The sequence below is a fragment of the Gobio gobio genome (genome assembly GCF_949357685.1).
Source record: "Gobio gobio genome assembly, chromosome: 22".
In the NCBI taxonomy this organism is placed as follows: Eukaryota; Metazoa; Chordata; class Actinopteri; order Cypriniformes; family Gobionidae; genus Gobio; species Gobio gobio.
The window spans coordinates 33,181,000-33,253,088 of record NC_137118.1 but is presented as its reverse complement, the minus strand read 5'-3'; positions in this window follow the sequence as shown (position 1 = coordinate 33,253,088).

The window sequence follows — 72,089 nt, the reverse complement described above, 5'->3', positions numbered from 1 at the left end:
GAGAGTTAGCTAAGATATTGGAATGTAAAGCGACACACTGCCAGAAAGCACGAGGATGTGCTACGCAAACATGGCAGTGCAGCAAAAGGTGAGCTATATATCATTCGATAATAAATTAATAGATAAATAGGTAAGGCACGGTAGGTCTGTCGTGTATACGGAGCCCTGCTCTTTTTACATGCAGACAAAAATATATCATGGTCATTGGCCACAAATTAATATTTTTTTCCCATGAATTAAGAATTTGTTTTCTCATTTCTAAATCGTAGCCACAAATTAAATTCGTTCCCACAACTTCTTAATTCGTTCTCCCTGGTTAAGTAAATCGTGGCCACGTTGAACTAATTCGTTCTCCAATGTTATTAAAACTATAGGGAACGGATTATTACAATATGGCCACAATCTAATTAAAATGAGGAAACAAATTATTAAAACATGCTGACGGGTGGTAATGAATTGTTAATTCGTTATGCAATCATGGAAAGCAATTATATATTTTTTTGCACTCTGCGCAAAAGTTCAGTTAAGTATTTTGGCCTAATAGTTAATTTTAAAACTTTGATCTAGGCCTATAGCCTGTATATTTTTATTTATATAATTAGGCGGCCCATTAATTCGTTTAATTTTACAGCATTTTTTTGTACAGTTGATATAAGCCAATAATTTAAATTTAAATTAATCCTGCGCGTTTCGCAAAAATCAGTTACAAGAATGTTGGCCTAATAGTTCATTTATTTCTAAAACGTTTGTGGATTTTGTATATTTTTGTTTTTATAGCCTACATTTTATTTATATTATTAGGCCCATTTATTCATTTAATTTTACAGCAGTTTGTGTGTACAATGGATGGATATAAGCCAATTTAAATTTTAATCTTGCGCGTTGCGCAGAAGTTCACTAATCAAAATTCTGGCCTAATAGTTAATTTACTTTTAAAACTTTTATGTATATTTTTGTTTATATCATTTTTATTTATATTATTAGGCCCATTTATTCGTTTAATTTTACAGGACGTTTTGTGACTAGCCTAATTTGTAATTTGAAATAAAACATTTCTATTTGAAAAATGTTGTGGTTGCTCAGTTCTTTAGGAGGTAAGGCTGTGGTAAGCTAAAAGTGATTTACATGTAGATTTTTTTCCTTTTTTGGGGCGATTTGAGTGGAGCGCGAAGCAAACTGCGTTGAGCGCTGAGCGATAATGAGCGGCCTGATGTAGCTTTGAGCGGGGGAGCGGAGGGGTGAACAGTTCCGTGAGCGATGAGCGGAGATTCTCACCGCTCCACTCCGCTCATATGCTCTGGTGTGCACCCTTGCCCGCGTTTCCTTATGGGTGGGGACACACCCATAACACATTCTTCCCCCCCAAGTGAGACTCCATTGCTGCAGGTCTCCAGTTCTGAGGAGCTGGAGAGTGTCAGCATGAGAGAGTTTGAGGATTCGCCACCTCAGTCTCGCGCATATGAGGAGCTGGTTGAGGTTGTGACCAGAGCAGTTGATAAATTACATATTGATTGGCCAGCAGATACACAAGATGTTCGTTCTAAAAGCAAACTAGACAAACGTTTTTTGCCATCGCAGTCACAACCTCAACGTCAGGGCTTGCCGTTTTTCCCTGATCTCCACACCGAGGTGGTTAGATCATGGGAGAAACCGGTCTCATATAGAGTGTATAGTCCACAAACATCACACTATTCCTCTATAATGAACTATAAAGAGCACGGTTATGGGGAGATGCCTAAAGTTGAAGACACACACCTTTCCCCTGATACAGCATCTTCCCTAAAAGCCCGACATTTCCCACTAAACCCAGTAAGAGTGACATCATCTTTAGTGGGAAAAGCATACTCAGCGGCTGGTCAGGCTGCAGCATGTTTACACACCATGTCAGTGCTGCAGGCATACCAGGCTGAGTTGCTAGGTGATATGAGGGCGGGGGGATTGGCCCAGAGGTAGTTTGCGAATTACGTCGGGCCGCAGACCTGTCTCTCAGGCTACTGAGAGGCATCTCTGGTTAAATTTAAGTAATATTAAGGAGAAGGATAAGAGTTTCCTTATGGATGCACCCCTGTCACCTACGGGCCTGTTCGGCGATGCCGTTATGTCAGTCGTCGATAGGCTCCAAGAGGCAGCTAAGCAAGCGGCTGCATTTCAAAAACTCCTCCCCCGACGCTCACATATCGCTGGGGCTGCTGAGCATAGGGAGCAGCCCCAAACATCTAAAGCCAGTTCATCACACCGTGCCACACAGAAACAGAGTGTGGCTTCTCGTGCTCCCCCTCAGAAAGATTGGGGATGCGGGAAGCACGTTCTGCCGCAGGCTTCAAGGGGTAAAGCGGATCTGAGGACCGTTATTATCTCCAAGAAGGCTGTGGGGAAGAGGTCCTGACGCCAGTGGTGTTAGACCAATGAGGGCAGTCCCCCAGGAAGTAGAGCAGTCAACACCTCATCATATGGTGCCCGTCTCCCTTCGTTGCCCTCAGGGGGCCGTTCTGCCAACCCTGCCACCTCTGGTGTGTATTTCAGGGTCCACCCGGAAACATAGTGGTCCTGGGATGCACGCCCCCTCTGAGGAGGGTCCTAGAGCAGTCCGTTCAGGTGTCCCCTGCCGGTTCGCCGTTACAGGGCACCGGACTGACAGCACAACAAAAACCAGAAGCCATTCTCTAGAGGATGGTACCACTAGTAGAATTTTTGGCAGCGTGGAAGCTACTGCTAAATGTTTCTCGTTGGGTCCTGCAGACCATAGAAAAAGGGTATCAGATACAGTTTGGGTCTCGCCCGCCCAGGTTTATGGGGGTCCTACCCACAGTGGTGGGCCCCGAGCAGGTTCTGGTAATGGAACAGGAAGTGAAAGCTCTGTTAGAGAAAGGGGCCATAGAATATGTACCTCCCTTAGACAGGGAAACCAGGTTCTACAGCCGGTATTTCATAGTTCCAAAGAAGGATGGGGGGTTGCGTCCCATTTTGGATCTTCGGGTTCTGAACATCACGGTCATGCAACTAAAGTTCAAAATGTTAACGTTGAGACAAATCGTGCCACAGATCAGGTCCGAGGACTGGTTTGTCACGATAGATCTCAAGGGCGCATACTTCCACATTTCCATCCTTCCATATCACAGGAAGTTCCTGAGGTTCGCTTTCGGGGGCAAAGCATATCAATATCGGGTTCTTCCATTCGGCCTAGCATTATCTCCTCACACTTTCACGAAATGCATTGATGTAGCTCTGGCGCCACTGCGCCTTCAGGGTATTCGCATTATGAACTACATCGACGATTGGTAGATTTTAGCTCAGTCGCATCAGCTGGTGGTTCGGCATCGAGATGTCGTTCTCGCCCACATGAAACAGTTGGGGTTACGGTTGAACGTCAAGAAGAGCGTGCTTTCTCCACTACAGAGGACCACTTTTTTAGGCGTGGTATGGGATTCTACGTCGATGCAGGCACGCCTGTCACCGGCACGCATAGAGTCCATCCTTTCAGCTGTGAAAAATATAAAGCTAGGCCAGTCACTCACTGTGAAACAGTTTCAGAGACTGTTGGGTCTCATGGCAGCAGCATCCAACGTGATACCTTTTGGGCTGCTGCACATGAGAGCAATGCAGTGGTGGCTCAGGACCAGGGGGTTTTCCCCGAGGGGCAACCCCTTTCGCATGATCAGGGTCACGCGGTGATGCCTATGTGCCCTGGTGATGTGGAAGAAACCTTGGTTCCTGTCCCAGGGTCCCGTGCTGGGGGCTTCTGGTCGTCGCAAAATGCTAACGACAGATGCTTCTCTCACGGGTTGGGGAGCGATCCTGGAGGGTTGCTCGACTCAGGGTCTGTGGGGGGACCACCATCTCTTATGGCATATCAATCGCCTGGAGATGTTGGCAGTTTTTCGGGCTCTGAAAAATTTCCTCACAGACCTCAGGGGCCATCTTGTGTTAGTCCGCACAGACAACACTTCGGTGGTCGCCTATATAAATCACCAGGGGGGTCTGCGCTCGCGTCTGCTTTACAAACTGCCGCACCAGATCCTCCTGTGGTCCCAGGGAAAGTTACTGTCGCTGAAGGCAGCTTATATCCAGGGGGACCAGAATATAGGAGCAGACATCCTGTCGAGACAGGGGCTGAGGCCCGGGGAATGGAGGCTCCACCTCGAGGTGGTGGAGCAGATATGGAGGGTTTTGGCCAGGCTCAGGTGGATCTGTTTGCTTCTCCAGAGACGTCTCACTGTCCACTCTGGTTCTCCCTCACGCATCCAGCTCCCCTGGGGCTGGATGCGTTGATATAGACGTGGCCGAGGCTGCGTCTGTATGCATTTCCCCCGATCGCTCTGCTCCCAGGAGTTTTGGAGATAGTTCGCAGGGACCAAGTTCGCCTTATTTTGATAGCCCCGCGGTGGCCGGGCCGAGTATGGTTTTCAGATCTAATATCTCTCCTTGACGGGCCTCCCCTGGACTTCTTCTGCTCTCCCGAACTAATAAGGATTTTTCAAACTCTGCTGCTCTGTGTTTCACGGAAACCTGGCTGAATGACGCAATACCGGACAGTGCGCTTCATCTGCCGGGTTATCAGCTGTTTAGAGCGGATTGCGACGCAGAATCAACGGGGAAATCGTGTGGCGGCGGGACGTGCTTTTACATCAACGAAAGGTGGTGTAGAGATGTAACAGTATTAACAAAAATGTGCTGTACTGATCTAGAAGTGCTTTTCATTAACTGCAAGCCGTTCTATTCGCCACAAGAGTTTTGCTCGTTCATTCTCGTAAGCATCTACATCCCACCACAAGCGCACATGAACCTGGTGTTACAGAAACTTGCCGATCAGATTACAGAAACCAAACAAAAGCACCTGGACTCTGTCTTAATCATTCTTGGAGATTTTAACAAAGCAAATCTCTCCAATGAACTGCCAAAATACAGAGAGAATGTTACATGTCCCACCAGAGAAAGTAATATACTGGACCATTGTTACACAGTAATAAGGAATGCATATCACTCTGTCCCATGGGCAGCTTTGGGGCTCTCTGATCACTGCCTGGTTCATCTCATACCAACCTACAGGCAAAAACTTAGATCTGCTAAACCTGTAGCAAAGCCTGTAAAGAGATGGACCACTGAAACAGAGCAGGCTTTACAAGTCTGTTTCGAATGGACTGATTGGAGTGTTTTTGAAGCTGCTGCCACCAACCTGGATGAGCTCACAGATACTGTAACTTCATATATCAGTTTCTGTGAAGATATGTTCATTCCTACCAGGACTCATCTAACTTACAACAATGACAAACCGTGGTTCACTGCAAAACTCAGACAGCTCCGTCAGGCCAAAAAAGATTCCTACAGGAATGGGGACAGAGTCCTGTATAAACAGGCCAAATACACACTAAAAAAGGAGATCAAATTGGCAAAGAGGAACTATTCCGAAATACTAAGGAACCAGTTCTATTCCAACGACTCCTCACCAACTACAAGTCACCATCCCCCAGCACTGTGGTGAATCAACAACTGGCAGACAAACTGAACGAGTTCTATTGCAGGTTTGAAAAAAACACCATTAACACCTCCAACAACCCCCCTCTCCCCCACTCCTCCACTTCAGATCAGTGAAGATGACGTGCGCCAGGTCTTCAGGAAGAATAAAAGGAAAAAAGCACCAGGCCCAGATGGTGTAACACCATCCTGTCTGAAAACCTGTGCTGATCAGCTGGCCCCCATCTTTTCACAGATCTTCAATAGATCTCTGGAGTTGTGCGAGGTTCCCTCCTGCTTCAAACACTCCACCATCATTCCCGTTCCAAAGAACTCCAAGACAACAGGACTTAATGACTACAGACCTGTGGCGCTAACGTCTGTCGTCATGAAGTCATTCGAAAAACTGGTTCTGGCTTATCTGAAGGACATCACCGGACCCTTACTGGACCCCCTGCAGTTTGCTTACAGAGCAAACAGGTCTGTGGATGATGCAGTAAACATGGGTTTGCACTTCATCCTGCAACATCTGGATAAACCAGGGACTTATGTAAGAATCCTGTTTGTGGACTTCAGCTCGGCTTTCAACACTATCATCCCAAACCTCCTCCTGCCCAAACTAACTCAGCTCTCTGTGCCCACCTCTGTCAGTGGATCGCCAGCTTCCTGACAGACCGGCAGCAGCTTGTGAGGCTGGGTAAATTCTCATCCAGCACCCGTACCATCAGCACTGGAGCTCCTCAAGGCTGTGTTCTCTCCCCACTGCTCCTCTCCTTCTACACCAACGACTACACCTCTAAAGACCCCTCTGTTAAGCTCCTGAAGTTTGCGGACGACACCACAGTCATCGGCCTCATCCGGGACGGAGACGAGTCTGCTTACAGACAGGAGGCTAAAGAGCTGGCTGTCTGGTGTAGTCATAAAAACTTGGAGCTTAACACGCTCAAAACAATGGAGATGATCGTGGACTTCAGGAGAAACCCCCCTGCTCTCCCCCCACTCACCATCATGGACAGCCCTGTAAAAACTGTGGAGTCATTCAGGTTCCTGGGCACCACTCTCAGGACCTGAAGTGGGACATTCACGTTCCCTCCATTGGGAAAAAAGCCCAACAGAGGTTGTACTTCCTCCGCCAACTGAGGAAGTTCAATCTGCCACAAGAACTGCTGAAACGGTTTTATTCTGCCATCATTGAATCCATCCTATGCACTTCAATTACCGTCTGGTACAGCTCAGCTACCAGATCTGACCTCAGGTGACTAGCCTCTAGCACTAGTGGCTAGTGCGGTCTGCTGAGCGAATCACTGGTACAACCCTCCCCACTCTCCAAGATCTGTACTTAACCAGAGTACGTAAAAGGGCTGGCAAAATCACTCTGGACCCCTCTCATCCAGCACACTCCCTCTTTGAACTGTTGCCATAAGGTCAACGCTACAGAGCCCTGAGTACCAGAACAACCAGGCACAGGAACAGTTTCTTCCCTCAGGCAATCCATCTCATGAACACTTCACAATAAACGAGAAACTCACACACGTTTACACACACACACACACACACACACACACACACACACACACACACACACACACACACACACACACACACACACACACACACATACACACACACACACACATACACATACACATACACACACACACACACACACACAAACACACACACACACACACACACACACACACACACACACACACATACACACACACACACACACAGAATTGTACAGTCCTTTTATTCACTTATTTTTAACACCCTTATTTACATTTCTAATTTAAACCTAAAATACGTGTACATAGTATGTTGCCTATATCATTTATTTTTAATTTGTATATTGTGTCTTTGCTATTTTGCAAATTGTCTGGATATTTGTATATTGTTATTTTTATTTTTTATTTTTATTATCTGTGTCTTGTCACTGCCATTCTGTGCACTGTGGAGCTTCTGTCACTACAACAAATTCCTAGTATGTGTAAACATACCTGGCAATAAAGCTCATTCTGATTCTGATTCTGATAATGTGATTTAATTAGGGCTGAGTATTTGACACATTTCACAATTTGATTTGATTTCAATTCATAAGGTTAATATTTACCAGAAATTGCAGCAAATATAGGGAAACTGCTTTTCTATCCTCCTCCTACCATTCGAACAGATTGACGGCGCGAGTTGGTGGGAGCTCCATTAACCACGTGACCGTGAGATCAAAGCGTGTTGCAAACTCTGTATTTCAACGGTTCTGGGAGCGCACAGCACAAAAAAATATAATTATAAAACAATATAACGTCATAAATACACTTTGTAGATGAGGTTAAACACTTACTTTGTGTTCTCTTGGTTAAAAGTAAACTCCATGTCTGCACTGCATGGCGAGTCATGTCCCCTCACTCCCCTGAGAGAAAAGTTCTACCAGAAAGACTCGGGAAGCCAGATGAGTACAATGAAGTAACACATTTATTAACAGACCAGCAAGTATTATATTTAGAGTTTCTTTGGCGTAGGCCCTGTCTGTAGCTCCCATCTCGAGGGTAATGGACTCTGCATTTACTGCCTGAAGATGAAGGCAGGGGCGCAGCCGACCCCCAAGAATTGGTGGAGGAAATTAGTTCCTCCAGGATGGGACCTACTCACCCCCAAAAATTGTGAAAGAATTGTATACTCGCCCGTCGTAAATGCTGCGATTCCTGAAACATTGAAAAGACAGATGTTATTTAGCCATAAATTGAGCATGATAAAATGAAACCGCGAAAGGAGGTTGATCGCCCACAGACTAGCCTTGAACGGCCGCAGATGGGCCTTGATCAGCCAGGTAGAGACAAGCTTTGAACGGCCACGGAGACAAGGCCTTGATCAGCACATAGACAAAAGCCTTGAACGGCCGCAGACGGGCCTTGATCAGCCAGGTAGAGACGAAAGCCTTGAACGGCCACGGAGACAGGGCCTTGAATGGCCGCATTGAAATGAAGGCCGTGTTAGGCCGCATGGAGACGAAGGCCACGTTAGGCCACCTGAAGACAAAGGCCACGTTAGGCCACCTGAAGACGAAGGCCATGTTAGGCCACCTGGAGACGAAGGCCACGTTAGGCCATTGACGAAGAATAAGAGCCACAGAGACTGACGAATGGGATGAGTAATAATCTGAGAACGTGACGCTGTGACACCACCACCAGTATTTGCATGAGGATTACTTAGAATATGGACATTGAACATGCAATAGATATGGATATTGACATAGGTGTTAAACCAATAAACAGAAGGAATTGTTATGCTACTGCAAAAGCCGCGTAGGCTGTATGGACTGCCACGTTGGCCATATATACACTGCCTCGATAGGCCATGGTACAGAGAGCTGCGTAGGCTGTATGAACTGCCATGTTAGGCTGTGTATACTGCCTCAATAGGCTGGGGTACGAAAAGCTGCGTAGGCTGTATGGACTGCCACGTTAGGCCGTATATACAGCCTCGATAGAAGAGGGTACAAGAAAAACGCGTCGACTGAGAATGATAAGCCAGTGTGCAGGGAAGGCCGCGATAGCCCATAGTGAGGAAAAGACAGCGTGGGTGCATGAGTTGGCCTCGATAGACCCCATGGAGAAGTGAGCCGTATAATCTATAAAATAATAGATGTAGGAACTGCCGCCACCATGACCAGAAGTTTGTGTAGATAGTATACTTACCACAAAGATTGAACCTGTTAGCCTGCACCCCCGCTTTTAAGAAATCCCAAGAATGGCATACTGGGACTAAAACATATACAGTTCTTTGAGCTAATTTAAACAAAGAAAGCTTCGGTGTGTCCACGTCCTGACGCAGGTTAACAGGTTATTAAGAGTTAAATGATAAACTGTAACTTACCTGATGCTTGTTAAGACACAGGTAATCTTAGTATTACCTGAAGGTTTGAGCATTCTATAAGATTAGAATGCTGACGACCATCTCACTGCGGGCTCACTGGGAGAGAGCTTGTCATTTGAGGGAATCAGTATGCATGTGCAGACTTTGTCAAACAGGCACGCTATATTTACTCCCCTGTATATTGTGTTAGTCTCGATAGACTGACAAATGTTGGTGTTTACAATGCGAGCGTAGCCAATCACAGACATGTCTTTCCTGTAGCTCAAACAGTAGAGCGTATCGCTAGCAACGCCAAGCCATGGGTTCGATTCCCAGGGAAAGCAAGATCTAAAAAAATACTAAATGTGTACCTTGAATACGATGCAAGTCACCCTGGACAAAAGCGTCTGCCAAATGCGTAAATGTAAATGTCTGTTGAGCGCTTGAATGCAATGACTAATTGGAGGAGTTAACATAACACAGAATATACACAATCAGGATTGAATGGTTCAGCGCTTGTTCACTGACTAATTCTGCCTTCTAGTGCTAGTGCATACGTTTGACCAATGAAGAGTAGAACATGCAATAGATTCATGATTTGGTGTAGTCAGATTGACCGAAACAGTTTCCACTAGTGTAGGAGTTTAGTTGAACTGAAGCATTTGACGGTTTCATGCGTTTATAAAGGGAGAGCACTCTGCTCACTTATTATATTCATAAAATATTTGAATAATTGTATTCCCGTGCTGCGATTTAGTTGCCCTACAGGATGCAATCTTTATGTAAAACGGGTCGGATTGAGTACGGAATTAAATTATTGCTGCTATCGAATATCCAGTCAAACCTTGTTTTGTATGCAAACCTTACTCGACATATGGTGCTTTGAGTACTAGCAAGATACACATTTGTTTTATTCATAATTGTAGCTATGGCGTCGTAGTACAGAAGGACCAAGTGAGACGTAACACTAAATTCAAAAGTTCCTAAAAATAGACAGAGGCATCCATATATAGCTGAATAAAAAACGAATAGAGTCAAATTAACTGGAGTAACGCGAAGACAAAAGCACACAATTACTATATATGACGTGTTTGTTTTTATTAACTAATTTATTAGTTTGAGCAAAATATGTACTCTGCTGGATGACAGGCCCAAAACACTTCTAAGCTTGAAACTATGTTGTGTCAGTTTCAATTGCATGTTGTATGTGACGAAATCACAGCGCTTGCAAGATGAATCTAGCACCATTGAATGAGAACGGATCAAAGCACTGATGTCGGTGCTGTACTTTAAAAACTATGCTGAGCAAATTAGCATAGTTAATTCAACTTTAGCGATCTGATAACACTGAACCTATTCACGATTTCAGCTTAACTTCTGTTAATCATGAAGCCCCGATTAACTGGGTGCATGTTGCTTTAAAACCCATGTTGGTTTCCTTACATTCATGGGGAGAATGATAGAGGCTATATGCTGTGCCATCTGTTCTGTTTCAGCTTTTCTAAACAAAATGTGATGTGATCTACGAAAACCCAACACATGGTGAAATTTTACCTTTTACAGCTTTTGATACCATATGAAAGCTGGGGCCAAGCCCTTTTCAAATATATTTTCATTTATTTCAAGGCTTGTCTGAAAAATTAGTTATGGTTATCTAAAGTCGGCTGATCGCTATGATTTTTAGGAACGGAATTTTGAGAAAAACAAGTTTAAATAACCGCCACCCCTTTTTTCACATAGACATGAAAATGCACTATCCAACTTTAAATGGCTGTAATTCAAACATGCTTTGGAATATAGACCTAAGGTTGGTCTTGCTTTAAAGAAGACACTTGGCGCAGATTATTGTAGATGTCAAATAAAATATTAAAGTAAAATTTTATGAAAGTTTATGAAAATGTAAAAATATATATTTTATAATAATATTTTATTATAATATGTATTTTACAAAAAAAAATTTGCTCTAAAACTACAATACAATCAAAGCCAGAAATATGAACAAGTTGTGTTCAAAGTTTTAGGTTGATATATCAAAAAAATAGCTTTCAGTAAGAGTTTGTTTGGGCGCAGTACCAAACTTTTCCTCTAGATGACATCCAAGCTCCATTACTAACCATATAAGGGCGCCTCCATTTCCATATGGTTTGAGTGATCTGAACCATATATTTCCATAATTTTGTATGGTAGACATCCTATTCGGAAGTAGTATAGGCAGTTTAGCAGTATTTGATTTGAATTAAACCTCTAATAAATATAAAAGAACATGTGCATTATAGATCACTGCTGCATCTCAAATGGCAAATCTATATATTTTTTCCCTTTATATTTAAAACATTTCCAGAACTTTTTATCTAAAAAAATTGACTGGATGTTATATTTTGAACTCTTGGCATGAAAACAAATTGGTTGTCTACAAATCTTTATTTTTTTTCCTTGTGTTTTTCGCTATTTCAAAATAAAGGTCTGAACTGTATATAAAAATATGAAAACTAGAATGTATCAGCTGCATCTCTACACAAGGGGACTAGCTAACGTTACTCTGAAGAGAACAGCAATTTAGTAAGTAGTGAAATATGTTTTCTATTGTTTATCATGGGCTGTCTCTGAACTTGTGATCACCTGTTGTATGTTTAGATCGCACAGTAGTGTACATTTTTAGAATTGAGAATGAGAAGGTGACGTAACGATGTTTACTCCACGTTGCATTTCGGGAAGGCGCCGCCATATTGGGAGGATATCTTGCGCTGCCCGCGCCACCCATTCGCTTTGCCCTGCCAGCCACAGCCCCTGACCCGAGGCCGGTGAGGTCTCCGGCCCCTGATCAACGTCTGTTGATGACTCTGTCTCCCGTCCCGCATCCGGTCATGCCTCTGGCTCCCGTCCTGATTCCTGTGAGGGTCCCAGTCAGCCATCCAGACCCGCCTGATCCACCCTGGCCCTCTGTCAGGACTCCTGAAAAGCTGGAGCCCGCCTGGTCCGTCCCTCCAGCACCGCCCTGGTCTCCAGCCAGGTCTCCTGACCCGCCAGAGCCCGCCTGGCTCGTCCGTCCGGCATCACCCTGGCCTTCAGCCAGGACTCCTGACCCGCCGGAACCTGCCTGGTCTGTCCCTCCGGTCCCGCCCTGGTCATTTGCTGGGCTTCCTGAATCGCTGGGGCCATCCTGGTGCATCCCTCCAGCTCCGCCCTGGACTTCTGCTGGGGTTCCAGGCCCACCTGAGCCTTCCTGGCTCAACCCTCCCGTCCCTCCTTGGTCCATGCTGGAGACTTTCTGGACTGTCCTGCTGGCTCTGACTTGGCTCCCCTCCCTCACTCCCCTCTTTGTCTCTGTGTTTTGATTTTCCTGTCTTGTGTTTCAGTCTGTGTATCTGTTTCTTGTTCCGTTCTTGTTTTGGTGTCCCTCGTTAGGGACGCCAGGTGGCCTCCCTAACGAGGGGGGGTAGTGATGGGGGGTAGTGTCAGGGTTCTGTCACTTCGGTCAGGTTTATTCATGGTTTTGTGACAGAGCCCTGACACTCCTGTATTGTTTGTCTTGTCTTGTGTGAGCGCGCAGCTCTGAGCATGCTCGAGCTGCATGCTCTTCTGTCCTTGTGTTTTGTGTGCGGGCGTTGTGTTCGGATCCCAGCACTTCGGTGTAGTTTGGGTTTCAGTTTTGTGTTGGGATTCGGACATTCATGCTACGCGTGTTTGTTTTGTCTCGAGCGCACAGAATGAGCATTCGCTCGTTCTCGTGCGCTCTGTCTTGTCATGTGAGCGTGTGCTCTTCTGTCTGTGTGTTGTGTTCTGTGTAGCACACGGTGTGCTTTCATGTTATGTTTTGTCTTATGTTGTGAGCATGTGGTTGGTGTTTTTCACTGGCTACGTGCTTTCATGTTGTCAAGTTGTGTGTGAACATGCAGCTGATGAGTTTTTATTAGCTGCATGTTCATGTCACGTTCATCTCCTTGTGTTTGCAGTCCAGTGCGGAATCGTCGTCTTATTTACCTCATGTTTCCCTGCTCCAGTCAAGTCAAGCTTAGCCAAGTAAAGTCAAGTCAAGTCTGTTTTTCCCCCTCGGGGTAGTTTTGTTTTGTCTTGTTTTATTTTGTTATTATCATTAAAAGCCCATTATCCTCTGCATCTTTTAGTCCTCGCTCCTTTCCCTTCATCAACCCTGACAGTTCTGACCTAGAGAGTGCAGTTGTCATGTATAGATATGAGTAGCTTCAGAGACCGTTTTTTTCAACAGCACAGTATCATTATTTCTGTCTTACTTTAATTCAAATTATTACAGAAGTACTGAGATAAAGGTTTACCAGATAGGCCTATAAACACTGTATAGTTACTATCAAAATAGAGTAACCTAAATCACCTTCTGTAAGAAACTGGACACTATATTGTATCAATTACATGGCTACACCAGTAGGTGGCGACAAGTGACTGTTAAAAATGTATTTGTCATTGAATCATTTATTCTAGAGATTCTTCAAAATCACTGATTCATCCAGTAATGAAACAAGTAAAGTCTTTATAAGTGAGTCATTGAATGTTTTTTTAAATAAAATAAAATGAATGAAACTAATTTAAATAGACTGCAGCAATACATTTTTTTGTAAGTAAAAAAATGTACCTCCAGTAAATTACGTTATTTTAAGTTGTCTGCTCAAACTCGTGACCTCTATTTTTAAACAAAATGTGATTGTCAATGTATAAGCGTGCAGCTTAAATTAAATGCATTAAGTGTTGTACAGTAAATGCAGACGAGACCTGTAACAGCAACAGACAAGAATAAGAAAAGTGTTTTTAATGAACTATTTAAAAAATAATTAAATAACCCTTCAAGGCTGTTAGGGCGTGACTTTTTGACTTATCCTACACTTTACTTCAGTACAATAGAGGTGCTGAAATTTGTTATGTCATTTTATAAAAAATTCCAAAAGGGTCATTTCGTGTCAGGTAAACCAGAGGTCCCCGGCTCCCCGGCTAAGATTTTTGATTTTGTAAATATTTTTTTCTGTAGAAAGTCAACCATAAATAGTGATGAAAGCCAAAATATTAAATGTCACAGATGTCACAGTGTCAAAATTACAATTTTCACTTGCAGGTTGATTTCAAAAGAAAAGTTAATTAAGAGAATCTAGAAGGATATTAAGATATCTTGAATACTCTTAGAATTACAACTATTAAAACTTTAGAAAAATAATATGGCACTCAGATAGGATTGTTATGCAATTATGTTGATAGAAAAAAAATAGATATATTTCTAGTTTTAACATTATTTATTCTTCAGATATTCCTCTTTTTAAAGAAAAAAGTATCAGCTGTATGAGTGTCCCAAATTTGTTTTTTTGACCACTGAAAATGTGTACAATTGACCAGTTTACTCATGGAGCCGCATTAGGATCTCCATATCTCTGGAACTGAACCTTCACCTTTAAAATGAAGATACCAAAAGAAAAGTTTGTAAAAAATCAGAATCTAAAAGGATATTAAAATATCTGTAATACTTCTTGAGTTACAGGCATTCAAACAAAAACACAAGAAGAGCTTTTTTCCCATTTTTAAACGGTCACCGTTGGCATATAATGAAACAAAGATTGATAAAGTCAACAGATTTTATTAATAGATCTACCAATCTCTGTGTAAAAATAAAATAATGTTGCCATCTTTTTAAAGTAATTTTTACCCTCCTGTAATTTGGCTCCAAATATTAACCCTCCTCTACAAAACAGTGATTACTCAGTCAATATACTGAGTGACATAGTGACATTTAATACTTTGGCTTTCATCACTATTCATGTTTGTCTTTCCTCAGAAAAAAAATATGAATAAAAATCACAAATTTGAGCGGGGAAAGTGTCAGAAATTTGGTTGATTTGACAAGGAATGACCCAAAAGCAAAATGTTAGAAGAACTATATTAGGGAGTGGAAATAGCAAATTATCTTCTTTAAAGTAAATTTTTCTGCACAACTATATAGTTACTATATAAATAATAATAAAGTATATAAATTATAATAAAGTGTTTAAAATAGTAGGCTACTTGTGTTTTATTAATTTAAAAAATATATATTTTCTTGTACGATGTCCAAGCATACCAAGTGTGCACCATAGATTACAGATGTGTCCCAAAGTGAAGGGTGCGCACTTCGAAGGCCAGGCCAGGCCACGCCTTCGAAATGCACGAAGGGCAAACCGAGGGACAGGGTTGCCAGGTCTGCACAACAAAACCCCTCCAATTGCTAAACAAAGTAGTGGAATCACAGCCAAAATGGGCAAAAATATGCCAAAACGCGGGGGGCGCCCGGTAGAAATATTGCTAAAGTAAAGACAACTTAAACGTGTGGACTATAGGCTACAAACAACCCAGCAACAGTAAATGACACCCAATTCCATACTTGGCAACACTGAACCGAGCGTTGTGAAAGCGGACGTTCGCGAGGACATTTTAAAAAGAGAAATGGAGCAGAAAAGTGTTTTATTTGAGTTTTTTGGATTTTGACATGCTTCAAAGCCTGCGACGATGGGAGACCGGACCATAAGCACGTACATCTGTAGCCTATGGTTAAATATTTAATCGTTAAGTTGCAACTATTGTTTATTTAAATGTAGGCTACTGTTACAATAAATATTTATATATTTACGTCCAAGTCTTTATTTAGTACTTATTTTTATTAAACTCACATCATCTCAAATGCATTGTAGCTACATGGCAGCCATCGACCGATTCAGCCCCGCAAACCTGCGGAGTCGGACAGTGGATATATGCACTCATCCCAGATGAAAATGATGTCCCGCTGGCACAGGCCTCACCAGGGTCTCAAGTGCATTATTCCCCATCCTGGTCCAGCTTCGCCAACGTCTCCCGTTCAGCTCAATTAAAGTGTAGAAAGGTTTTCTTCTGTTTAAGCTGTTAATTTAAATTTCTGTTGTTTCTGATGTTAAACTTAAGTTATATTGTAGGCCTACGAATAGTTGTAAAAAGTATTTCTTAATGTATAGACCATTTTATTTTCATTTACACATTTTAATTTACATGACAAGAAAATATATGTATGAAAATATGAATTTGTTTAATGTACAAATTATAACTTGCATTGCAAAAATAAACAATGTACAGAACAACCACTTCTCTTATTTAGCCCACACAATTCAAGTTAACGAAAATGAACAATAGACAGCAATAACTTTGTTTCATTTACAAATAACTTGCATTAAAAAAAAATAAAAAATAATAGGCTAATATAGAGAAATTGTTCTGTGCATCCCGGCCACGACTTTACATTCAGCCTTTGGAGGAGACTTTCGGTATAATGGACCGTCGTCAGTGAGCGACATTCATTCATTCATTCATTCATTCATTCATTCATTCATTCATTCATTCATTCATTCATATAAAATACTTTATTTTGCAGTACAGCTAGTAAAGTCAGCAGTTTTGGTTTATTTGCATTTTGACTTATAGTTTTGAGTGACAGATGTCGCATTTGATTTAGCCTATTTTTGTCTGTGACATTTTTTAGCAACGGTGTTGACAGTATGATAAGAAAAATAAATAAATGATTGCATGGCCAACATAGCCTATTACTTTTGTTATCCCCAGTCTCTCTCTTTCTGTAGGGGAAATTTAAAAGAGAGATCCTGGAAACTAAATGTAAATTTAGCTGGATCGGTTGGGTCAGGAATAAAATAATTTATTGCGGGTGAGCACGGAGTGAATTTTAAGCGCGAGCGGGAGGGTGCGGAATAGATCCTATAGCGGGAGCGGGACACTAAAACAGCCCCGTGCAGATCTAATTTGTATTTAAAGAAAAAAGAAAGAAAGAATGGGAGGGAAGAGAATGGACTGATTCCTCTTCTTGAGAGAATGGTTGAGAAATAAATAACATTTATGCAAGTTACAATTGGGAAATTAAAGTTTTGCCAGGTTTCTCAGGGCAGGGAACTGGGGACTGAGCGAATGCACTAAACGTTTTGTTTACAAGTTCAAGCGGTTGCACTGTTGCGTTCAATAGTATCCAGGCTAGACTTGCCGACCGCTACCGTCACTGGGAAATTTAATCCCGCGCCACAAGAAATCTGATTGAGTGCCGCGGGAATGCGGATCAGTCAAATCCTGTAGTCACCAGTGTGCTATGAATTCTGGGATAGGGTAGGCTGCGAAGTTGTGGGAAGGTTCCATTTGTTGTACCCTTCCTTTGCCTGAGAAACGGAGGGCGCATTTTGAAGGCGCTTTCGAATTGCGGCAGCCTTCGTAGCGCCGCTGTGACGCAATCGCACTTCAAATGCAGCCTTCAGAGGGGCAGCTTTCACATTGGGACACCCTTCGTAGTGCCGCTGTGACGCAATCGCACTTCAAATGCGGCCTTCAGAGGGTGCAGCCTTCACATTGGGACACCCTTCGTAGTGCCGCTATGACGCAATCGCACTTCAAATGCGGCCTTCGAAGTGCGCGCCCTTCACTTTGGGACACAGCTAAAGACTTCCGCGTGTCTCCTTTTGGAAAATGCCAGCAAATTAAGCTGTCTTTTCCTGCTAAAATGCTAAAAAGTCTTTTATTTTCAACTAGTGATGATGTGAGTAATAATACTTTTTTTTTTTTTTTTTTTTTTTTACTAATTTGGAAAACTGTGAGTCAATTAATTCATTTACATTAATTATTGTTTTTGGAACAGATAAGGGCCTAACAGACACATTAACTAATGCCAACCTGTGGTAGTTTTGTAATCGGACAAAAATCTTATGACAGTTTATTAGTATACAAAAAGTTTGTCTATTGTTGTTTTGACACAAAACAAAATAGTTACACTCTTGTCTACAAAACTGGATTTGTATATTTTTTCTCACTTAAGATATGCAAATGAAATAAATTATTTAGGCTACATAATTTTCCTGAAAAACCTGTTTTAATTTTGATAATCCATTGCATATTAAAATGGCATATTTTAACTGAAATGAAAATATACTATTAACGAAGTCCCAGTTTTGCCCCCCCCACTTTTCAGACCACAGTTGCACCCCTGCATATACATATTGCTATAAATCAATACATTATAAAAAAAACTAATGGTAAATGAGATAAAACACTTACTTTAGGTTTCCCTGTAAAAAAAAAGTTCCCTTTCAGTCGGTCACGTTCGACGTACGTCTCTTTTCAGAGACCGACCTACTTCGAGTAATTAAAAACGAGCCAATGAACATTGGCATGCGATCACGCATTCCACGCACCGCCCCGCGTCGCGGGTATAAATAAGGAAGTGGAAGTGCCGCATACCGCTTTCAACTTTGGAGCCAAGCATTCAGCATTTTCTGGTGTTCCTACGAAGAGTTTCTTATCAACGAGCGGAGAGATTCCTACCTGTTCCGGTTCCAGTGTCGGTGTGACGGTGCCTTGCAGCGGTGGTCGCGAGAGTCCGGAAGGAAACAAACAGCTGTTGTCACAGCTCGCTGGGCGTTTTCTCCTTGAGTGCTCACAGCGGGCTTGCATCTTTGAACCGCTGTGAGCCGCAGCCATTTCCCCTGTGTGCCTTGGCACTGTCGGAGCGTTTTTTTCTTCTTCTCTCACTAAAAGAGCAACACGATTTGACCCTGCGTCTTTTTCAAGATGTCATTCAAACCATGTGTTTCTGGATGCCGTCGGTTTCTGTCCCCAGTTGACGGACACGATCGCTGTCTCTCGTGTTTGGGCGTTCAGCACGCGGAGGCGGCTTTCGTGGATGAGTGATGTTCGCACTGCGCGAACATGACCATCGCAGTGCTACGGTCTAGGCTCCAATACCTCAAAAGGGGTGGAGTCCCATTGCGCATCCCCCGATCTAGTGGTCCTCCCGCTGCAAAGCAGAGGGCTGCTACTTTGGCTGATGCCTTTGGTGGAGATCTGAGGGTGACGGCCAGGGCACCCCCGCCGAGTCAACAGGCTCCTCGGGCCCCTCCCCCCTCCGCTGCGCCGGTGCAGTTCCCGGAAGATCGCGGTGGTCCTTCCCATGGGGGGCCACCCGTTGCTTTCGGGGCTCCTGCTGAGGACATGTTATCTATAGCTGCATCGGGGGACGAGCTAATGGACTCTGGAGATGAGGATTCGGCTGCGTTGCCCCCCTCGGGTGTGGCAGCGTTGCCCGAGTCTGATCCAGAGCTCACGGCTATGCTTTCCCGGGCCGCCGCTAGTGTCGGGCTCCAGTGGAACCCTCCACCGTGTCCCAAACCCTCGCGGCTGGACGGTTGGTATCTCGGGACGGACCGTTCTCAGCGCCCCGGCCCAGTACCTTTCTTTCTGGAAGTGCATCAGGAGCTCACGAAGTTGTGGACAGCGCCCTACAGCGCTCGCTCACGATCGACGGGCTCCTCCGTCCTCACTACCCTCGATGAAGGCGCGGCTAAGGGTTACGTGGCGGTCCCTCCAGTGGAACGGTCGGTTGCGATGCAACTGTGTCCTAAGACTGGTTCCGACTGGCGGGGCCATCCGCGTCTCCCCTCCCGGGCGTGTAGGTTCTTGTCTGGTCTAACGGGCAAGGCCTACACAGCCTGTGGAGAAGCCATGTATTCTCTGCATGCCATGGCGCTCCTGCAGGTCTACCAGGCCAAAGCGCTCAAGGAATTGCACGAGGGTAGTTCCGACCCAGGGGTTATGCAGGAACTGCGTACCGCAGCGGACCTTGCCCTCCGGGCGACGAAAGTTGCCGCACGCACCCTGGGTCGGGCGATGTCCACTCTGGTGGTCCAGGAACGCCACCTATGGCTGAACCTGGCGGATATGCGTGAGACCGACAAGGTGCGGTTCCTCAACGCCCCTGTCTGCCAGGCCGGCCTCTTCGGCGACGCCATCGAGAGCTTCGCCCAGCAGTTCTCGGTGGCACAGAAGCAGACGGAGGCCATCAAGAACATCCTGCCCCGGCGACCTGCTGCTGCCTCCACCCAGTCGCCGGCTGCACCTCCACCTGGGTGCCGGTCGTAAGGGTGCCGCCCAACCCGTGTCGGGGCCTGCTAAGTCGGCGGGCAAGCGCAAGGGCAAGCGGCCCTGACACGGGGAGCCCAGGGAGAAGAGGAGCTGCTCCAGGGGAGGAGGACCGGGGGGGGAATGTCCAGACTGGTACCCACATTCTCAATAAAAGAGCAGTTTCCTCCCTCCCTGAGCACCGAGAGGGACAGGTTGGCAGTGTGCGACGCCCCCGGGCCTTGCCACTCCTTTCCTTCCCTCTCACCCCTCGCCATGCAGGGGGCAGCAGAGTGGGCACCGAGGACGCCCCCGGGCCTTCTCACCCACTCTCTGCCCCACCTGGAGTATTCAGGCAACACTCCGGGCCGCCTCCCGAGTCGGGTCTGAATACTCCACCTCGCTGCCTCACCCCGGGTACGTCTGTGGTGCCGTTGGTCCCGCTAGTTCGGTCTCTGGGGGCCTGGCTAGGTCTCCCCAGGCCGTCTCGCTGGCTCATCTGTACCATCAGACTCGGCTATGTGATTCAATTCGCACGCCGGCCTCCCAAGTACAAGGGCATCCTCTTCACCTCCGTGCGGAGCAGCGATGCCCATGTCTTGCGGTCCGAGATCGATGTCCTGCTGGCGAAGGGCGCGGTCGAGCTGGTTCCTCCTGCCGATATGAGGTCGGGGTTCTACAGCCCCTACTTCATTGTACCCTAGAAAGGGGGTGGGTTAAGGCCAATCTTGGACCTGCGCATTCTGAATCGGGCCCTGCACAAGCTCCCGTTCAAAATGTTAACGCAGAAACGTATTTTCCAATGCATCCGTCCCCGAGATTGGTTCGCAGCTTCGACCTGAAGGACGCGTACTTTCATGTCTCTATCCTTCCTCGACACAGACCGTTCCTACGCTTTGCGTTCGAGGGGAAGGCATATCAGTACAAAGTCTTGACCTTCGGGCTGTCCCTGTCGCCTCGCGTCTTCACGAAGGTCGTCAAGGCCGCCATTGTTCCGCTCAGAGAACGCGGCGTTCGCTTACTCAACTATCTCGACGACTGGCTCATACTCGCCCAGTCTCGGGAGCAGTTGTGCGAACACAGGGACATGGTGCTCAGTCACCTCAGCCTGTTGGGACTTCGGGTCAACCGAGAGAAGAGCAAACTCTGCCCCGCACAGAGGACCTCTTATCTCGGTATGGAGCTGGATTCGGTCAGCCGGACAGCACGCCTCACTCCAGAGCGCGTCCGGTCAGTGTTGAACTGCTTGAATACGTTCAAAGGCAGGACAGCGGTCCCACTGAAATTATTTCAGAGGCTCCTGGGGCATATGGCATCTGCGGCCGCGGTAACGCCGCTCGGATTGCTTCATATGAAACCGCTTCAACGCTGGTTGCACGACCGAGTCCCGAGATGGGCGTGGCAGAGCGGTCAGTACCGGGTCTCAGTTACTCCTTACTGTCGCCAAACCTTCAGTCCGTGGTCAGACCCCTCGCTTATCCGGGCCGGAGTGTCCCTAGAACAGGTGTCGAGGCATGCTATGGTCTTCACGGATGCCTCATCCACGGGCTGGGGGGCCACGTACAACGGGCTCGCAGTTTCGGGTCTGTGGACGGGGTCCCAACTGCGTTGGCATATCAATTGCCTAGAGTTACTGGCGGTACGTCTTGCCCTGGCCCGGTTCAAGAAACCGCTTCGGGTCAAGCACGTACTGGTCCGTTCGGACAGCACTGCGGCTGTTGCGTACATCAATCGTCAGGGTGGTCTACGCTCCCGTTGCATGCTCCGGCTCACCCGCCATCTCCTCCTGTGGAGTCAGAAGTTTGTGAGGTCACTTCGTGCCATTCACATCCCAGGTGCGCTGAACCAGACAGCTGACGAGCTCTCTCGCCAGTCGACACCTCCGGGCGAATGGCGACTCCACCCCCAGAACGTCCAGCTGATATGGGACCACTTCGAAGATGCACAGGTAGACCTGTTCGCTTCTCCGGACTCGACCCATTGCCAGTGGTACTACTCCCTGACCGGAGGTACCTTAGGCATAGATGCACTGGCGCACAGCTGGCCCCGGGACCTACGCAAGTATGCGTTTCCCCCAGTGAGCCTTCTCACACAGACTCTGTGCAAGGTCAGGGAGGACGAGGAGCAGGTCTTGTTAGTTGCGCCCTACTGGTCCAACCAGACCTGGTTCCCAGAACTCACACTCCTCGCGACAGCCCCTCCCTGGGCGATCCCCCTGAGGAAGGACCTGCTTTCTCAGGGGCAGGGCACTCTATGGCACCCGCGTCCAGACCTCTGGAATCTCCATGTCTGGTCCCTGGACGGGATGCGGAGGTTCTAGGTGGCCTACCTCTACTCTCTGAAGTGGAACCTGTTCGTCGAGTGGTGCTCTTTCCGCTGGGAAGACCCCCGAAAGTGTTCGATTAACGTTGTGCTTTCCTTCCTGCAGGATGGGCTGGATCGAAGGCTGTCTCCCTCCACCCTCAAAGTATACGTCGCAGCAATAGCGGCGTATCACGATGCAGTAGACGGTAAATCCTTAGGTAAGCACGACTTAATCGTCAGGTTCCTCAGAGGTGCGAGGAGACTAAATCCTCCTCGTTCTACCTCGATACCCTCTTGGGACTTAGCCCTGGTGCTCAGAGCACTTCAGGGTCCCCCATTTGAACCTTTGCAGTCTGTTGAGCTAAAAATCCTGTCCATGAAGACAGTTCTCCTGATTGCATTGGCTTCAATCAAGAGGGTAGGGGACCTGCATGCACTCTCGGTCGACGAATCGTGCCTAGAATTCGGGCCGGCCAACTCTCACGTTGTCCTGAGACCCCGGCCTGCATACGTGCCCAAGGTTCCTACCTCTCCCTTTCGGGACCAGGTGGTGAACCTGCAAGCGCTGCCTTCGGAGGAGGCAGACCCAGCCCTAGCTTTGTTATGTCCCGTCCGCGCTCTTCGCGCTTACGTTGACCGGACTCAGAGCTTCAGATCCTCACAGCAGCTCTTCGTCTGTTACGGAGGCCAGCAGAAGGGAAAGGCTGTCTCCAAGCAGAGGTTGGCCCACTGGATAGTGGATGCCATTGTCTTGGCTTACCAGTCCCAAGACGTACCTTGCCCGTTCAGGCTGCGAGCACACTCAACAAGGAGTGTTACTTCTTCCTGGGCGTTGGCTCAAGGCACCTCGCTGACAGATATATGTAGAGCTGCGGGCTGGGCGACACCTAACACGTTCGCTAGATTTTATAGCCTCCGTGTAGAGCCGGTATCTTCCCACATTCTCGCCCCCAGTGGCCAGCAGCGCTAAGTGCCCGTTCTAGTGTCGGCTTGCATACGCCACTCCCGCCCTCTGGGCCGGATACGTGCGTCTATTCTGCTCCAGTCGTGTTCCCCGGAAATCGGCTAACCCTGTGAGTTCCTCAGTCACCCCTTTGGTGTCAGACGTGGCGGCCGTCTGATGCCAGGCCTGCACCCGTACGCTTGTGGAACGTGTGTGTAGGCTGGGTTCCATATGTTGCGGTCCCCTCACGGCTACCCCATATGTGTATTTTCCACGGTACCAGCTACCCTACCGGCTAGCCCCGTGTCTTTCCCTCGACAGAGCTTCCTCTGTCGTCAGCTGGGTGTGTTCTCCCCCCCCTGGAACCAGGTTGGGTCCACTCCGGAGACTGCCATTTGTTGCACTACCCTGTTAGGTTAGTCCTTATGTGTATTCCACCTCTCCTTCCATTGAAGGACGTGGCTCCGCAGTGTACCATCTCCCGAGACGGGCACGCTTTCCCAGCGTTATCCAATAGTCACACTGAGTGGGTCTTGCAGGAACAGCAGTGACTGTCCTTCCCTGCCCGGAGCCCTGACTCCCACTCTAACATAGGAGTGGTCCAGCGAGCTCAGGCAGGACGCTGGAAGGGCCAGCATCCTGGCATGTTGGTAGGGATCCCAATTCGTCGGTCAGTTCCGACGTACGTCGAACGTACATCCCGTCGCCAGGTGCTGTGCTTCAGCTAAAGGCCCGAGCCACTCGGCTCCTCAGTTGAAAACGGTATGCGGCACTTCCACTTCCTTATTTATACCCGCAACGCGGGGCGGTGCGTGGAATGCGTGATCGCATGCCAATGTTCATCGGCTCGTTTTTAATTACTCGAAGTAGGTCGGTCTCTGAAAACAGATCCCAATTCGTCGGTCAGTTCCGACGTACGTCTCCATTCCCTCCTTCAGGGAACGAGGGTTACATACGTAACCGAGACGTTATCTCGTCTGTTTCCCTCGTCTGCTCCGCACCGTCCACGAGTCAAAGAAAATATCTCTGAGGAAAGTTTGGGTGCGCACGGACACACACACATAACAGATACCATCCTAAAACAATATAATGTTATAAATTTCATACTGTTAATGAGATAAAACACTATCTCTGTGTTAACCCTACTCGTTTGCTCAGCATCGCGAGTGAAAGGAAATGGCATCTCACAGTCCTAGGGGCGCGCACGCGCACAGCACGTGCATTTCCTGGATGTACGTTGTAACACTCCCCTAAACAGCTTAGTGGAGTTTACACTATTAAATGGGACCACTCGTTCCTATTTGCTAAATCAAAACTATGGAGGAGTATAAAACACAAGACAAATCAGATTGTAAAGCCAAAATCACCAGTGTATTAACAAGACACAAATATACCCAAAATAACATTTACTCAATCGTGAATGTGTGTGTGTGTGTGTGTGTTTGTGTGAGCGAGGTGCATAAGTCTTTATGTCCAGCGTGTAACGTTACTATGTACAAAGTCAGATCCGTCTCACCGGCAACGTTGACAACTCCGGGAGCAGTATCTGTGTGTTGTCCAGCTGTTTAAAGTCCTCCGGAACGAGTAATCCACAGTCCAAGGAAACGGATATACTCCACAGAAGATCGGCAGTCAATGCTCAAAAAATCAGCCATCAAACAACTCAGGTAATCCGACACGATCGGGTCCGTAGTGAGAATGAATGAGCGCGCTCCCGATCGCCGGTTTGCCGGTACTATATATTTAAAACCCACACTCCCAGTTCCTGTTTGGGTGACGTGTCATCACGTGACACTCCGTCTCGCCCGGAACGCATCTCGCGAGACGGGAGATAAAGCTCAATAACACAGACAGGTTAGGAAGAAAATACAGAACACAGGAGATAGCATTTAAAACAAATGACCAACTAATCACTCTTATTAGTTGATCTAATATAAATATGCTTCCCCTTATGTGGCCACGCTACATAGATCCCCCCCCCCCAGCCATCGGCATCGGAGGAGATCGTCCGAACCAGCGTTTCAGGTTAACCACATTTACAATGTCTGTTTTAAGTGGGTCACCCCAACGAACTGTGTAATTTATTGGCCCCATTTTTTTTGTTATTTCAGCCGGTCCCTCCCACTTGGGCGCTAGCTTAGCAGAGAATTTATTAGAGGCAGAAGAGATAGGATGAGTTTTTATCCAGACTAGATCACCCGGCTGAAACTGCGCATCTTTCCGTCGGGAATTGTAATATCTAGCTTGTCTGGCTTGCTGCACACCCACTCTTTGCTTTACTTCCTCTGCAATGATGTTCTGTCGTTCCAGTAGATTATACGAGGATTGGTCTGGGGTGGGAGGTTTGAGGATTAACCTCTCCAGCGGTCCGAGAAGCTGCCTGCCCAGCATTAACTCTGCCGGTGTTCTACCGGTGGTTTCTTGGTGTGCAGTGTTAATGGCGAATCTTAACTCAGGTAACCACTGGTCCCAGGCTTGATGGTATTGTCCCACGTATGATGCAATCATTGTTTTTAATGTCCGGTTTACCCTTTCTGTCAGGTTTGTCTGAGGGTGATAGCTGGTGGTGAGTTTTTGGATACTTCCCCAGGTCTTGCATAACTCAGCCAGTATGTTGGAGGTAAATTGTGCTCCTCTGTCTGAGATCAAGTACTTGGGAACGCCCCAACGAGTAAAAACTTCTTCCCTTAGAATTTTGACAATCTTTTGTGTCTTACTATCCCTAAGGGGGAACATCTCTACCCATTTAGTGTAGTAATCCACTACCACTAAGAGGTAAGTGTTTTGCTTCTTGCTGAGGGGAAAGGGTCCCATTAAATCCATACCCAGTGTATGACCTGGTTCTGTCACTTGAGTATGCTGTAGAAAACCGCTGGGTTTGGTGTTGTCATGTTTATATTTTTGACAGATATCGCAACCCTTGACGTACTGCCAGACGTCTTTGCGGACCGTAGGCCACCAAGCCACCTCCAAGAGCCTCAGCAAAGTTTTTAGTCGACCCAGATGTCCTCCTAGTGGGTTGTCATGAAAGTAATGTAAAAAGCCAGACATTAATGCCTGCGGAACAACCAATTGGAATTTGTCTCCGTTGTTTTTTACAGGTACCCGTCGATACAACACCCCCTGTTGGACCTCGAAGGTAATCTTTTGGTCTTGTACCTTCCTGACATTGGTGTCTGACTTCAGGAGAGCCAAAGTGCTGTCAGTACTTTGTGCTAACGAAATTTCCGCTAGTGTGTGAGGTATGTCTGATGAACACCCAGTCGTTGTTATGATGGTCATACAGTGCGCATCTTCCCTCTCCTCAGCTTCACCGACTCTGGACAAGGCATCGGGCCCCAGGTTGAGACATCCCTTCCTATGATGTACTTGGAAATTGAACTGCTGCAACCTTAGAGTCCATCGGGTCAGTCGAGAGGAGGTCTTGGGGCTATTGAAGGCCCATGTTAATGCAGCATGATCGCTGTAAATGTCAAACTGACTCCCTTCAAGGTAATGCCTCCATTTTTCCACTGCCCAAACCACGGCCAGACACTCTTTTTCAGAGGTGGAGTAATTTAGTTCTGCTCCTCGTAATGTCCTAGAAGCATAAGCTATCACTCTTTCCCCTTCAGGTGTTTGCTGGGTGATAATGGCTCCTAGACCTACATCACTGGCGTCCGTATGCACCTGGAAAGATTGGTTAAGGTCTGGCTGCATCAATACCGGTGGGTCTTGTAGCACTTGTTTGATGGTATCCATGCTGGCTTGACACTCAGAAGTCCAGTCCCATTTTACTCCCTTCTTTTTCAGGTGATTCAAAGGTGCAGTGATGTCAGCGAAATGGGGAATGAATTTGTGGTACCAGCCTGCTAATCCCAAGAAGCGTTGGAGAGCTTTGAGGTCTTTGGGAGGAGGATACTGGGCAACAGCCATTGTCTTTTCAGAGTCAACCTCTACTCCTTTCACTGAGACTATGTGGCCCAGGAACTTCAACTGTCTTTTAAAAAAGTGACACTTCTTCATGTTAAGGGTAAGAGATGCCTTTTCCAGTCTCTGCATTATGGAGTTCAGGTGTTTTATGTGTTCCTCTAATGATCGAGAATAGATGATAATATCATCTATGTACACAAAACAGAATTTTCCTCTCAATTCTGCCAGAACCTTCTCCATAAGCCTCTGGAATGTGGCAGCGGCATTCCGTAGCCCATATGGCATGGATCGGAATTGGAATAACCCCTGGTTGGTGATGAAGGCTGTTTTTTCTTTGCTACCTTCCTCCATATCCACCTGCCAATATCCTGACTGCAAATCCAGTGTACTGAACCAGGTGGCGCCGTCTAGTGATTCCAAGATGTCATGAATAAGCGGCATTGGATAAGCATCAGGAATGGTCTTGCTGTTGAGCCTCCTATAGTCCACACAGAACCTGTAGGATCCATCAGGTTTAGGGACCAGGACTACAGGGGAAGACCATGGAGAGCAGGAAGGTTCAATGATGTGGTCTTTTAGCATTTGGTCCACTTGGTCATCAATGATCTTTTTCTTGAAGGGTGAGACCCTGTAAGCTCTAGATTTCATTGGTACTTCATCCGATAGGGTAATTTTGTGATGTTCCACTGACGTTTTTCCCAGGACATTCGACGTGGAGCGAGGCCAGGTATTCATCAGCTTCAACAACTCCTCGGGATTGTCGGAGTCCCATCTCGATGCACCCTCAGTGTCCAGGACTGTGAGTGTTGGTTCCCAGGTGTGAGGTAAGGCGTAGTAAAGACTAACCATGGCACTATGGGATCCTCTTTCACCCACCGGCATTACTGACAGCTCCGGATTAATCAGGGCGGATAAGAAGGTATAGTACATATATCCTTTTCCCACTTTCAGGCTGTATCTACCCTGGCTGACATCCACGATGGCTTCAGCCGCCCTCAGGAAATCCAAGCCAGCTATAATGGAAAACGCCAGGTGATCATCCTTCATTATATACGTCTCCACTCTGCACACTTTATCATGCCACTTATAGCAGATGGTTTTCTGGTTCATAGCCTGGTGCACCTTTCCATCGGCCATGATGAAGCGCTGAGGGGAACCTGTAGGGTCTGATGAAGCCTCACCTCCTAGCTGTCTCCAAAGGTTTTCCTGCATCAGTGTGTACGTGCTCCCTGTATCCACCACTGCCTTCACCTCTTTACCTTTTACTATTACAGGCACCAAGAGAAGAGCATTTAGTGAATGGGGTTGAGCTATAGAGAGTCCTGCCAAGTTTTTGGAAAACTGACGTTCAGGTGGTTTTTTATGGGTCTTTTCTTTACCATTCTGACTGTCCACTTTCTGCCAGTAATCCTTCGCCCCATACAGTCCTTCTCCACCATAGAGCCCACCTTAACCAGCTGTTCCACCGTCCTCACCGTCCCTCTTAGACAGCCCGCGACTCTTGGATTAATGTTGTTAAGGATGCGGCTCACCATTTCTTCCTCTGTGATATCGGGCTTCCACTTCAGGCAAAGTGCTCGGTAATCATAGGCAAAATCTCTCAGACGTTGATGTGGCTGCTGAACCAGAGATCTCAGCTTATCTTCCACTTCCGTGAGGTAATCATCTGGAAGAAACGCACACATAAAAGCCTCCTTGAAAGATTGCCAATCTGTTACCTTGCTCTTCTCTGCCTTCCACCAGCTCAGAGCAGGTCCTCTCAGAACCGTGCTCAGGGTGCCCACAAGCTCCACACCGGGAAGTGGCCTGATATCCAGAAAGTTTTCACACTGTTCGATGAAGTTGAGCACATCCGATGTCTCGCAGGAGTCACCAAAGGTGGGAAACTCCAGCCGAATCGGGGGCTGCCCGCAGAAGGACGACGAACTTGGAACCACCGGAGGAATAAGCACATCAGTAAGTGGAGGAGATGCATGGGAGATATCATACGTAGCATTAACAGTCTTAGATGGAGGGAATTTAACTCTAGTAGCCGGTATCGGAGTTCTATGATCATGCATAGTTGACATGGCGGTAATAGGGGTATATGGCTGTAATCTAGAGGGAGAAGGGGTACTGGTGAAACGTAATTTTTTCAATTTATTTTCCCATTTTTCATCTCTTCTCAGGAAACAATCAGCCACAGCCGTCTCCAACTTTTCCAGTGAACGACGGAAATAATCTTCTAACTCTGCTAAGCCATTGTCCACTGCCTCCCGGAAACTAGTTTCCCTATTAAGTGAACTGTCAGCCGAGTGCTTATAATCCTGTTCAACGGATGTGACTTTTGAACTAAGAGCCAATAAATCAACTTTGAGCCCATCAATCTCAGATTGCATTCTTTGTACCAGGTTTACATTCACTACACAGCTATCATCCTCATCATCATCATCACCCTCATCATCAGTAATATACAATGAGCTAAGCATAGATGTTATTTCCCCAGTGGGATTGCGTCTAGTGACAAACGGGCCTGCAGTAAAATCAGCACTGCGTGTCTCATCAGTTTTATTAGTTTCAGGTACGTTATCATTGTGAACAACAGCTGGTGTAACATTTTCTGCATTTACATTTGTCTCTTCCTCCATAATTACAAACTTCCACAATAATAAACAAATCAAAAAGAAACCAAACGGTCCCCGTACGGGCCACCAATATGTAACACTCCCCTAAACAGCTTAGTGGAGTTTACACTATTAAATGGGACCACTCGTTCCTATTTGCTAAATCAAAACTATGGAGGAGTATAAAACACAAGACAAATCAGATTGTAAAGCCAAAATCACCAGTGTATTAACAAGACACAAATATACCCAAAATAACATTTACTCAATCGTGAATGTGTGTGTGTGTGTGTGTGTGTTTGTGTGAGCGAGGTGCATAAGTCTTTATGTCCAGCGTGTAACGTTACTATGTACAAAGTCAGATCCGTCTCACCGGCAACGTTGACAACTCCGGGAGCAGTATCTGTGTGTTGTCCAGCTGTTTAAAGTCCTCCGGAACGAGTAATCCACAGTCCAAGGAAACGGATATACTCCACAGAAGATCGGCAGTCAATGCTCAAAAAATCAGCCATCAAACAACTCAGGTAATCCGACACGATCGGGTCCGTAGTGAGAATGAATGAGCGCGCTCCCGATCGCCGGTTTGCCGGTACTATATATTTAAAACCCACACTCCCAGTTCCTGTTTGGGTGACGTGTCATCACGTGACACTCCGTCTCGCCCGGAACGCATCTCGCGAGACGGGAGATAAAGCTCAATAACACAGACAGGTTAGGAAGAAAATACAGAACACAGGAGATAGCATTTAAAACAAATGACCAACTAATCACTCTTATTAGTTGATCTAATATAAATATGCTTCCCCTTATGTGGCCACGCTACAACGTAACTACTCTCTCTGCCAGAGGGCGCTGTTTTTTTTACTAGCCGTGTTAATACAAAACTTTAACTCTTTACTCCTTGACTCTTTGAATTAGGATTTTATGTTTATATGGTGTGGTATGTATAAGTAAGTTAAATAAATGTGTTCATATCTATATAATTAGAGTGTTTTATAGCTGTACATAGTAAATTAAGTTTAGTTTACTGCAGTTAAAGAAATAGGCTAAAGTATAATTGGAGTGAAACCTGCAGAAAATCTAGAGCAGTTGTTTCAACTTATGTTTTTCAGTTAAAACAACAATTATACTTGTTCATTCAACAGAAAATCTAGTGGTAGTTGTTTCAACATATGTTTTTGAGTTAAAACAACAATTATACTTGTTCACTTAACTTTCAGTCTAGTTGAGGACAAGAAAACTTAAAATGCCTTGTTGTCTGGAAAATCTAGTTATCTCTACTGAAAAAAATTAGTTGAAATAACTAAATCGCAAAAATATTTTTTACGGTGCAGTGGCGGCGGTGACCCCCTGCCTTAGGTTGCCCTCTATTTGGCCAAAGAGGATCTTACCCGTCTTTGGGAAATCACCTCATGCACATTGGTAACCGCTCTTGCAATTACGAGATCTTTGACCATTTCCTTCAACAGGATCAGATGTTTTCTGGAGCTTTTGGGAAAGTGCATTCAAGAGTTTGGTCTGCTTACTATTGGTAAAACATGGAGACAGGTTAATTACAGCACAATTTAACCCTGTAAGACCCACTGTTGTAATATTGCAACATCAAGTTTAGGTCTACTAAAATAAACCTGCAGAATTTTTTTTCTCTCTAAGACCACATTTACACAACTAATGGGTCCTATTGTTCAGCCTTGCAATGCTATTGGATGGAATATTTTGTGAATAGGCCTTTTTACCTGGTCATGAACTCACGCAACCTACGAACATGACTTGAAGCACTTCATCTTGTGAATCAAAGATTTTTTAAAATGTATATTATAAGAGTTATTATTACTTATATAGATTTCGTTAATAACTTGACAGCACTTAAATGTGTATTCTTACAAGTTAAAGAACAGTCTTTGTGGGACAAGTGGATTTTTGAAGGGGCAAGTGAAAGAGAATTTTACTAGACAGATTAAAACATCAATAACAAAAAACAAGGCAATCAACAAAATGCAAGAATGATTCTACATTAATTTAGTGTAAGTGACAATCGTTAGTGGATAATAATATATAGACCTAATGTATTAAAAACTGATGGTAACAATGTTGCGCTGTTGACGCTCGCACAGTCTCTCGAGGAGAAATCAATGTTACTGAATGATTCAGCCCTTTGAATGAATTGTTTGTATCAAAGATTCAATGACCCATGTTCATAAACGACAGCCTCGTTCTTGAATGAATCAGCCGTTTGAACAAATCGACTCAATGACTCACTCATTAAAACATTAAAAGTCACCTGCTGCCACCTACTGGTGGTTTACTTTCATGTTTAAACATTCTTTCCAAATTTTCTTATTTGTATATTCAAAAATATTTAAAACAATCTCATAACATTTTTTAATGCAGTTGTAATTTTTCAGTGTAAATTATTTAATTTGATTGGTAACAGCCCTACAGTGTCTTATTATTCTAATTTAATTTATAGATCAAATGTAAGAATATAAACTGAAAGCTGAAGCATAGCCTATATTTAATAAGATTATGGGGAAAAATGCCCTTTATAAAAGGTAAAAATATCAAAGATATGCAGATTTAAATATGTCAAAGCTGACTGAACACTGTTGAGAATATTTCTTCAGAATAAATTATATTTACAACACACACACACACACACACACACACACACACACACACACACACACACACACACACACACACACACACACACACAAATCCGGACAAGCACATGAACAGGCTTAATGTCGAGGAGAAAAAAAAAGTTGCTGGTAAAAAGTCACTGTGGCAGGTGGTCAAAAAAGTTCATTTCAGGCCCTGTATCCCACAATCCTGTGCTTTCCATTCTGTGACAGTTGAGCAGGAAAAAAAAGATGGTGTCCGAAAGTTGCGTGTAAATGTAAGTTTTTTACCAAAATGTTCTACTTCTGATGTCATTTCTAGCGAGAAATTACTAATGTCCTAATTATATATTTGTTTAGTTCTCACCAAAGCTCTCTCCATTTTGCTGTAGATCATTAAACGGTTACACTGCCTAAGAAGTCTGTCCAAAATTAGTTTCGTGAGATGCCTTCATGCACAAACGCTGCCTTACAAGCCATTGTCTGATAAGGCAGCAAGGCAACAAGTCAGCTGCCTAGATTTTCGGACGCAGCCTGTTTTGCTCCTTGCGAAGTATTGCCAGTTCATCTGCCTTACCAAGCGTTCTTTGAGTTTTCTGTCTGATTGACTTGTGTATGATTCTTCCTGATTTCCTGACTTACATTTGTTGGATTTTCCCTCTTCATTGGTACCCTGATTTGGATTGATGACTGTGTTTTGGACCTTCTGCTTGCTTACTCATCTCCAGTGGTGGAGAAAGTACTGAATCTCAGTACTTAAGTAAAAGTACAAATAGCCAGAGATATATTTACTTAAAGGTCCCATCGCATGGCATTTTTCTATTATTTTATAATGTTTCCTGAGGTGTACTTATATTGTGAGTATGATTTTTACATCAAAAAATGTCATAATTTAGACATAAAAGGCTTTTTTTCTATACTGTTATTACCCCTCTGGCTTGAATGCTCTGTTTCAAGGGGCGTTTCTGCTGTGAGACTTCAGTGAAAACACCCACTGTTGTGATTGGCTGACATCTTTGCATTTGAAATGAGTGTTAGATTATGTTGCGGAGGGGGCGTGGTTTAGCGAGGCACTGCATGCATGAGATAGAGAGACTGACTGGGCACTCTTGAACCACGGAGAGCTGGAGGAAGTTTTATTGTAACAGACTTCATTGTAATAAATCTTATCATTTGTTTTTGTGTACATTTTTGACATTTCTGTGCGTTTAAATAGGTTTTAGGTCTGTATTATCTGTGTAAATAAGTAGGGACTTTTATTTTGACGGGTGTGGCAGTCTACGGAGCGATATGAAAAAAGAGGGAGCGCTCGTGAGAGCTTGCGGTTCATCATTCAGTGGGTTTAAGCAGATTTAAAGTTTACAGTTTGTTTAGCAGCCCCCGAAAAGACAATAGGGTGTGTATGTGCTTGTTTACTGTCATTTGTAATGAGTATGTTTGTGTATTTCGCTGTATTGTTTGTTATTGATAATGCTATGGAGAGAGAGTTTGTGTATGAGGTGTTTATGCGCACTTCTTTTTTTTCAGCTCTTACGGTGATTATTGGAGATAAACGGTTTCAATAAACTCCTGAAACATCAGTAAAGTCTAGCAATCATTCGGACGGGGTCCGCTACATTTATTGTAACGTACTGAGTTGTTGAGAGCGCTGTGCTGTTAGCGCGAGCTTATTTGTATCTGAGAGTTCTGAATAAACAGTCCCAATCACGTCGACTCTCTGTCTTCCACATTTGTAACACATGTAATGTACCATTACAGCCGTCGAGATGAACGAATCGTCAAAGTGTGGATTATAGCATTATTTTATGATCTAGTCCTATCACATGAAGAGCTGCAGTGATGAGCATTGAGTACACAGGCAGTCTGTTGATCGCGTGAATGGAGTGATCTTGTCATTGCAATGTGTTGTCTCTCACAAAATGCTTTCACCACAACTAACAGCAAACACGACATGGACATGAATACAGTAAGAGCTTTGTGCAGCATAACAGCGTCATTCATTATAATGGCAGTTTGGGCAAGTGTGCAGATACACTTGCGACGTGCGATTAACAGCTCCGGGCATTATAAATAGTGTTCTTTGAACTCTTTATGTAGTTTAATTACTTAAAAAAAGGATTTGTTTCATGGTACTAACAGAAACGATCGTTTTAGTCACTGGCTTGATTCACTGATGCACTATGCTTAGGGGGATGGCGTGCAAGATGGCGCCCTGATCACATGTGCGTTTATGAGCTCAGCAATCCCAAATTGTTTTATAGTAGTTACAACGAAACTTTAGATGATTTATTTTGAGAATTTCCGTTTATTAATGCCTTGATTTTTTGGAACAACAATAATGGGAGGATCAGAAAAGAGGAAAGGTGTGAAGAAGTCAGGGAAAACAGTGTCAGATACTCCTGCTAGATCTGCTAGCACAGGTGACGATAAACAAGCAGTCGAACTACATAGCAGCACTCCTGCAACCGTGGTATTGAAGGACAGTTTGCATGATTATTGTGAACAAAATTATGATTCTGAGATTATGCTGGCTGAAGAGGTGTTTCCACCGCTTCCCGAAACCCCATGCAGTTCCCCAGCCGTTAAACTTCGGAGAACTGATAACGTAAATGCCACAGTTATCTCAACACAACTCTCCGAGCTCTCACAGTTGGTGAAAAACAGATCAGACGGTCTGGAAAAGTTGATTGGCGAAAACTCGCGGGTGATTAAAGACATGAAGGAGGAGATCTGTAGGAATACGGAACGAATCTCTGGAATGATGGAAACCATTGAGTTTGTCTGCAGCGAAGTTAAAAGCTTGAAAAAAAAGAGTTGATTCTATTGACTCGCGCGCAAAGAAAGAAGAAATGAATGCCACTGAGCGAGAAAATCGCCTTGCTCATTTAGAAGCTTACACACGCAGATGGAACCTGAGAATCCACGGAATTCCGGAGAAAGAAAGAGAAAACGTCCGTCAGGAGGTTATCAAAGTGTGCCAACGCCTTCTACCACAGTTTAAAGATAAATTCCCTGAAGTAGTTGATGTGGCACACCGACTTGGCCGTGTTAATTCAAATGATAAAGCTTGTGGAATCATCTTCCATGTCGCCTCGCGTTTTTAACAAGATGCTGTCTGGCATGCCGCCAAGGATGCTGCGTTTCTGATTGAGAACCGACTGAAAATTACGGAAGACTTGTCACGGATTTCTACTGACGAGGCAAGTTGTTGGACCCAAGTGCAGTTTAATCAAAAATATCACAACATAAAACAAAGACTTGGCAATACTCAAAACAAAGACTTGACATGGCTAAACATAAACCTCACCTACACAGCAGGTTACAACATCAATAACAGACAAGGACACACGGCAAATATTTAAATACACAGGGCTTAAATACACAGACTAAATGACAAGTGACACCTGTGAACAGTGATGAGACAATTAGCCAATGACATGACACAACACATGAGGGCATAGGAATCACATGACAATGAATCACATGACAAAACCAGGAAACTGAAAGGACAGGACAAAAGGTGTGTTCGACATCGGCTGCGGCTGGATGCAACTGATCGGCGAGAGTAGCCGCGTGCAGGCGGGGAGGAGCTGCAAACGGAGACTTGAAGTCGGACACTTTCTGCTTCCCGCAGTGACGCTCGCGCTGTGTTTGCATACTTTATCAGCTGAAGTGAAATAAATGCAATATTTGGCAATACACAGATGTTTCAGAGACATTATTTTCATGTAATACTTCATGTACTGCTTAAGGGTGTGTTTGTACAAGAATAAAGTTCAACATATAAGCCTACACTATCAATGAAGTGGGGTCTATGTTTTTAATCAGTTATATTTTGATAAACATGACAATATAACATCGCGACTACATGAAAGCAGGTTTTACTGTTATAAAAAACAGATTTGTGCGCATTAGTGGAGCTGAAGGTTTTAGAATAAACACGAAACACACGTGATCGCTGTCATGCGGTGAATCTGGCCAATCGTGGAATGGCTGTGTCGTCATCAGAGTCCGTGCAGCCTCGAGCAGCTGCTCTGGAGAAACTGCACCGGCTGTATTCGCCGGCTGCTCTCGAATCGCTCTCGCGGAACTTTGTTGACATACGTCACTGTCACGTGGCGTCGGCGCTGCCTCAAGTCGGATAAAATTTCTAACCGGCATGCACTACTTCTAGTCAGCCGCCGATCGATCTGCGCATCGCTGGGTGAAGTCGAACAAGCCTAAACTTAGAAACATGACAGTAAACGTGATGAACTAATCACATGAAACATGAACCAACACAAACACCCTGTGACAGATCCCCCCCTCTATGGGCGGCCCCTGACGCCCAAACAACACCATCACATCAATAGCCTAACAATAAAGGGTCTAAACAAAAAGGTCTTGGGGGAGGGATGGTGGGCCAGGCCCATGCAGGGGCACCGGACCCAGACGTGACATGGCCGGGCCTGGGAGCGTGGGCGGACCAGGACCCTGTGGACCCTGTGGCGTGGGCGGACCAGGACCCTGTGGACCCTGTGGCGTGGGCGGACCAGGACCCTGTGGACCCTATGGCATGGGCGGACCTGGACCCTGTGGACCCTGTGGCGTGGGCGGACCTGGACCCTGTGGCGTGGGCGGACCTGGACCCTGTGGCGTGGGCGGACCTGGACCCTGTGGCGTGGGCGGACCTGGATCCTGTGGCATGGGCGGACCTGGACCCTGTGGCGTGGGCGGACCTGGACCCTGTGGCGTGGGCGGACCTGGACCCTGTGGCGTGGGAGGACCTGGACCCTCAGGCGTGGGAGGACCTGGACCCTCAGGAGCCGTGGACGGCCATGGGGGCAACGGCAGTTCAACCGGCCATGGCGGCAACGGCAGTTCAGGGGGCCACAGAGGCTTGGCCTTCGTGGCCTCCATGTACCCCTTGCCCCCCCAAAAAAATTTCTTGGGCGGGACAGCGGGCTCGTGGGCTGGAGCCTGGACTTGGGCTGGAGCCTGGACTTGGGCTGGAGCATGACCACTTAAAAAATAAATAAAGTCAATGTATTGCCAAAAGGTGCAGGGGTGTTCCTCTGATGGCATGAGGGCTGAAAAGTCAGAGTCCAAACCGGAACAAAAGCACCTTTTAAGCAAGGTCTCATCCCAGGGCAAAAAAATCCATGAAACGAATGAAGTCTCTGACGTCGTCCTCAATGGGACGCTGGCCTTGACAAGGGTGGGCAATTTTAACTGCTGGGTCCATAATGGCGGTCTGTTATTCTGTCACGGTTTCTACTGACGAGGCAAGTTGTTGGACCCAAGTGCAGTTTAATCAAAAATATCAAAACATAAAACAAAGACTTGGCAATACTCAAAACAAAGACTTGACATGGCTAAACATAAACCTCACCTACACAGCAGGTTACAACATCAATAACAGACAAGGACACACGGCAAACATGAGGGCTTAAATACACAGACTAAATGACAAGTGACACCTGTGAACAGTGATGAGACAATTAGCCAATGACATGACACAACACATGAGGGCATAGGAATCACATGACAATGAAACACATGACAAAACCAGGAAACTGAAAGGACAAGACAAACTTAGAAACATGACAGTAAACGTGATGAACTAAACACATGAAACATGAACCAACACCAAAACACCCTGTGACACCGATAGAGCGAGGAGAATGACGCTTTGGCCCATAGTTGAAAAGGCCCGAAAAGAAAACAAAAGGGCCTTTTTCGTCGGCGGTCGAGCGTTTGTAGATGGTAAGGAAATATTTCCTCCTGCTTAAAAGTTAACGGATCTGAATTCCGCATTGGCTGATGCTACGCTGACTTGACATTGGAACTGATTTGCGAGTAATTTCTGGAACTTTCACTCTGATCCAAAATACCGTTACCCACTTCTGATGGTGATGTGCTTATTTTATTTTATTTTTTCTCTCCCCTGGACACTTAACATTTAAAAAGAAGAAATATGATTACTAAAGACTTTTATCGATTTAAGTAAAAAATGCTAATTATTTGAACCCATTTAAAAGGGGAATTATAGTTGTTGTTCCTCAATTGTATGTTTGTTCTCTTGATAGATTAATGAAGGGATTGTTAACCTCATCCCTTACTTGTTCTGACCAGTTAGGGTCCCCATCTCAGTGACTTAGTCCTTATACTTGTTCAGGGCCGTGCAGAGAGTTCTTCAGGGGCAGGGGCTCAAATGTAAAAAAGGGCAATATGTAAATATATATATATATATATATATATATATATATATATATATATATATATATATATATATATATATATATATATATATATATATATATATATATATCCTTATATAGGATATCCTTATCCTTATAATCAAAAATACAGAAAAAACAGTAGCCTAATATTGTGAAATATTATTACATTATGTTCTTTTTATAAATCAAAAAATCTTGAAAATAGTATCACAGTTTCCATCATTGACATTAAATCCTCATATTAGAATGATTTTTGAATGATCATGTGACACTGAAGAGTGGAGTAATGATGCTGAAAATCCAGCTGTGATCACAGGAATAAATTATATTTAAATTATTTTAAAATAGAAAACCATTATTTTAATAATATTTCACAATATTGCTGTTTTTTATCAAATAAATGCAGGCTTGATGAACATAAGAGACTTCTTTCATAAATCATAATGCTGCATAATATTCAAAAATGGTAATATAATAAAGTCCTTTCACACAACCATTTCGCCAGCCTACACTTAACATAATAGGCCTGTAGGTACTCGTGGCACTTGGGTTTTGTTAACTTTGCTAGTTTCATGAAATAGTAAACGGTGTATCAATATACATAAATGCGACTTTTGCTGCTGCATGGTTTTGTGCAGATTTGTTTGTTGTCAGTTAAAATCCATTTTGTCAGTGATGCAATTTATAAAATGAGACAAACCGCAGGAAATCGTTCCTCAAACGTTAGTTCATCTGTCCGTGTAATTTTCAAGCGATTTTTGAATAAGAACAGAAAATTACCGATCCACTTCACATCGCCCAATGGAATTTGAACTTGCTTTGCCAGATCACGATTGGTTGGTGTATATACATGACAAACGGGCATTGGTCAATTGTGTAATACTTTAAAATATATAATATATAGATTTGTAATTAAATCAACACATTAGCTCTGATTATGGATGAAAAAAAAATTTGGTTTACTTTTTTCCCATAAGGCCACACACACGCTCTGAAAGGACCATATTTGGCTCGAGAGCCATTTCCGAACAGTGGAAAATCAGCTGTCAATCAAAACACACGCAACCCATAGCAACGCGTTATGGCAACGCCTCAACAGAAATTGTCCGACTTTTGAGCCGTTCGTTACTATTGTATACATTGTCATGTTATAATAATCACATTTATTTTGTTTTATTGACCACGATATTATCATTGATATTTGTCTGAGAGGGGCACTTTTGATTCATTTTGAAAAAGGGCAGGGGCTCGAGCACCCAAAGCCCCCCCCTCTGCACGTGCCTGTACTTGTTCTTTGAACTAATTATTTCTTCTATTGTTCTGTTTTTTTTTCTTTTTTCTTCTTCTCTTTATTCCTCTATGTCATTATCTGTTATTTCCTTAAATTGTAGAGGGCTACGAAACATTCTTAAGCGCAAAGCAGTTTTTTGTATCTTAAAAGTCTCAACACAGATCTTTGTTTCATACAAGAATCTCATTCAACTTTACAAGATGTCAATTTATGGAGAGCACAATGGGGGTTAGAAATGTGGATGTCTCACGAAAATGAATATTCTGCTGGAGTTTTAAAGATCCTGGCTACTGATTGTGACATCAATGGTCACTACATTATACTTGTTTTTCAGTTTGCAAATATGACTTGTATTACTGCTAATGTATATGGGTATAATTCACCAAAAGATAATAAGGTATTTTTTAATATATTAGAAACGCGTATGTCATATGTTATCTAAATTTCCAAATTCTTTCTTAATATTCAGTGGCGATTTTAATGTTGTTTTGAATTGTACCTTGGACAGATGCCCCCCCCCCCCAATCTACTAATACTAATTCTGAGTATCTATTATCCTTTATGCAAAAATGTTCTGTTGTAGATGTGTGGCGAGAAACCCATCCCTTGCAAAAAGTATTCACATGGAGCAATAATTCTCTTTCTAGACAATCCCGACTTGATTTGTGGTTGACCTCAGCAGAGTTATCTAATATAAAGACTGATATACCTCCCTCACCATTTTCTGAGCATAAAGCCATATCTATCTGTATTACATTTGTATCCTCTCCCTCACAAAGTAAAATCCTCGTATTGGAAACTTAATACCTCAATTCTTCAACATAATGAAGTTCTCACTAAGATTGACAACTTAATTTCCTTTTACTGGCATAAAGCCAATAATGAGAATATTTTTTGTAATAATTGGGAACTTCTTAAATATGAAATTGGGAAGTATTGTCGGAAATACAGTAGTTTGTTAGCAAAATTAAGAAAAAGTAATGAGAACCAGATTATGACTAGAATTTCGTCATTATCATGTAAAAATGTAGATGATCTTACAGATTCAGAAAAAATTTAGCTTGTTAAGCAAAAACATAATTTAGAGAATATGGCGTCCTCCATTCTTTCCGACAACAAAGCACCTGAACACAAAAAGCTCGTAATCACGACTATTTAAGTGGGACGTAGGAAATTTCCGATAGCACGTGAAGGCAGCATAACACAAACAGAGAGAGAAATGAATCAATGAACCCATGAATCATGACACTTACCTCATCTGACGTTAGAGCAACTGAGGGAATTGGCCATGTTTGCAAAAGGTCCAGAAGACGAGGTAACAAAAAACATGTTTTGATTCATCGAATTAATGAAGAGATTGACGAAGTAATTGAAAAAGAGGATGAGGAGGCAGCACGTCATTTCGTTGTCAGTGTGGTGGAATTGATTAAAGAAATGAAAGGCCAGGGTGCTCGTGAGGCAGTGAGGAGCTTGAGGAAGGATGAAGATGAGCTGGAAAAGTAAAAAAAAAAACAATATGCAGACCTCCAACTTAGTTTCCAGAACTCTACAAAAGCATTAGAGAGTGAAATTATGAGCGATCAAGTACGGATAAAAGAGAACAGAACAGCTCCAACTACATTGATTGACGCTCAGCCACAGCCATCACGAGTGCCAGAGGCAACCATCAGGTGTGATTTCAAAAATTTGGGACAAATGGGAGAGAGAGGTCAGAAAGATTGTCTGTCTAAAGCAAATTTGATGCATCAGATTGAAAGTGGAGATCAGAAAGGCCATACAGAGACAGAAATTGTGGATGTGGTTGTGAGGGCCATCAGTCCAGGTCTTAGTCTCCAGGATATGCTAGAAATTAAAAGTCATCTGACCCTTCTCCAACTGAAATCCATCCTTAAGGGTCACTTTAAGGAGGATAGCCCCACAGAATTGTATCATCTGACCCTTCTCCAACTGAAATCCATCCTTAAGGGTCACTTTAAGGAGGATAGCCCCACAGAATTGTATCACAAGCTGATGAACATCACATAAGACAGTCGTGAATCACCCCAAAACTTCTTGTTCAGAGCCATAGAAATGAAAGCTCTAGCGTAAAGTTCTGCCAGGAAGATTCAATGTTATGTCACTTATCACATCCAGACCTAACCAATCATGTCCTAATCATCAGAGTATAAAAGATGGTCACTTACACACATATGTCTGAAGATGCTGAAGCCAACATTTCAGTTGACGATCCGGACATTCCGTAGCGGTCGATCGCTGGTCCTATTATAAAGTTAATAATGTGCAATACAGTGGCATCTAAGTCCATGTCAGCCTATCATTCTGTTCATTGGGCTGTCGCGGACGCGAGTTCCTTCACTAACGAGAGCAAAATCTTGCGTTCAGAATCAGAACAATCACTTTCATGGAGGACTATCTGGGCATGTTATCAAAGACACGGCTGTGATCTTCTCTTTCTCAATTTTGCCGCAAGCATGTCTGTATAGAGCAGACGCATGCATCATATGAGATGTGCACCTACTTGCGCAACGTGATCGCTCGTTGTCGCTTGCTTGTGTCGTAAACTATCCATAGTGCCTCGTAAATGATTCGCTAGACACCAGTTACCGTTAATGATAGTATTTTGTTTAGAAAAGCTGAAACAGAACAGATGGCACAGAAAATTCCTCTATGATTCTCCCCACGAATGCAAGGAAACCAACATGGGTTTTAAAGCAACATGCACCCAGTTAATCGGGGCTTCATGATTAACTGAAATCGCGAATGGGTTCAGTGTTATCAGATCGCTAAAGTTGAATTAAATATACTAATTTGCTCAGCATAGTTTTTAAAGTACAGCACCGACATCAGTGCTTTGATCCGTTCTCATTCAATGGTGCTAGATTAATCTTGCAAGTGCTGTGAGTTCATCACATACAACATGCAATTGAAACTGACACAACATAGTTTCAAGCTTAGAAGTGTTTTGGGCTAGACTGGGTAAACCCAGCCTGATCTGCCAGTGATTTGATTTCGCCCGGCAACTCAGTCTGGAAACCCGTACGTTTATTTCTACTGCTTCTGTTACACTTTTGCGGGAACGAATCAAAGACGGGCTTATCCACCTGGCCCGCTATTGGCGGGTTTAACACGATGACGGATAGAGAAGCGATGGGTCTTGCCCATTGATCACGCCTCTTGTGGTCTGATTGGTTGAAGGACTATCCAATTGCATACAATTTAAAAAGAGTCTTTTAAAGGGTTAGTTCACCCAAAAATGAAAATTCTGTCATTAATTACTTACCCTCATGTCGTTCGACACCCGTAAGACCTCCGTTCATCTTCGGAACAGAAATGAAGATATTTTAGTTGAAATCTGATGGCTCTGAAAGGCCTCCATTGGCACAATGGCACTTTACACTCTCAAGACCCTTAAAAGGTACTAAAGACGTTGTTACAAAGTCCATTGTTATAAAGTGGTCTCCAGCATTCTAATCTTATAGAATGCTCAAACCTCCATGTAATACTATGATTACCTATGTGTCTTAACAAGCAGTGTTACTCCTAATACTTAACCTGTTAACCTGCGTCAGGACGTGGATGCACCGAAGCTTTCTTTGTTCAAATTAGCTCAAAAGAACTGTATATGTTTTAGTCCCAGTATGCCATTCTTGGGATTTCTTAAAAGCGGGGGTGCAGGCTATCAGGTTCAATCTTTGTGGTAAGTATACTATCTACACAAACTTCTGGTCATAGTTGCAGTTCCCATTTCTATTATTTTATAGATTATACAGCTCACTTTTCCATGGGGTCTATCGAGGCCAACTCAAGCACCCACACTGTCTTCTCCTCACTATGGGCTATCGCAGCCTTCCCTGTACACTGGCTTATCATTCTCAGTCAACGTGTTTTTTTTTTTTTGTACCCTGGCCTATCAAGGCTGTATACACGGCCTAACCTGGCAGTTCATACAGCCTACATGGCTTTTTTCGCACTCCGGCCTATCGAGGCAGTATACTAACGTGGCAGTTCATACAGCCTATGCAGCTCTCTGTACCATGGCCTATCGAGGCAGTGTATATATGGCCAACGTGGCAGTCCATACAGCCTACGCGTCTTTTGCAGTAGCATAACAATTCCTTCTGTTTATTGGTTTAACACTTATGTCAATATCCATATCTATTGCATGTTCAATGTCCATATTCTAAGTAATCCTCATGCAAATACTGGTGGTGGTGTCACAGCGTCACGTTCTCAGATTATTACTCATTCCGTTCGTTAGTCTCTATAGCTCTTATTCTTCGTCAATGGCCTAACGTGGCCTTCGTCTCCAGGTGGCCTACTGTGGCCTTCGTCTTCAGGTGGCCTAACATGGCCTTCGTCTCCATGTGGCCTAACGTGGCCTTCATTTCCATGCGGCCGATCAAGGCTCCGTCTCGTGGCCGTTCAAGGCTTTCATCTCTACCTGGCTGATCAAGGCCCGTCTGTGGCCGTTCAAGGCTTTTGTCTATTTGCCGATCAAGACCCTGTCTCCGTGGCCGTTCAAGGCTTTCGTCTCTACCTGGCTGATCAAGCCCCATCTGCGGCCGTTCAAGGCTTTCGTCTATGCGCCGTTCAAGGCCCTGTCTCCGTGGCCGTTCAAGGCTTGTCTCTACCTGGCTGATCAAGGCCCATCTGCGGCCGTTCAAGGCTAGTCTATGGCCGATCAAACTCCTTTCGCGGTTTAATTTTATCATGCTCAATTTATGGCTAAATAACATCTGTCTTTTCAATGTTTCAGGAATCGCAGCATTTACGATGGGCGAGTATACAATTCTTTCACAATTTTTGGGGGTGAGTAGGTCCCGTCCTGGAGGAACTAATTTCCTCCACCAATTCTTGGGGGTCGGCTGTGCCCCTGCCTTCATCTTCAGGCAGGAAATGCAGACTTTACCCTCGAGACGGGAGCTACGGACGGGGCCTACACCAAAGAAACTCTAAATATAATACTTGCTGGTCTGTTAATAAATTTGTTATTTCATTGTACTCATCTGGCTTCCCGAGTCTTTCTGGTAGAAATGAAAGCTCTAGCGTAAATTTCTGCCAGGAAGATTCAATGTTACGTCACTTATCACATCCAGACCTAACCAATCATGTCCTAATCATCAGAGTATAAAAGATGGTCAATCACACACACATGTCTGAGTTCACAGATGCTGAAGCCAATATTTACCTCCCTCCTCCCCACCACCACCAGGATGGTCCCCACCTATACCTCCCAGGGGGTCAGCTGCGCCCCTGCCTTCATCTTCAGGCAGGAAATGCAGAGTCCGTTACCCTCGAGACGGGAGCTACGGATGGGGCCTACGCCAAAGAAACTCTAAATATAATACTTGCTGGTTTGTTCATAAATTTGTTACTTCATTGTACTCATCTGGCTTCCCGTGTCTTTCTGGTAGAACTGAAAGAGAGGCTACTAATCTCTTCCAGAGATGGAGAGGCTGAGGAACAGTACAGTGCTGAGCTCATCCAGAAAAAGTTATTGCGATCTTTCAGTACTGGACTTACAAGTGATTATATAAAATTCCAGTTAAAAGCTGATCTGGAAAATCAGTCTATCACATATGAAGAGCTCATTGAGAAATTGAATGAGGCTGCAGGTATTGAAAATGAGAGACAACAAAAACAAAAGAAAAATACATTTACATAGTGATGAAAGTAAATGAGCTCCAGGCCGATGTACAGGTACTACAAAGACTGGGAGATGCAGCAGATGGACAAAAACTCCCAGAGGGTGCAACCGATAGAGAGAAAGAACGGAGGGTCCAGAGCTACACATCCAAAAGTGAGGCTGAGTTGTTTGAACTTGTCAAACAGTTGAAAGAGGAGAGAACAGAAATAAAAAACAGCATGCATTCAGCAACTGCTGAACCTGATAGTAAAGAAATGTACTGTCAATTGCTTCCTGGACGGTGTTCCCATGCAAGCATTATAGGATACGGGCTCACAGGTCTGTCTGATCAATGATGAGTAGTGCAAGGAACATCTACCACATACAAAAGTAAGAGACAGAGGAGATACTGGGACCAGGTACATTGACTGGCAAGGCTGAAATCAGACAGACATCCCTTTCAGAGGATGGATTGAATCAAAGTTCCAGCTTGAGCCCTCTGGAGTATCCAGCACAGAGCTTCTTGTGCCATTGCTGGTAGCAAAAACATCTAGTGTGGCAGAAGAGCCAATTATTGGATATAATGTGATCGAATATCTTCTACCAGGAGAAAGAACAACCATCTCAAACTATGGTGAAAACACTGAATGTTGCCTTCTCAGTAGATTGTAAGAGAGCAGAGGGGCTCATGCGATTGGTCCAGCAGGAAGATTCAAATGCTAGTGAGGGAACCGTGAAAGGGAGCAGGCAAAGAACAAAAATACTACCTGGTGAGACAAAAGTAGTTAAGTGCTCAGTGCGTACCATCCCTATGACATGTAACCAGGAAATGTTGTTTGTTCCAGTTGAGAGTCCTGACTGGCCTGAGGGACTGACAGTCACTGAGAATGTGGTCAAGCTCCAGAAGGGTACGCGATCATAACTCTTCATCCCAGTAAGTAACGACACATGTCATGATATTACACTTCAGCCGCGCACAGTGTTAGGCCATGTAAAGAGTGTAAAAGCTGTCGACCCTGCTGCTACAAAACCTGTGGATTTTGAAGATGTAATGAGTCATAATGGGGACACACCAAGAGTAGCGGAAGCTGACAGGGAAAAAGAAGTGAATTCAGGTGCAGAATACATGCAGAATACATGGTAGAGTCCAGAGATGGGCACTCGAGTTAGTGACTCGGACTCGAGTCGCACTCGAGTCGCATTTTATGAGACTTCAGACTTGACTCGGGACTCGACCTGAAATGGCTTCAGACTTGACTCGACTCGACAAAAAAGACTCGTGAAATTTTAAAAACAACTCAAGTCTCATTGTAAATGAAAATGTAAGCTTTATTTGAATGTTATAATATCTGCTTCACATGCAGGTGACATGGTAGATCAGACCCTTTTCATAGAATTTGATTACGGATGTCCGTGTATTGCGCGCGTCATAAGAGTCCCATGAAACATGACAAGATTCATCGTGCCATATGTGTCACAATGGAGAAAGGACCCAAACGCAAATGCAGGTTACAGTCTTTTTGAACAGCAGATAAAGGGCAAATTAGGCTGTCTGCCGGTAACTGGCCGTCAAGGCATCAAAGACATCAAACAGGCGAGATGCCTGGTACGAGAAACTGCTGCCAGAGAGTGCTCACAGGAAACGCGAACTCTCACATCACTTGGCGTACACGGCGGTGCTGAAGAGCTGACTAGTAGAAAGCAGACTACAGGGTGAAATCCTCATCAGCCACACACACACACGGAGTAACAGGACTAGACGAGCAAGACAAGGCATAAGTAACAGACATACATGACCAAACAATAACCCGACAAAGAGAAGAGAAAGCATGAAAACTAAATAGCAAGATGATCAAGTAAAAGGAGGAACAGGTGTGAGAGGCGCGGAGCGCGACCGCTGATTAAGATAGCAGACAGCTGTGAGAAAGCAAACGAGCAGTAAAGAGAGAAAGGAAAACAAGAGGAATCAAACCAAACCCCTGACAGTACCCCCTCCCCGATGGGCGCCCCCTGGCACCCCCAAGGAAAACTGACGGGAGTGGAGGAAGTCCTCGATAAGCGAGCGGTCCAGAACATCCCTTCCCGGGACCCAGCTTCTCTCCTCCGGTCCGTATCCCTCCCAATCGACAAGATACTGATGCCCCCGACCACGGGGTCGGACATCAAGCAGCTTCTTAACCTTAAAGACAGGGGTGTTAGCGAGAAGAGCAGGGGGAAGAGAGGGAGGGGAACGAGAGCGAACCGCAGGCTTAATGCATGAGACATGGAAAATAGGATGGACTTGTTGTAGGATGGACTTAAGAGAATGTGGCAACCTGAGCCGTACTGCCACCGGACTGATAATCTTAGTGATGGCATAGGGCCCAATAAAACGGGGAGCCAATTTCCGAGCGGATGTCTGAAGGGGTAAATTATGCGTGGAGAGCCAAACTCGCTGACCACACACATACCTAGGAGCTTTAGACCGACGACGGTTAGCAGCACGACGGGTACATTCCCTTGTCCGGCAAAGAGCCGACCTCACCCTTCTCCAAGTGCGACGACAGCACTGTATGAAAGCCTGGACCGAGGGAACAGCAGCCTCGGTCTCCTGAGAGGGAAACAGAGGTGGCTGGTAGCCCAAGCAACAAGAAAACGGGGATAGGCCGGTGGACGATGACGGCAACGAATTATGAGCATATTCTGCCCAAGTCAATTGCTCGCACCAGGAGGAGGGGTTACGAGCTGCCAAGCAGCGAAGCATCCGACTAAGGTCCTGATTAGCGCGCTCGGCTTGGCCATTAGTCTGTGGGTGAAACCCTGACGACAGACTGGCAGTAGCCCCAATCTGTCGGCAGAATTCCCTCCAAAAGTTGGCGTAATCTGGCGTAATCAGAATGGGAGCAGAAGTAAACAATCTCTTAAGATGCTCAAAAGCGTGTTGAGCATCCTCGGAACAGACAAAATGGGACTTTGCAGACGTAAGAGCAGTCAGGGGAGCGGCAACCTGACTGAAGTTACGAATGAAACGACGATAAAAGTTCGCAAACCCAAAAAACGCTGAAGTGCAGTGTGAGACTCAGGAACGGACCAATCAGTGACAGCCTGAACCTTGGAGGGGTCCATGCTTATGCCCTTAGCAGACACGACCGAACCGAGGAAGGTAACCGACTGGACATGGAAAGCACATTTCTCTGCCTTGACATAGAGACAATTCTCCAATAATCGCTGTAAAACGCGACGAACGTGTTGGGTGTGTACCTGGAGAGATGGAGAGAAAATGAGGATGTCATCCAGGTACACAAAGACAAAAATGTTGAGCATGTCTCTCAACACATCTTTCACGAGTGCTTGAAAAACAGCTGGGGCGTTTACTAGCCCGAACGGAAGGATGCGATATTCAAAGTGCCCTAACGGGGTATTAAACGCCGTCTTCCTCTCGTCCCCCTCCTTAATACGCACCAAGTGGTACGCGTTACGGAGATCTAACTTTGTGAAAATTCTTGCCCCCTGCAGGATCTCAAAGGCCGATGACATCAGCGGTAAAGGATACCGGTTCTTAACAGTGATGTCATTCAGCCCCCGATAATCAATGCAGGGGCGCAGGGAACCGTCCTTCTTTTTCACAAAGAAAAAACCTGCACCGGCAGGGGAGGAGGAAGGAACAATGGTACCAGCCATGAGTGATTTGTCGAGATATATCTCAAGTGCTCTGCGTTCGGGAGCGGACAAGGAATACAAACGCCCACGAGGAGGAGAGGTGCCAGGAAGAAGGTCAATACTACAATCATACGGTCGATGGGGAGGGAGAGAAGCGACCTGGGAACGACTAAACACCGCTCGCAGATCGTGGTACTCCTCCGGAACTCCAGATAAATCAATAGATTCCTCCTGAAAAACAGACACAGATGAAACAGAGGGAACAGCAGAGACAAGACAATCAGTATGACAAGATAAGCTCCATGACATAATAGAACTATCAGACCAATTGATTTGAGGATTGTGCTGTGTTAACCATGGATGTCCCAGGACAATGGGGACCATAGGTGACTGTAAAACCAGAAAAGAAATTGTCTCTTGGTGGTTGCCAGATGTGGTGAGACTCACCGGGGCGGTGGTCAACCGGATGTTAGAAAGTTCACGACCATCCAGAGCAAAAGCTGTGGGAGTATCCTTTAACTCATCAAGGGGAAGGCCGTGTTCAATGGCCCACGTCTCATCACAAAAATTCCCCTCCGCCCCAGAGTCAATCAGGGCAGAACAGGCAACAGAAAAGGTTCCCCAACGAAGAATGGCTGAAATCATGGTGCGGGACTTGAAGGATGGGGAAAAAAGAAGTAGCGCTCGCCAATACTCCCCGATCTACTGGCGTGCTCTCCTTTACTGAACACGTGGCAGCAAAATGTCCAGTGCCACCACAGTACAGGCACAACCTCTCCCGGATGCGGCGTTGACGTTCAGCGGAGGAAAGGTGTATTCTACCCAGCTGCATGGGCTCAGGCTCTGGGCGTGCTTCAGTCGACACTGAGGGTGTGAATGGGGAACCCCGGAATCCCATGACGTCAGCACGAGCGCGTCGGCGCAGATCAAAACGCTTGTCTAAACGAATGGCTAATTCCACCAACTCATTCAGGCTCGAGGGAAACTCACGGGCAAAAATCTCATCCTTCAGATCATCATTCAAGCCCTCCAAAAAACGTGCGGTGAGTGCAGCCTCATCCCATTCACAGGTGGCGGATAAAGTTTTAAAGTCAATAGCATAGTCGGCTGTGGAACGCCCTCCTTGACGAAGAGCTGGCAAGAAGCCTCGCAACCAAAGACAGAACGATCAAACACCTTCAACATCTCCTCTTTAAAAGAAGTGTACCGGTAACAACAATCAGCTCCTGCCTCCCAGACTGCCGCTCCCCAATCCCGGGCTCGGCTCGTGAGAAGGGAAACCACATATACGCAACCTTGGGTACGCGTTACGGAGATCTAACTTTGTGAAAATCCTTGCCCCCTGCAGGATCTCAAATGCAGATGAAATCACCGGTTCTTAACAGTGATGTCATTCAGCCCCCGATAATCAATGCAGGGGCGCAGGGAACCGTCCTTCTTTTTCACAAAGAAAAAACCTGCACCGGCAGGGGAGGAGGAAGGGACAATGGTACCAGCCATGAGTGATTTGTCGAGATATTTCTCAAGTGCTCTGTGTTCGGGAGCGGACAAGGGATACAAACGCCCACGCCGACGAATCTAACCTTTAAACCGAGCACTACGTTTTACTTTTATCAGTCTTTTCGCAGCTTTTCTCTAATGTGTGTCTACGCGAGAGAGATAGAAAGATGTTAATCCGTTTATTACTTAAAGCGCATATCACAATCAGCATGCGTACAGTTTTCTATTGACTAACAACAACTATAGAAACGTTCGGAGGTTTGACATTTTCTGATAATGTCTGTTGTCAATAACAACGCTGTATAACAAACGTGACTTGCGCAATCTTGTGTCCATTCAGCGACTGTATTGAAAATGACTACTCGTCTTGTTTGACAGGACAACTGTCTTTTTATTTTACATTTATAATGAATTATAACGTAACAGGCTGGATGTATCCCTTACATCTTAGGACCTTTATTACAAACAAAACAGATGATAGAAATGTCATATATTTTGTCAAAAAAAAAAAAAAAAAAAAGGATTTTTGAATATGATTTTTTTTTTTGTAAGACATAAAATGACTTGAGACTCGACTCGGACTCGTGACAAAAGACTCCAGACTTGACTCGGACTCTAGTGATAAAGACTTCAGACTTGACTCGGACTCCAGATGAAAGACTTGTGAACATCTCTGCTGCAGTTCGATGGAGACCGTTGGGATCCACCTGTTCCTGCGAGTCATTTGTATCCGCAACAGCAGAAGGAAGTAAGGAAGTTACTGAGGGAGCAATGTGCTGCTTTCTCCAGAAAGGATGAAGACGTTGGATGTATCCCATCACTGGAGTTGAAAATCAGAATGAAAGACACAACACCAGTGAGACGAACATACATGTCGGTTCCAAAACCACTTCATAAAGAAGTCAAAGAATACCTAGAAGATCTCCTGAACCAGGGTTGGATTACAAAATCAATGTCTGCATATTCGTCGCCCATTGTATGAGTGCGGAAGAAAGATGGGAGTCTGCGATTGTGCTGTGACTATCGCAAACTGAACCAGAAATCTATCCCAGACTGCCATCCATTTCCTCGTATTCAAGACATGCTGGACAGTCTCAGTGGAAGTGCTTGGTTCCCTTTCGAAAGGGAACTCGCGCTGCGTCAGCTTCGACGCTACGGGGAACGCCTCCGGCGTGACAGGTGCCTGAAATCACATTGAATCACGTCAATTCCACTGACCGGCGACAGCCTCTGATGTCATCAAGGTGCGACCAGGAAGTATATAAGGGCGCCTTGCCAACATGACAGTATCTCTTCGTCTTCAGTGACTGTTTTGCCTGGATCCTGAAACGTCAAGCAATACCAAGCAATATGAAGTGTGCAGAGAAACAGCGCCACTTCCGCAGGTGCGCAGAGCCGTGTACCAGGTATCTTACACCTGACGACACTCACACGCTCTGTGTATACTGTCTGGGGGAAGAGCATGCACGGGAGGTTCTCGAGGGAGCCTCCTGTGCGAACTGCGAGCGTTTTCCGTTGAGAACGCTCCGCTCTCGTTTGGCTCTCTTCTCGAGGGGAGAGAGTTCAGCAGCTGGGAGCGGTCCCGCTCGCGCCGAGGCCGAGCGGCGCCTTCAATCCTGGGGCTCCCAGCTGGATCTGGCTCGTCGTCTAGAGACTGGTGTAGTGCTTGTGGACAACGAGCCAGATCGCGAGGGGCAGACTTTGGAGGCGGAGCAGGATCTAAGCTCCTCCTCCTCGTCTGTGGCTCTTCCAGTGGAGCAGAGGATGGTTGAGGAGTCGAGTGAAGTGTTTGAGGCTTCTCAACCACCTTGTCCCATGTATGGGGAGCTGGTGGAGGTTATGGAGCGCGCCGTGGGCAGATTGCAGCTGCCTTGGCGGCGCGCTAGGGGAGATGACGTTCGTCAAAGTAGACTGGATGACCGTTATCTCCCCGCCCATGACCAGCCAGCTCTCGGGAGTCTTCCATTCTTTCATGATCTCCATTATGAGATTGCGAGAGGATGGAAGAAGCCCTATTCAGCGCGAGTCCATCGGCGTCAGCGGGCTAATTTTGCTGACGTCGAGGGATTACCGGAAGCTGGATATGTGTCGCTGCCGCCCGTTGACGAGGCGTTTGCAAACTACCTCGCTTCCGGGCGGCCATCGACACTAAGGGCTCCCACCCTGCCGTCAGATCCCCTTAGGACAACATCACGTCTGAACGGCAGGGCATACATGTCGGCGGGTCATGCTGGGGCGGCTTTACACACGATGGGAGTGTTACAAGCCTACCAGGCAGATCTGCTGAAGGACCTCGATCAGGGGGTGGGACTAACCCCTGACGCGGTGGCCGAGTTGCGTCGCACCACTGATCTCTCTCTTAGGGCCACCAAGCAAACAGCTTTCGCCATCGGTCGCTCGATGGCGGCTATGGTGGCCACGGAGAGACATCTGTGGCTGAACCTGGCGGACATCGCGGGGAAAGAGAGAGCCTTTCTCCTCGATGCCCCGGTCTCGCCCTCTGAACTGTTTGGCACCTCCGTAGAGGCGGTGGTGGATAAGTTCAGGGAGGCGAGGACGCGCTCGGCAGCATTTAAAACCTGCATCCCGCGGAGGTCCGGGACCGCGCCCAGGCAGTCGGGTGTCCCTGGTCCGTCCCAGTCTGAGGACTGGAGACAGGAACAGAGAACCAGTGTTGCCTCTCGAGCGCCCCCACGGAGGGTTATGGCGCAGAGAAGGCGGGACACCCGCTTCAAAAGGAGGAAGGAAGCTGGAGCTGGCAACCCGGGACCAGCGTAGGCAGCGGACTCCGCCCCCGAGGGGACGCAGGTGAACGCTGCCTTTTTCCCTTCCTCTGGAAGAAGTTTCCCCGGGCGCTTTTAACATCAGGCCGGTGGGCCTATGATGAGCAGAAATGTAAGAATTCTGACGGCCCGCCTGGCTTGGTTGTGAGAGCGCCCCCCCTCAGGATGGCGGGCGGATACTAGCCTATGGCTGGCTGGAAGCACCGCTGGGAGTGATTGGTGAGTCCCCTCGCTGAGGGTGAAACATTTTCAAAACTATGTTTTTCAGAACTCCTATACCTTCGCTCGCCTGAGAGGTTTTCTGGGGAAATTTGGATCGCCGCTGGATCTTCGCAGGGCCTGCCGCTCCCCGTGAGTAAGCTAAGAACGATCTTCTTTGCAACATTATGATGGTTGTGTGTGAATACTTCACTTTCTGCTAGAGAGTTTGTTGCCTCTCCGTGCTATATTTTTTCCCCATTGTTTGGGTAACTGAATCGCGCTCTCGCCTGAGGGCTTGTAGTGTAAGGGGTGAGCTGTGTTTTTTCCTAGCGTAAAGTGAAAAGTAGCTGAAGACCGGGTACGCGCTAATGCACGAGCTGTAGTGAGATCTGCGCCCAGCTCTGCGGAGCTTTGAAAAAGGGGTTTTTTAGAGGTGATAATATTTCTTTCCCGGGCCCTGAGTAGATCTAGTGCGGACTTATGTCGCACCACTTGGCCTAGGCTTTGTCAAGGATGGGGGCGTTTCCCTTTTAATAAAGGTGTTCGCCCCTGGCCTGTCTTTTCATTTAAAAACATGGCGTTGTTTATGCATCCTTGTTTCAGCCTCCTCTGTTACAGAGTCGTCAGGCCAAGGCCCGCCCCCTTCTCTGCGTTCTGGGGTCACGTGCAATGCAGACGAGGATGTTGCAGGAGACAGCGACTTTGTCAGTAGTCGTGGGGTGGAATTAAGCGTCTTTCGCCGGTTTGCGGTTAGACTTTATCTGCTGTTTCCGCCTTTCGGAGCTTGGTGGCCGCCATCTGCCTGGCGGCCCCCGGCCTCTTCCTGGAGGATGGTACGGCCGGTGGTTTTTCACATTTCTGTGATATTGTTCCTTTGCTTTATGTCTCTGCTTCACCTCCTTTAGGGCCCGGGTTGAGCAGAACATCGGATAATCCTTCTGTCGGTATGGTTCTGGTCGGATGCTCCCCTAGGCCCGAGCATTGCCAATGACTGACGCCCTCGCAATCAAGGTTGGCCGCTGCATGGAAAGAAAGACAGCCGCCCCGATGCAGGTGACGTAAGCTGTACTCCCCTCGCTTTAGAGGGTCTTTGCTGAGCACTTCTGCTGAGTACACTGCTGTTGGCAATGTGATTAGGTCCATGTTTGTAGGCCCTGCCCAAGAGACTGCGCCGTCCTGGGGGCCCTAGGACACGACGAAGCAGGTTGTCCCTAGCTGCCTCTGGGATGGAGCCAGCCCCAGGTGCGGGTATAGGAGCCAGCTGGCTCTGAGGGGCCAGCTTGGACAGTCTGGGCAGTTGGACTTCAGGACAGGTAGTAGGCGCTAACCGGCCTCCTTGCAGGAAAGTCCCGACACTATGGCCCACGAGTGGGCCTCGGAGGCTCTTCTCCACTGGTGTCGACGTCAGCAGTGACCCGTCATTGGCCCTGGGGATGAGTCCCCAGGTGTTAACTGGTTTTCCAGGCCTTCGTCAGCAGTAGACAGCTGCCGTCAGCCCAGGTAGCAGCAGCCAGCATTCTTAGAGTAAGGCTCCCAGTCTGGGTTTCCTTCGCTCAGGAGTTAGGCCCTGTTTGGCCTCCCTGAGAGCCTGCTGTGGTCAGCAGGCACTGTTTGGTCTCCCCTGAGGGGGCACCATAGGCATTAAGTCCCTCGACGGCTGGTACGAGCTGCTGAATAGGTGGTAGGCGCTACTGGGCCTCCCTATGGGCCTGCTGTGGGGTAAGCAGGCCCACTTGACCTCCTCTGCGGATGGCGTTCCTGGGCCCCAGTCACTGGATGGCTAGCACGAGTGTTAGCAGGTAGTAGGCCTCATCCGGCCTCCCTGAGTGACCTCCCTGGAGGCAAACTCCCGGAAATGAAGTACTATGAGTAGCAGCTTCTGCTATCAGGTGGTAGGCATGGTGGCCTCCCTGACGATGAGCTCACGGTTCCGGTTCCCAGTCACTGTGGTAATGAGCGTGATGTGCGAAGCACGACGGACGGCATGCTCTGCTACCAGGTGGAGGCATTGCGCCTCCCTGGAATCGTTCCCCGGTCCCCAGTTTTGGTAACGGATCGTAGCATGGGTTGCTATCAGGCAAAGCTGCACGGGCTTCCCTGAGGGGATTCGCTTTGGAGTAGTAGGCCCACGTGGCCTCCTCTGAGGGCACGCTCTGGTCTCGTGGTTCCTGGATAAATCCAGTCAATGAGCAGAGGCCGGCTCCCCGGCCGCTGTGGTGTGCATAAAGTGCTATAAGTGGCACTTTTTTGCTATCAGGTGGTAGGCATGGTACCTCCCTGAAAGCGAGCTCCCGGTCCCCAGCCGCTGTGGTGAGCTTGAGGCGCTATGAGTAGCACACTCAGTTTGGCTATGAGTGCCCGATGTCTTGCAGTTGGTAGGTCCGCTTGGCCTTCCTGATTAAGCGAGTCCCTGGTCTTCCCAGCTACCTCGAGGGCTAGCACGACTGCGATCAGGTATCAGGCCCGTTGGCCTTCCTGAGGACGAGCGCTGCTTTGGATGCGCGAGCGGTCTATCAGGTTACCAGGTGGAGGCCTCTCTCGGCCTCCCTGGGGGACGAGTTCCCTAGGCGGGAACACACAACTGGCTTTTTTGCTGACAGCTAGTGGCTACCCGCTATCAGGCACCGGCCTCTGGCCGTTTGCGAGACCTGAAGGCGGTGTTCTTACCCTAGCACGACGAAGTGTCACTGCGGCTATGTGGTCCCGACAGGACGGGACCTTCATAGTAGGCCTACGGCATGGTTGCCTACCGGGCAGGCTTATGAGCTCCTCTCAAACGAGGGTCTATTGTGAGCTTACAGCCTCCTGGGGCTGTTCTATTGGTGGTAGGTCCCGAGGGGCCCCTCCCGATATATTCAGCCTATAAGGCCTTTGGCCTCCTAAGCACGTTTTAAAATAAGTGCTTGGTAGATCCGAGGATCGAGCGGCCCCTCGCTAGCAAAGGTTTGAAAAGCACTTCGCTGAGCGCTGCTCTCCGGGATAACCCGTCCCTGAGGTTCGGCTAGTCGGTGATGCTGCCCTTTCTTGCAGCACCCTAGCGGGATGTCTCTTCGGAGGCGAGTACCAGAGGCTCTGTACTGTACAGACAGGGTTGACCGTATTACGTGTCCCATACTAGACTGGGTCACCTGGTCAGGTCTCCCTGGTGGCATTCGGTGATAATCTCCCGAATAGTGACTGGCATAGGGTTCCCTCGTAGTTCCCTTGCCACGTTCCCTTAAAGGAACCCCTTCTGAGTCGAATGGGTTGGTTCCAGGCCTTTGAGCAAGGCCTGGGAAGGAACTCATACGTGTGAAGTTTTCCTTCTCAGGCGATAAGCTTGGGCTTTGACCGTAGGGAGCGCTGTCACTGACAGCCTAACGTGACCAGAAGGGGAGTGGTTCAGGCTTTTCAGCAAGATTTGCTTGTCTTGACAGTTGTCACTGCCAGTGGGCATGCACTCCCGTCGGCATGGCGGCGTTGGTATATCGTTCCCCGTAGCGTCGAAGCTGACGCAGCGCGAGTTCCCTTTCGAAAGGGAACGTCTCAGGTTACGAATGTAACCATTGTTCCCTGAGAACAGGGAACGAGACGCTGCGTCGCTGTGCCATGCCACAGGGCCTGCCTGCCGAAAACAGTCCCTTCAGACGATTAGATACTGTCATGTTGGCAAGGCGCCCTTATATACTTCCTGGTCGCACCTTGATGACATCAGAGGCTGTCGCCGGTCAGTGGAATTGACGTGATTCAATGTGATTTCAGGCACCTGTCACGCCGGAGGCGTTCCCCGTAGCGTCGAAGCTGACGCAGCGTCTCGTTCCCTGTTCTCAGGGAACAATGGTTACATTCGTAACCTGAGACGTTTTCCATATTAGACCAAGGAAAAGCTTACCACCAAGGATTTATGGAGGAGAATAGCCGACCACTGACACCTTTTATTACACCTTGGGGGTTCTATGAATGGGTCCATTTTCCATTCGGCCATGGAGGAGTGCCTAATAGGTCTGAGAGATGAGATTTGTCAGCCCTATTTGGATGACAATCTAGTTCACAGTAAAACCTTTGAAGACCACCTCAGAGACTGAAAATTTTGCAGCACTATCAACAACATGGGATTAAGCGGACAGCAAGAAAATGTGAGGTCTTTAACCCTTAGGACCCTAAGGCTATTTTGTGGCCCTGAATAAGTTTTGACATGCTCTGACATTTGTGTTTTTTCAGTTGATTTAAAGCATATTAATGGCTAAAGTCTAATTACACTGTATTCAGCACAAACAGGGCTACAGTAATATGTGAGCAACATGTACATAAAAGTTTGTAGTTTTGAGAAAATAATGTTTATGCATAGTTTTTGAAAAAACTAAAATGTTAAGTCTCTGAAATAAGGCCATCTAACACACTTTAAACATTTGTTCACAAGGCTTTTCAGAACGGGATGATGTTGCCTAGAGTTTTTTCTTCAAAACAATGTGAAAGCCATTTTGATCCCTCATTCATACAAAACAATATAGCATGGACTCATGTACAGGAAAACGGCAACTCTCTCACAGCTGGTACTGCCCAAGAAATTCCACTGCTTGGACTTCAAAGAGTTACATGAAGACATGGGTCATCTTGGTGTAGAGCGGACGCTCCACCTAATGAGAGACAGATTTTACTAGCCACATATGCAGAGGGACATTGAACATCATGTCTTACGAGTATGTCGCTGTCTCAAGACAAAACGCCCCAACAATACAAACCGAGCAGCACTCACCAACATGGAAACAACACACCCCTTTGAACTAGTTTCAGTTGACTTTCTTCATCTAGAGAGATGCAAAGGCGATATGAATATATCTTGGTCATTATGGACCATTTTACTCGCTTTGCTCAAGCGTATGCATGCCTTAATAAGTCAGCTAAGACAGCAGCTCAAAAGATCTTCGGGATTTTGTGTTGAAATTTGGTTTCCCCACAAGATTGCACCATGACCAGGGGAAGGAGTTTGACAACCAGTTGTTCGCACAACTCCAGCAGCTGAGTGGTATGAAAGGCTCCAGAACAACACCCTACCACCTGCAGGGGAACCGTCAGGTGGAACGATTTAATAGAACACTTTTGTCCATGTTGCGGAATTTGACTGACAGGGAAAAGATGGATTGGAAGAACTCCTTTCTTGGATTTGCTCCTTGCTTCCTGCTGTTTGGACATAATCCGAGGCTCCCTATTGATATTATGTTCAACCTCAGCCCCAGAAATCAATCTTCATCTCACCAAGAGTATGTGAAAAGTTGGAGGAAGCGAATAGATCAGGCATACAAGCTGGCATTAGAATCGGCGAGCATGGCAAGTGGAAGAGCCAAGGACAGGTACGACAGTAAGACCTGTAAGGAGCAGAGGTACAGCCTGGCTGAGTGAAAGAGGGGGCCCAGGAAAAATTTTATCATATTGGGAGGAGCAGGTCTACGTGGTCCAGAAAAAGAGATCAGAGTGTCCAGTCTATGAGGAGCATCCTGAAACTGGACAAGGGTGAGTAAGAATCCTTTACCGCAACATGCTCCTGCCTTGTGAATTCCTTCCTATAGAACAAACCACAACAACTCTGAAAAAGATGGGCAAAGGAAAACACAGCAAATCAAAGCCCAAGCAGCAAGTCAGGGAAAGTAGCTTTGAGGATGAAAGCGAATGGACAGGATTTTGCCACAGGAGTCTGTAAAAGAGGGTGTTCAATCAACGGAGAGGGTGGAGTGCGACATGCAAGAGGTGATCCCACAGCCTGTTGAGGAAGTGATGATGAGGAGTGGAAATGGGGAAGAGGAGTCTTCGGAAGAAGAGGGACTGGCGACACTTGATAGAGGACCAAAGGAGTTGAGTACTGAACTAGATGATGGAGCCACCCCTGAGCTGGATGGAAGTGGAATCCAGAGGCCAGAACCTGCACTACCACAGAGACTATATCCTTTGAGAAAGCGAAAGCACAAGCAGACATTTACTTACCATACCCTAGGAGAACCCACATTAGAATAGTACATACAATAGACTCATATATACACATAGGCATTCACATATAGAAAAGGATAAACACACGCAGACAGAAAAATGCACAGACTCTGATTATTTTAAAGAGTGACCTTTATCTGATGGATAGTATATTTTAAGTTACAGATACATTGTTGTTATGGATACGTTCTATTTTCCATTGACCCTGTTCAATCAGATATGACAACAACAGACTGGTAAAAACGGAAATGGGGAATTGTGAACTCTGATTACAAGAATCCCAAGCCGGTGATATGTCTCGTAGATGTTGTTTGAGCTGATGGTATAAGTCACCTGCAGGATACAGCATCCATTTTAAAGATGGGGAATGTAGTTGCTTTCATGATGCACAATGATATCAGCTACAGACACATTGCAATAACATGGGAGGTAATTGTTAATGTGATTTTGGCCCTAAGCCATCATTGTATCCTTAAATAGTACTTACTATAGCTGACTCCTGTAGCTCAACGACTTATAGATGTCACTGACATGATGACTAGTCAGGGGATGTAGGGACAACATAATTTTTTGGAGGGGAGAGTGTAAGGGATAACCCCCCCCCCCCCCCCCCCCCCTCAAATTGCAAATGTATTTAATCTTGAATATTATTTTATTTAATTTCAGTGTATGTAAACAATTCATTTACATTTCACAGTTGTCGTTTACTTTCGCGACATTGGGAAGGAACGCAAGAGAGTGTTCGTGAGACAGGTTTATGAGCATGCATTTTGTTGAGGCTGTTCCCCAGATTGTATGTGTGTGTTGCAAGTGTTCTTGAAATAAAAACGGACCTTATATCTTCCTAAAACCACACAGGCCTCGCGTGTAAAATATGCACTTTATCCCTTTATTATTCATTGTATCCCCCCCCCCCCTTCCACTTTACATTCATTCTAAATGATTGAACATCCTCCTGTTTGGAGTGTTCTCATACAACCAAGGTAAAAGACCTGGACTAGTACCCCAAACTAAGAGAGGGGCAAGGTGGTCATCTGATGTACTCATAACCACGCCATAAGTGACGAGGGATCCCAAAAATGTTAGCCTATACAGTGACGATTTGGAAAGTTTTCTTCACCACATCAAGACATCCTGTTATGCAGAAGACTTCTTGAATGTATTTTGAGTTTTTCCTTATTTAGGTATGTAACACAGTTCCCATGCAGTTGGTCACTCTCGACGCCATGTTGGAGTACCGTCGAATAGGAATCTCGCTTGCGAGAGCCAATCTACTTCGAGTATAACTAAACGAGCCAATGCACATTGGCATACAATGATTTCACCAGGTGCTCATGCCACGCAGCGCAGGTATAAATGAGACACAGGTTCTTGCATCAAATGAGCTTTTTGCTTCGGAGCCGAGTGGTGGATGCTTTTCTTGAAATCACTCTCTACAAAGCGTGTGTTAACATTATAACGTGTCAACCTCTTCGGTGGACCTCTCCTCGCTTGGTGTTGGAGTGACGGCATTTCAACAGGGTCGATTTTCTCTCTTTCTTTTTCTATTTTGTTTTATTGAGAAAAAACAAAAGGCTGTTCTCACAGCTGGTTCGGTGCGCTGTTAAGAGCGCTGAAAAGAGAGATCGCCTTCTATGAGAGAGAGAGCGCGCATGAAGATTTCCCTAGAAGAGCTACACAGATAAAGCTTGCGTCTTTTTAAAGATGACATTCTATTTGTGTGTTTCTGGATGCGGTTGTTTCCTGTCCTCACTGACGGCCACAAGCACTATTTCACATGTCTGGGCGTATGCATGCTGAGATGACGTTTGTGGGTGGTTCACGTTTTCTAATAAGAACATGACGGATGTCAATCGCTGCATCGGAGAGCGGGCTTTTGTGCTCTGGGAATGAGGATGATGCTGAGCCCACTGTAATGGTGTGTGCTTTGCTGAATCAGATTCAGAGTTAACAGCCATGCTTTCCTGGGATCATTCACGAATGTGCATGGAAAACTTGGCAGTATGGCACTACTTTGGATATGGAACGCCAAAGGGGCCAAAACTGCATATGTTTTTCCTCTCTCACTACCCTCAACGGTGGGGTGGCTGTGCGCAGACCACCTCCGCCCTGCACTCTTAATGCACAAGGGTAGTTCTGAGTCGAAGTTGAGCTGCGCATGTTGACTAACCGTGATCAAAGTCACGGCGCAGGCCCTCGGCCAGACGATGTCCACGTCAGTGGTCCAGAAACGCCCCTTGGCTTGCCTTGCTGAGGTGTGAGTGGTCGTCAAAGTACTCTTTCTCAATGCTCCCATCTCACAAGGTGGCCTTTTCGGCGACACTGTTGAGAACTGGGCCCAGCAGTTCTTCGCAGTCGGTAGCAGGCTGAGGCAATCAACGTTCCCCCGACGTACCATCAGAGTGCCTCGTGGGCCGCCCCTCAGTCTGCTCGCCGCCAAAGTCTTCGTCCCCTGCAAAAAACTTCGGCACAGCCTGCTCTACTGTGTCCGCCACAGGAAGATGACGCCAACCGTCTCTGCTGCTGTTAAGCGGTCGATGAAACATCACCTCTGAGACGGGCGACCTGGAGATGGACGGGGCTTCTCTTCCCTGGAGGAGGGCCGGGTAGAGAATCTTTTGAATCAAAATTCTGTTCTGCCGCTGGTGTCACAACTAGTGGTGCCCAAATTCTCCAAAAGGAGAGCAGAGGATCTCTTTTCTCTGTATGGAGTTGGATTCGGTCGAACGGACGGTGCGCCTCACAGAGGAGCGTGTCCAGTCGATGCTGAACGCGTTTCAAGGCAGGATGGTGGTCCCACTGAAAATATTTCAGAGGCTCCTGGGGCATATGGCGGTTGCGGCGGTAGTAACACTGCTCGGTCTGCTTCATAAGAGACCGCTTCAGCATTGGCTTCATGGCCGAGTCCCGAGATGGGTGTGGCAACGCGGCACTAATTGGGTGAGTATCACACCGGCCTGCCGTCAAACCTTCAGCCCGTGGTCAGACCCCTTGTTCCTTCAGGCCAGAGTGCCCTTGGAACAGGTGTCCAGGCATGCTGTGGTTTTCACGGATGCCTCTGCCATGGGCTGGGGGGCCATGTACAATGGGCATGCCATGTCAGGGGTTTGGACGGGCCTGCAACTGCATTGGCACATCAATTGCCTCAAGTTGCTAACAGTACATCTTGCACTGAGCCACCTCAAAAGGCTGTTACGGGGCAAATATGTATTGGTCCGTATGGACAACACTGCGACCGTTGCATACATCAAACGACAAGGTGGTCTGCGCTCCTGTCGCAACTCACCCGCCATCTCCTCCTCTGGAGTCAGGAGTGTCTGGGGTCGCTTCAGGCCATTCATGTCCCTGGTGTGCGCAACCGTGTGGCTGACGAGCTGTCACGAACTGCACTCCTGGGAGAGTGGCGACTCCACCCCCAGGTGGTTCAGCTGATCTGGAGATAGTTCGGGGAAGCACAGGTCAACCTGTTTGCCTCTCCAGAAAGGTCCCACTGCAAGTGGTTTTATTCGCTGACCGAGGGCACACTCGGCATGGATACACTCGCGTACAGCTGGCCCCGGGGCCTGCACAAATGTGCGTTTCTCCCAGTGAGCCTACTTGCACAGACACTGTGCAAGGTCAGAGAGGACAAGGAGCAGGTCCTGTTGGTGGCGCCGTACTGGCCCAACCGGACTTGGTTCCCAGAGCTTATGCTCCTCGCGACAGCCCTTCCCTGGCTGATTCCTCTGACGAAGGACCTTCTGACTCAGAGACGGGGCACCCTGTGACACCCGCGTCCAGACCTCTGGTCCCTGGATGGGAGGCGGAGGATCTAGGTGGCTTACCCCAAGAGGTAGTTAACACCATCACTTTGGCACGAGCAGCGCCTTTCGTCGAGTGGTGTTCTTCTCGCTGAGAAGACCCCTGAAGATGTTCGATCACGTCGGTGCTTTCCTTCCTGCAACAGGGGTTTGAGCGTTGGCTGTCGCCCTCCCCCCTCAAATGTTGCTGAAATATCGCCTATCACAATAAGATGGTTGGGAAGCTAGACCCGATCGTCAGGTTCCTCGAGGGGGGTGAGACGGTTAAATCCTAGAGTTCGGGCCGGGTGACACCCACGTGGTACTGAGACCCCGGCCTGGCTATGTGCCCAAGGTTCCTATCACTCCCTTCAGGGACCAGGTGGTGAACCTGCAAGCGCTGTCCCTGGAGGAGGCAGACCTAGCCCTAGCTTTACTCTGCGTGGATAGAACACAAGGCTTCAGGACCTCAGATCAGCTCTTTGTCTGTCACGGAGGCCAGCAGAAGGGAAAGGCTGTCTCCAAGCAGAGGATGGCCTTCTGGATAGTGGATGCCATCACCTTGGCTTACCAAGCACAAGTCCGCTCAGGGTGCAAGCACACTCTACTAGAAGGGTTGCATCCTCCTTGGCGCTGGCATGTGGCTCCTCGCTGTCAGACATCTGTAAAGCTGCGGGCTGGGCAACACCCAACACGTTCGCTAGACTCTATCGCCTACATGTAGAGCCGGTTTCCTCCTGTGTTCTCACCTCGAACGGGTAGAAGCACTGAGAGGCCCTGGCTCTTTTCGGCTTGCTGCGCTACGGCGCTTATATTCTGCAGAAGCGAACTCTGTCGAGTCCTCCATCACCCTTGGTGCCGGATGTGGCAGAGTGTCGGGCATCAGGCCCTTTACCACTGAATCCTTGAGAACTGGTACTGGGCTGCAGTTATATGAGTGACCCTGCGGGGATCCCATATATTTGTCCTCGGTCGCTCCTACGGAAGCCTGTGTCTTTCCCTTGGGAGAGCCCCCTCTCAGTTGAGGGCTACGACTCATCTTTGTACTCCACATAACTCCTTTGGGGTATGATGTGGGCTCCGCAGCGTTCCCTTCCACTAGGGCACGCTTCCCCAGTGTTATCCAATAAGTCACTGAGCGGGTCATGCGGAACAGAAGTGATGTGTGAGCCCCATCTCAGGAGGTTCACACAAGTCAAGTCAAGTCAAGTCAACTTTATTTATATAGCGCTTTTAACAATGTAGATTGTTTCAAAGCAGCTTTACAGTGTTAAACAGGAAAATAATGCAGCATAATTTTATTCAGCTGTATAGCCATTCTGGAGAAAACGCTGATGTCATCAGTTCATTTCAATTATCATGCAGTGACAGTATGGGCTTTAGATCAATAATTAGATCAGTAATTTAGTTTAAATGGTTAATTTAGTTTTTTAATTAGATTTATTTCGATGTTTCGTTGAAAAATTTAGTGTCCCCAACTGAGCACGCCAAGCCAGAGGCAACAGTGGCAAGGAAACCAAAACCCCATTAGGTGACCTAATGGAGAAAAATAAACCTTGGGAGAAACCAGGCTCAGTCAGAGTGCCAGTTCTCCTCTGGCCAATTAACAAACAGCGTATTATTATTATTATTATTATTATTATTATTCTGGCAGCTTTACAGGTCAGAGGTCATAATAGATCAGAATATTCGAGGGACCGGGGGCAACATGCTGGAGACGGGTTTATTGAGGATGATGTTGATTTAATAATTATTAAAGTGCAATATTCGAATGATCAGAGGCAACACGCTGGAGACGGGTTTATTGAGTATGACATATCGATTTAAGTATTATTTAATTGTAATATTCGAACAATCGGAGCACTGGATGGGGGCAGAGGCCATGGCACTTTGGTAGGGATTCCTATACGGCGTCGAGAGTGACCAACTGAATGGGAATGTCTCAGTTACGTATGTAACCCTCGTTCCCTGAACCACGTCGCCATGTCCTCTATACCCTGCTGGGGTGCCAGTTACCTACTCGGCTCCTCAGCAAAAAAGCTAATTTGATGAAATTCTGGTTCCGGTTCTCGGACACACTGCCCTCCGCCAGCTGAGAGGCTCTTCCTTGCGGTGCCATGCGATGGTACTGAATGCTCAGTGGACAGCCCGATCCTCCTCCACCCCCTGGCGGCCGGCGGTGGGTACTCAGGTTGAGGGCAGCTGGCAGCGAGTCCCCATCCTGGCGGATGGCAACAGGCTCCGGCCCATGGCAAATGCCGGCGACTCCTCCGCTCCCTCTCCGACGGCAGTCACTCCACGTCGACCCAGGGGCATGGCAGCGAGCTCTCCGTCCCACTGGTCTTCACTCGCTCCAGCACCACTGCCTCGGACAGCCACTCACGGTCTTCTCTCGTCCATGTAGCCCGACCTCCTCTGCACCACGATCCCCTGCGATCCCCTGCGAGCTGCGAGGGCTCTCCGACAGAATGTCCCTCCTTCCCCCCGGGTTTCGACACCAATGTTACACAGTTCTTTGTTCAGGGAAGAAGTAGGCGGGAACCGGCAAACATTCAAAAGACTTTAATCAAATTAATTAACAAACTGAAAGTAGTGGCAGCCCCTCACGGATGACTGCTGCACACACACATAACAAAACGTAAACAAAACAATGTAAAGTCCAGGCCTGGCCCTCTCTCGTCCTTCACTGTCATCGCTCCTCCTTTTATGCTCCCGTCACTCCTCCATGAGAGATCCAAGACCGGTGTGATGCCCAACTAGTGCTCATAATCAAATCACTCACCAGCCTCTCTCACAGCTCTTGCTTGTCCTGCTCGTCACAAGGCATTTTCACCATATATCCTGTGTTGGAATTTACTTGTTAATAAGGTGATGTGATAAAATGTCAACCCTGTTGTCAGTGTTCTGTATTTTTCTCAATATATTTATGTTTTTTAAAAATTTTGTCTTTCGGGACAGTGAGAAATAAACAATTGTTACTTAAATTTAAAATATTTAATTGGACCAACGTCACAGTTTGGTAAATTAAATTTTTCCATTGGCTCAACATATTATTTCTGATTTAGCCCGTGTTAACAGACTGTTGCCAGAATTTATAAAATTTAATTCACAGAAACTACATTTGGCCAAGTGAAAAATTTCGATGTGACCATTTACTAGAAACTTTTGAATTGGAGTGGCCTGAAATTTTTTACAGTGTAGCTTTACTGATTGCAGAAATTGTGGTGGGTTTTATTCATATTTATGTTGTTTTTTGTTGTTGTTAGTTTACACGCGGGAATGCTGCACTGAGTTGTGTGTGACCGGCTGTGAAGTACGTGTGCGAACATGCCAAGGAACATGCCCTTGAACTTGACTGCTTCTGACAGTGACGTCACTGGAATGTGTGCTCGCCAGAGGTTGTAATTAGGTGTGCCACTGGTGGATCTTCAAGTATTGAAGGGTCTGAAGAGAAGTCCGGACACATCCTGCACACAGTGCAACAACGAAGCGCTTTCTCAGGGAACAGGGTTACAAGCAAGTAACCTGAGATGTTCCCTTTCAAAAGCTTTTCTCAATGCTGAGTTAGTGCTTTGGGAAAGAGAATACGAACGCCACCACACTGGATGTGTCTGGCCCCCCGCTTTTGTGTAATGTGTGCTCACAAACACACGTAAGGTCTCAGATATAAGCTTAAGATGTTGACTCAAGGACGTGAGAGTCTGGAGTAGCATGAACAGCGAAACGATAAAATCTTATGAATGTATTCGGAGAGGAACAGCCTGCCACAATCACATATACTTGCCAAAACTTGGGAGGAAGCAACCCCCTGGTGGATTGAGCCCTAATTCCTAGAGGCGAAGCTTGACCAAGTGCCTCGTAGGCTAGAGCAACGGCATCCCTCACCCAATGTGACATTGTTTGCCTGGTGGCAGTTACATCGAGCAATTAATCGAGATGATGACCTCACCAGACCCCCTGGGCTGGACGGCCACCTAAGACCGCTCTCCCCAGACCGTATGGGGAAGCATCTCTCATTGGCATCTTGCGACAACAACACACACCTAGAGTGGGACCCATTAGCCGTTTTTCCATCGTCGGGCCAGTGAGAGCCAGCGCTTTCAACGGGCTGGGCTGGGCTAATAGCCTTAGACCTGTAGCACCAAAACCACTCTGCGTTTCCACCATCGGGCCATAAGCTCTGCAGCGCTTCACTAAACATGCCTCTCTGGAACATCACCACACAAACGCATCATTTCACCAACAAATGGAAGTTTAATCAGCAAAACGAATCAAGAAGAAATCACTGGAAACTAGCGAGATCGCAAAACAAACATGATAAAAGCGTCCGTTTTTTGGCATTTTCGTTGTTTACTTAAAAGATTGTAGGTTTTACAATAATAAGTGATACATAATTAATTAATTTGTGTCGAGATTGCACATTAGTCCCACAGAAATAAAGTGGTTACCGTTATTACACTAAAGAAAGATGACACACGTACATATTCAGTCGCCTAGTTTCTGTTTATTTGTAGTCACAGGACAGTAGCCTATTAGCCTACATCACATTTAGAAAGAACGATCATTTATTCAATTCAATTCAATTCAAATTTATTTGTATAGCGCTTTTCACAATACACATTGTTTCAAAGCAGCTTTACAGAAAGTGCATTTCATAAATGTACATTGAAAAATGTTAGAAACAGAATGTTAAAGAAAAATGTTAGAATAAGTTAATCAATCATGTATTAATTTAGGCCATAACAACGCTGGCGTTGAGTCGTCTCTTCGCAGGCGTCGAGTCGTCTCATCACAGGTGTTGGGGCATCTGAAGTCTCCATGAGAGGCTGGATACAAACTGGAGCTGACAAACTAGTAACCTCGGGACTAGTGTCCCGAGATAACAACAGAAAAGCAGATGGGAAATAATTAGCATAGCTGCTGTTCAGAATATTAATGCTTTTGATCCGATTTAACGGTAGTATAAAAGGTAATTATAATGTGAATGCTTGGCTAAAGAGCTGCGTCTTTAATCTAGTTTTAAACTGGAACAGCGAGTCTGAACCTCAAACAATATCAGGAAGACTATTCCAGAGTTTAGGAGCTAAATGTGAAAATGCCCTCCCTCCTTTAGTGGACTTAGATATCCTAGGAATGACCAGAAGCCTCGAGTTTAGTGATCTTAAAGAGCGCGATGGATTGTAGGGTGATAGAAGATCCGTTAAATACACTGGAGCTAAACCATTTAGGGCTTTATAGGTCAGTAGCAATACTTTGTAATTGATACGGAACTTAATAGGTAACCAGTGTAGAGATGATAAAATTGGTGTTATATGATCATATTTTCTTGACCTAGTAAGAACTCTAGCAGCTGTGTTTTGGACTAACTGTAGCTTGTTTATTGATGATGCAGGACAACCAGCTAATAAAGCATTACAGTAATCTAGTCTCGAGGTCATGAATGCATGAACTAACTTTTCTGCATCAGAAATAGATAGCATGTTACGTAGCTTAGCAATGTTTCTAAGGTGGAAAAATGCCGTTCTTGTAACATATGAAATATGATTTTCGAAAGACAAGTTGCGGTCTAATATAACACCCAGGTCTTTTACTGTAGTGGATAAAGTGACAGGACATCCTTCCAAGTTAAAGTTGTATTGTGAGAGGTTTTGTGGGCAGTTTTTTGGACCAATAAGCAATACCTCCGTTTTATCTGAATTTAATAGCAGAAAACTACACGTCATCCAGTATTTAATATCTTCAACACACGCTGTCAGTTTAGATAATTTCGCGTTTTCATCTGGTCGTGATGAAATATATAATTGAGTGTCATCAGCACAACAGTGGAAATGAATTCCATGTTTTCTTATAATATTACCAAGTGGCAGCATATATATTGAGAATAGCAGAGGGCCTAACACGGATCCTTGCGGCACCCCATAGTCTACTGACGTTATCTTTGATTTTTCCCCATTTAGACAGAAAAAATGGTAGCGGTCTGATAAGTACGATCTAAACCAGTTTAATGCCTGTCCCTGAACACCAGTGTAATTTTGAAGTCGATCTAATAGTATTTTATGATCTATAGTATCGAACGCAGCACTAAGATCGAGTAGAACTAGTATTGAGATACAGCCTTGGTCAGAAGCTAGAAGTAAATCATTTGTGATTTTAATGAGCGTGGTTTCTGTGCTATGATGCGGCCTGAATCCTGATTGAAATTTTTCATAGATATCATTTTCTTGCAAGAAAGAGCACAATTGAGCGGACCCAACTTTTTCTAGTATTTTAGACATGAATGGAAGATTTGAAATTGGTCTGTAATTTACTAGGTTATTATGATCTAATTGTGGCTTCTTAATGAGAGGTTTTATGACTGCCAACTTGAATATTCTTGGAACATGACCTAAAGATAAAGACGAGTTAATAATATTGAGAAGAGGCTCTTCCACTACAGTTAACAACTCTTTCAGTAGTTTAGTGGGTATTGGATCTAATAAACATGTTGTTGGTTTAGATGCAATGATAAGTTTATTTAGCTCTTCCTGTCCTATAGTTGTAAAGCGGTGTAGTAGTTCTTGAGGGGCGATAATTGCGGTTGAATCATAAGACATCATTAAAGATTGTACATTTACAATTTTGTTTCTGATGCTTTCTATTTTCTCAGTGAAGAAATTCATAAAATCATTACTACTAAACTGTAACGGAATATTTTGCTCAGGCGATGCTTGTTTATTTGTTAGTCAAGCCACAGTGTTAAATAAAACCTTGGATTATTTTGGTTATTTTCTATTAGTTTGCGGAGATGCTCAGCCCTGGCTGCTTTTAGGGCCTTTTTATAACGTGACATACTATCTTTCCACGCGATTCTAAAGACCTCTAAATTAGTTTGTTTCCATTTACGCTCCAAGTTACGAGTTTCTCTCTTGATAACATGTGTAGCACTGTTGTACCATGGTGCTTTAGTTTTCTCTCTAACCTTTTTTAATCTAATTGGTGCAACAATTTCTAATGTACTAGAGAAAATGGTGCTCATACTGCTAGTCATTTCCTCTAGTTCATCTGTTTGTTTGGGTTCACTTAGCAGCTGAGACAGATCAGGTAAGGTATTTGAGAATCTATCTATAGTGGTTGGAAGGATTGTTCTGCCTGGCCGATAACGTGGCACAACATGACAGATTTCAGCAGTACGCAGTATGCAAGTTACCATGTAATGGTCAGTGACATCATCACTTTGCGGTATAATATCTATATCGGTTGGGTTGGTTCCATGTGATATAATTAAATCTAGTGTGTGATTAAGACGATGAGTGGGACCAGTGACGTTTTGCTTGACCCCAAAGGAATTTAATAGATCTGTAAACGCAGCCCCTAACGCATCGTTTGTGTTATCTACGTGTATGTTAAAATCTCCAACAATTAAGGCTTTATCGACGTTGACCAATAGATCTGAGAGAAAGTCTGCAAACTCTTTTAGGAAATCAGCATAGGGCCCTGGAGGTCTATATACAGTAGCCAAGGCTAGAGATAATACGGATTTCTTTCTTGAGACGGGGCTCATGCTTATAACAGTATCCTGGTGGAGTAGACTCATTAAGACCGAAATAATCATTTGGCTTAAGCCAGGTTTCAGTAAGGCAAAGTACATCGAAACTATTATCTGTGACCATTTCAACAAATTTTACACAAATTTACCTGCAAAAATAGATGCTGAGGAGCTTTAGCACTCTCTACAGTGACAGTCCCAAAACAGTTTTCAGTCAGAGAAACAGAGGAAGCTCCTGAAAAACCAGCGTTGCTTGCTTTATTTTATGACATATGCGAAAATAAATATGGATATCAGATAGTCTGGTATAATGTAAGGAAATCCGGTATTCTTCCCCGTCCTGATTAACCCATAAAAGACAATACTAATAATTGCAATTAAGTGGTTTTGTGCTGTCAGGTCAGAATTAGGCTTAACCTACACTAGCTTGTTTTCTTATACCAGTAGTCTAGTAGTATAAACCCATTACCCTTTAATGAACATAACAAAATCACTACACAGTCAATAACCATTTGAATGAGCTCATACTCACCTTCCAGTAGATTTTCTCATCAATGGTTGGTTGACCTTGGGCTTTGTAAGATGTATTAAAATGCTCTTTCTATTCTTTATAGAACTGTCTTTATAAGCTGAAGTAAAAACTGAAAAAAATACTTTTTCTTTATAAAATGAAAATTTATTTATAAAAAGATAAAAAGTACTGGTTAAACAATGATCAAAAATTAATTAGCAAAATAACAAAAGATTACAGATTATAATTGTCACAGTCAATAAAGAATGGATCCAAGAGCAGAGGTTGACAGGAAAACAACAGTCTTTAATGAGAATATAAACAAGGCAGTCTGTCGTTAAGGCACACAGAACTGGTGAAGCAAACTAAGAAGGCAGCTGAGATGATCCTGTCTTGAAGAGGTGAGAGATCGGGACACCCGTAGAGGTGGAGGCAGTTCTTGAGAATTAATCACAGTCTGG